We start from the raw sequence: 71,527 nt of genomic DNA on the forward strand, positions 1-71,527 counted from the left end.
GGCGGGCTGGGCTCCCCGGGCGCTCCAGGCTCGGGCGGGCTGGGCATCCGGGCGGGTGGGGGGGGTCCCGGCGGGCTGCGGGAGGAGGTGGGAGGCACCGACCCCGCGAGGAGCTGGTCGACCCGCGCAGCGCGCAGCTCCTACCCGCCCCGGCGAGCGCGCGGCGCGCCCCACCATAAACCTGCTCTCACAATCCCCGGGCGTCGGGCGCCGCGCGCACAGCCCACCCGCCCGGCCCAGCCCACCCGCGCGCCCCGGCCTCCTGGAACCGCGCGCCGGGCGCCGCCGCCAAATCCGCCCCCTTCGCGGGCGGGCGGGCGTGCGGCAGGCGCCGTCTACGCGGCAGTCAGGGCCGCGCGGCTCTGGCGGGTCCGGGCGGCCGCTCTCCCGGGGAGAAGCCGAGACCGGGCGGCCGAGGCGAGGCGGTGGGGTCGGCGCGCACCAGCAGGAGCCACGCCAGGACGCGGGACGCGACCCAATGGCTCCGGGCTTGGGAAGCGGGGGCGGAGGCGGCTGGGGTCACCCCACTGCCGGCTGAAATTGGGGAGCGGGTGTCCGGCACCCGCCTGGGGGCGCAGGGGTTGCCCCGAGGTCAGGCCTCCAGCTGAGCGGCCACCGGCGGTGGCCTCGGGTCCTCCTCTTGGGTTGCCTCGCCTGCGGGGGGTGGGAGGGCCTTCGCGTGCGCCTCTGGGCACAGGGCTGCCCTGCGCGCCCGCTGGCGTCTGCTCAGCTCGGTTCGGCTTGTCTGGGGATGCCAGGACCCTCCTCTGATGCGGAGCCTCGCGCCTCGCAGCTGCGCGCAGGGTCCTGGGGCGGCTCCTCTGGGCCCTCCCCGGGGGCTCAGGAGGACCTGATGCGCGCCAATGGCCAGGCGCAGGAAGAACCGGAACGCTGGCTTTCTGACTTGGAGGGCCCCCGGGCTACTAGTGCTGTGGATGCTCACCTGCATCCGTTCACCCAGGGCTCCTTCTTCCTGAGGACCCACTGTGTGCTGAAGCCCGGGTGACATCCAGAGTACAGGGGAGAGTCAGACCCCACAATTCCTGACCTGCTGGGCACCAGGGCCAGGCCAGGGCTTTCCCCACTTACTCTCTTCCCCGGATGTTTTCTGGGGACCTACTGTGTGCCATGGCCAGTGCCGGTGATGCCAGACCAGAAGCAAAAAGTCTGACAGCCCCTGGTTCCTTGGCTGAGCTGAGCTGAGCTGAGCTGAGGCCTCCCGGGTCTGGGCTCGCCTCCTCCAGCTGTACACCCGCAGATCCCTTGTACTTAACTAATTTTCTAAGAAATCATGTTCTTCAAACTTTTGGGGGCGGGGGTGGAACAAAAAAAACCTGAGTGTGGCTTGGACAGGGATATGAAGAGATTCACTCTGCTGGGAGGACGCTGCGGCTGCTGAGATGATTGAGCTTAGACGCGCAAGCAAAGTGTTACCAGTGAGGCAGGTCAGATCTTAGAATTTATTTCAAAATAATTTTGGAAACAGCCGTTTCCATGACCTGTTTCAAAAGCAGTCACCTATTATAGAGCTTAGTAAACGCTTGTTTTTCATGGTGTTTAAAATGTCAAAGGTGTTGGATTGGGGAACGCACCGCGCTTTATACTTCCCGGTATAATCGGAAAATCTCGTTTTTGAAACGCGGGGTTTCTGCGCAGACCTGCTGTGCTGGGCACAGGGCGGTTCCTCAGTGAGGGGCCGCCCGCGCGGGGCGCATTCAGGCCGATGAGCGAATATTCACAGGAACCCTCGTTACCGGAGACAGGGCAGAGGCAGCCCGGGGACCACAGCCAGTGGTGCCTGCGGGGGCCCTGGGAGGACTCTGGGGGGACTCGGTGCTTCTGGGGGGACTTAGTACCTGGTGGGGGCTCGGTGCCCGGGGAGGGGTGGCTGGTTATTTTTTTGCCTGCAGCAGTTGCCCACCACGGGCCGTGACTGGGGAGACGATGCTGGGGTCCTGCTGTGATGATGGCTCCGCGGGAGGCCGCGGCGGACCTGGGCCCAGTGGGCCACGCGCAGCGGGGCGCCCAGAAGGTGGCGCCTCCTGGAAGGGGAGGCCTTTGGTGTGCGGTGCCCCTGAGCCTGGAGGGTCGGGCCCCGCCCCCCCCACGCCTCCAGGGCTCCCCGACCCCGCGCTGTCTCCGCCCCCCAGCCCGCGGGGAGGCGCGGCCAGTCTCCCCGTCCGGGGTGGGGGTGGGGGTGGGGGTGGGGGAGGGGCCACAGCCCGTGAGTCCTGTTCCTGGCGGCTCCGCACAGTCCCGGTTCCGGACCTGCTGGGCAGAAAAGGGAAACCCGAGCTGGTGCCCTTTGTCCGGGGAGCAGCGGCTTCGTGGGGAGCTGGCGGAGCGGGGGACTCACGCAGAGCAGGGGAGCCAGGCCGGGGCGGGGCGCGGGGCCCGGGCCGGGGCGGGGCTGCGAGGGGCGCTGGGCTTGGCCGGGGCGGGGCGGCGAGGGGAGCGGGGCGCGGGGCTTGGCCGGGGCGGGGCGGCGCAGGGCAGCGGCGGCCACGCGGGCGAGGGTCAGATCGCGCAGGGGCTCGGGCGCTGCGGGCGCGGGCTGGGTGTGGGGGTGGGGGGGCTCGTGCTGGGGGCCCCGAGCCCTCGGGCTGCACCCCTCTCCTCCCGGGCAGGCGAGGGAAGGGGCCGGCGCGGGGGTCGCCCCGCCTCTGCTCCGCGAGGGAACAGACGCGCGCTTGGCGCAGCCGGCCCTCCCCGTCCGGGTCCCGCTCCGGGGGCTTTGGGCGGCCTCCCCAGGGCGCGGCGGCCAGGACGGGGCGCCGGGAGTTGCGGGGGGCCGCGGGGGAGGGGCCCCTCTGCCAAACTTTACTTGTGGACTTCAATGGCTGAGCCGCTGACCACGACCCCCCCCTTTCATCTCCCCTCGCCGGCGGCTCCCCCAGGCCGACAGGCCCCCAGCGCGCCCCTGTCCCCTCTCGGGCAGCGCGGGCCCCGGGACCGGGAGCCTCAGGAGGGGCGGAGGCGCTTCCCAGCCGAGCGCACCGGGTCCGGCAAGGAGAGCGGGGCGGGCGGGGCTGCTTCTCGGGCCCTGGACTCTCCGGCGGGGCGGGCGGGGGAAGGGCTGGACGCGGACTCGCTCTCTGCTCCTCGGGGCCCTGAGGGCGCCCCCGGGTCGGGCTCGCCTCCGTCCGGGCTGTTTTCACTGCCGCGGTTCCGGGTGGAGTTCCTCCCACCCCAGGCCCAGCAGCGGGAGGGCACAGCGGGTGCCCGGGGGTGAGCAGCTGGGGGGGGGGGAGCCCCACCTCACCGCAGTGTGACCGGAGGCGGGAGAGCAGGTGCCCCCGAGTATCAGGGTATCGCGGGCGGGGCCTCCTCGGCCGCTGACCCCAAGTGCTGCTCGGGGTCTGTGTCTTTGGGGAGCGTCTCCCCTTCTCCCTCTGTCGGGTGTTTGGCTGCAGAGTCCCGTCTCATGTAATCTCCCCCTGTCGGGGGCCCCTGAGGGCAGCGGGCTCGCCCTTAGCTTAAGCCGCCAAAGAAAGGGCTGGAGAAACAGCTGCTCCTGAGGCCACAGGGTTCTGCGCCCCGGAGGAGGTGTGGGAGGGCAGAGCGAAGCCACCAAGGCTGTCGCAGGCCTGGAGGACCCCCTGGCATCTGTGCCTTCATGCAAGGCCTCAGGGCCCCATCTCTCAAGGCCTCCCTGCACACTTCACCCTGCTCTGCTCCTCCCCGCTCCCCTCACTGCACCCTCAAGGCCCCCCTGTCCTGTCCCCAATGTCATGAACTGAAAGAGCAGCTGATTCACGGGCCCCACTTCCAAGTGGGGACCCTCCTATCTTTGGATGTCTCGGCTGGCGTGGCTCTTCTCCCCGACAGTGTAGACAACTCGCTGACTTTATGACTTTGGGGGCCTGGGGGCCATGGTGGAGATGATGGTGGGTACCGGAGGCTGCTGGTACCCGAAACAACCCTGACCCCTAGCACAGCATCGCCCTCCTCTCTGGGGGCTCTGCCCTGTACACCCCCCCAGGTGTGTCAACCACTGTTTCCTGCCCCCCCTTTCTTCTGGTGAAGTCCCAGTAGCTCTTTGAGTGCTCCCTGAGTCCAGAGCTGCCCCGTGTCTGATTCCAGATGCCGCCATGGTGGGAGCCTCTAGCAGGGACCCTCTGCTGGGAGTGGAGACCTTCCCGCAGGGGAGCTGCTCCCTTGGGCAGAAGCTGCACAGCCTCGGGGCAGCGAGTCTCATGCTGGGTAAGAGTGGGAAGGGGAACCGGGCCTGGAACCGGGTGCAGCGTCAGGTCACTGGAAGGGACACGGAGTGCCCCCCAAAGCAGGACGGCGGGAGAGCTGTACAATTGTTGTGATCTTTATAAAAACGTTTCCTAAGAGAAATGCCTTGTGCCTTCAGCCGGAGCCATTTCTCTTTTGCCTGAAAACGCACAGAATCGATCCTGGCACTTATTTTCTGTTGCAGGCTAACGAACAGCGCCCCTGATGCTGACGCAGCTCAGGGTGACCAGGAAGCTCGGGTAAGGGTAAGTGACACTCAGATGTGAGAGCTTTGATTATGACGCATACATGAAAAATGAATCCATGTTAATAAATACCATGATCGATGTTGTCATCGCCTCTGAAGATCATCTCATTCGTGGCTCCAGCACACAGGTATCTTCTCATGTTGAGAGAAATACTTTACCCCAAAACTGCAGTGAAATAAAATAAATTGCATACAGGTAGTGAGTCCCCCCGAAATGTTACTTTTTCCTATCATGGAACATTCATAAAATAGAGCATTTAAAAAAAAAAAAAACACTTGGTGTTATTTTTCTACAAAGACACACTAGATGTGTTTGGGGAAGATGAAGAAAGAATATTGCTGAGATAAAGCCTGTTTATCATGTTTTAGAGAACACGGCGTTAAATAAGGCCACTGTGGCGCTACCACAAAAGTTCACCTGAGTGTTTTAATGCCCCCAGCTCTCCTACTGCCTGTGGCATCTCCACTGAATGAACCAGGGTTTGAACTCCAGGAGAGACAGAAAGTGAAAGCCACAGTTGAACTATCAACTATGATCTTTGCCAGGACACTGGATTTATATTCACCTGTGACAGCTTGAGCTGGACACGGGGATTCCATTCTATTCTAGTCTTCTTTTTCTTTTTGTAAAGACAAGGAAGTAGTCACAGGGAGAGGCTTTCAGTTATACAAAATTTTGTTTTATGAAATATCCTGGCTCCATTCATTATTCTGTCCTGCTCCTCCTGTAGGTGTAGACAACTTTCAGGACTCTCGTATTTGGAAGCTGGAAGGGCACAGACTTTGAAGTAGTGTCTTGTTTTCACTGCTTTATTGTTCATTGAAGCTATATACAGCTGTGGATTAAACAGAATAAATGTCTAACTTTAAAAAAAAAAAGGGGGCAAAAGATGTTTATTTGGGTTTAAAAGCCAGCCGGAGCACAGGTTCAGGCTAGAAACCCAAACCCCCTCACTAAAAAAAATGAGGTGACCTTGACATTAACTCCCAATGCTGCTGCTCTGCCCTCCCCTGCGTGACTAGCAGGAGGCCATGTTTCATCCTCAAATGTTTTCCTGTAACCACATGGCATTCTTAACACTTTTTAAAAATTACTTTTCCCCTGCCAAGGAGCAAGGAGGTCATTTTACCAATGGAGCTTTCATCAGCTCCTGTTACTGGTCCTGATAATGACAGGGAGTTGTGTATATTATAGAAGAGTAGAATAAGATAGGATGAACAGTATCAAAAAGTACTCTTATGACTTAGCATGTTTCCTTCCTAGTTTTTTCCCCAATATTTGCAATTGTGAACTAGAATGCCTGTGCAGAAGGTGGGTAGTAGCTTGACAATTAGAAAATGAGCTTCCATTAAATACATCAGGGAATGTACAGTCACATCATATGATCTTCGTCCATAAGGAAGCCCCTATATGGCTGTCACTCATTTTTTTCTTTGCTCTTCACTACATATCCCAGGTCTGTACCACTGCATGTATCATTACAATGTGATTTTAATTTTGTGCGATGCTTAATATTTAAATTAATCATGTTGTTTCCGTCTCAGATGTCAGTCAACAGTATGAAGGCAAGACTAGCCCACATTTTGGATGCAGCTAGACTGTTTATCCTCACTGCTGTGTAACAGCCCACTCCACGCTGTTGTTTACATTGTGTTCTACTCACGTAAGGAGTAAGAAGAGGATGTTTCATCAATATTTTCTTTCTGTGGTGGAATGACATTATTGCTAGAATTCTCCACTTTCAAAATTTAATACTAAGTACTTCCCATACCATTAAAAACTTTCCAGTGTTATTGTATTTAGTTTTTACATTTAATTTTGTATATATTGGCGGTTTTTACTTAGATAGTTTCAAATCATCTTACTGTAAATAAAGTGTTAGTGAGCATTTTTACACATAAGGATTTTTTTATCTGAATTTGGAAAAATTTCTTTAGGTCACTTACAACAATAAAATTACTATTTCCATTGAAAATGTAAGTATTTTAGGGCCTCCCCAGGGGCGCAGCGGTTGAGCGCCGCGCTGTGGAGCTGCCCGCGGCCTCTGCAGCGCCGGTTCGATCCCCGCCGGCCTCGGAGCAGCCCGCAGGGCGGCGACCCCTCCCGTCTCCCCGCTGCGCCCCTCGGCAGTGTGCTGCTTCGTCAGTCAGCCCGCGCTGTCCCCGCTGTCTCTGGTGAATCCTCTCACCCTCCCGCGCATCTGGCCTGCGCCCCGGCTGTTATAAAACAAATAAATCTATAAAAAAAAAAAAAAAGGAAAATGCAAGCATTTAAATTTCATAGCTCTCCGCAGAGGGGTTGTGAACTTACTTCTCAAGAACAGCGAGGACAGATCTCCTCTCCTGCCGTCATTTCTCCTGTCCCGCTTTCCTGGTCAAGCTTCCCGCCGCGGCGCGCTCGCGCCGGCGAGGTCAGCCGCGCTCTCAGGCCTCGGGCAGATCCTTTAGCGGCCCTTTGCCATATCGCCCTTTAAGTGCGCCCGCGGCCGTCACGTCATCACGCTGAGACTCCCAGGATGCACCAGGCGGGACTTGATGCACCAGGGGCAAATTAAAGGAGCGAGACGAGCGAGTGTCGCCGCCTTGTGGACCGGGGTGGTATCGTGGGAAAATCGAGGTCCAAAACGCGAGTAGGACCGGAAGTGGGACCGGAAGTGGCTGCACCAAGAACGGCTCCTGGCGGCAAAATAAAGGGGCGAGACGAGCGAGTGTCGCCGCCTTGTGGACCGGGGTGGTATCATGGGAAAATCGAGGCCCGAAATGCGAGTGGGACCGGAAGTGGGACCGGAAGTGGCTGCACCAAGAGCGGCTCCCGGCGGCAAAATAAAGGGGCAAGACGAGCAAGTAACGCCGCCTTGTGGACCGGGGTGGTATCATGGGAAAATCGCAGCCCCAAACGCCAGCCAGACCGGAAGTGGCCGCCATGAGCCGCTCCTGGCGGTGTAATGAAGGTGCGGGTGGAGCGGGTGGCGCCGCCTTGTGGCCCGGAGGGACTATGAGGGGGAAACGCAGAATGAAGACGGCAGGGGATGGGGAAGGTAAAGCGCCAGGAGGGGTGAGAAAGGTGGAGAGGAAGGCGGGAAGCCGGGGGAGGGACGAGGTAGCGGGGCCAAGCAGGGAACAACGCGCGGGCCGGACTGTGACTAAGACGCAGAGACGTGTTTCAGGCAGTGGAAAGGGCTGCGAGGACCATGTGGAAAATAATGGGGAAGGGCGCCGCCTGGTGGCCACCAGTAGCGAGACAGCAAATCCCTGACCAGTGCCCAGCCGGGAGGAAAGGCCCTGGGGGCCGAGCTCGGGACCACGAGGGGCCTGCGGGGCAGAGCCAAGTGATGGCGGGGAGCAGCCATGACGGCCCGGGGAAGGGGCGGCCCGGCGCAGGGGCAGGGAGAGCGGTGGGCACGTGTGTCCAGAGCCTTGGAGAAGAAAACGGATAGACTAGAATGTTAGCAAGACTAGGAAATCTGTCCTCACTATTCCTGAGAAATAAGTTCACGACCCCTCTGTAGGGAACTTTGAATGCAAAATACTTGAGATTTTAATGGAAATAGTAATTTTAGTTTTGGAAATGACCTAAGGAAATGTTTTAAAATTCAGATAAAAATCTTTATGTGTGAAAATGTTCACCAACACTTTATTTACAGTAACATGATTTGAAACTATCTAAATAAAACCCCCAGTTTATACAAAATTAAATGTAAAGACTGGACAGATACAGTAACAGATACTGAATAGTTTTTAATGCTGTGGAGAGTACTTACAGTGCAGTGTTAAATGATGAAATAGAATATAAAATTTTAGCGATGATGTCAGCATCCTCTCCTTAACCCTCATGTGTGAGTAGACTACAATGTAAACCACAATTGTACATCGAGTGGAATATTATACAGCAGTGAAAATAAAAGCCTCAAGCTGCATCCAAAATGTGGACTAGTCTTGCCTTCATACTGTTGAGTGACATTCAAGACAGAAACAGAACAGGATTTAATTTATTTAAATATTAAATACCAGACAAAATTAAACTCACGTTTTAATGATACATGCAGTGATACATACCTAGGATATGTAGTGAAGAACAAAGAAAAAAAATTAGTGACAGCCTTACAGGGGCTTCCTTATGGACAAAGATCATGACATAATCTGACTTTACATTTCTTGACCTATTTAAAGGAAGCTCATTTTATAATTCTCAAGCTACTATCCACCTTCTACACAGGCATTCTATTTCACAATTGCTAATATTGGGGAAAAAACTAGGAAGGAAACATGCTAAGTCATGAGTACTTTTTGATACTGTTCACCCTATTTTATTCTACTCTTCTATAATATACATTTTCTATAATATACATGACTTCTAAATTTTCTATAATATACACAACTCCCTGTCATTATCAGTATCAGTAACAGAAGCTGATGAAAGCTCCATTGGTAAAATGATCTCCTTGCTCCTTGGCAGGGGAAAAGTAATTTTTAAAAAGTCTTAAGAATGCCATGTGGTTACAGGAAAACATTTGAGGATGAAACATGGCCTCCTGCTAGTCACGCAGGGGAGGGCAGAGCAGCAGCGTTGGGAGTTAATGTCAAGGTCACCTCATTTTTTTAGTGAGGGGTTTGGGTTTCTAGCCTGAACCTGTGCTCCGGCTAGCTTTTAAACCCAAATAAACATCTTTTGCCCCTTTTTTTTCTTTTTTAAATTTAGACATTTATTCTGTTTAATCCACAGCTGTATATAGCTTCAATGAACAATAAAGCAGTGAAAACAAGACACTACTTCAAAGTCTGTGCCCTTCCTTCCAGCTTCCAAATACGAGAGTCCTGAAAGTTGTCTACACCTACAGGAGGAGCAGGACAGAATAATGAATGGGGCCAGGATATTTCATAAAACAAAATTTTATATAACTGAAAGCTCCTCCTTGTGACTAGCTCATTACCTTTACAAAAAGAATAGAAAAGAGGTGCCTCCCTGGGGGTGCAAGGGGTTAAGACATTGCACTATAAATCTGTCACCATCAACTGCAGCACAAGTTTGATTGCTGTCTAGGGAGCTGACCCACATGGTACAGCAGACCTCTCCTGTCTCGCCGCTGCTCCCCTCAGCAGTGTGTTTCAGTCAGTCTGCCTGTTCTGCCCCCCACTCTGTCTCTGATGAATCCTCTCACACCCCCCATCTCTGGCTTACACCCCAGTTCTTGTATGCATAAAAAATGTTTTTTATGCACACATGAACTGGGGTACAGGCCAGAGATGTGGGGGGTGAGAGGATTCACCAGAGACAGAGTGGGGAACAGAACAGGCAGATCTACTAAAATACACTGCTGAGGGGAGCTGTGGGCCTAACAGGAGAGGTCTGCTGTGCCATGCGGGACCCTCTCCCACCGGCTGGGCTCGAACTGGCGCTGCAGAAGCTGTGGACAGCTACACAGCACTGTGCTCAATCGCCTGAGCCACCAGGGGAGGCCCTGTTTTAAATACAATTCTTAACACACTTCACTTTATTTGCATTTAGAGTTAGGACCTTCTACCTTTTGAGTATCAGATTGTAAGAGGTTATGGAAGAATTTCGTCTTTATTTATCCCGCAGGCCCAGAGGTGATCTTTTTTCCAAAGTCCGAGCCCTGAGCCATCAGGCCACATTTGCACCTTTAAGCAAGCTGGTGGTAGAGAAGCAGGAGACTTCCAAGAGCTCACCTGGTCATCTGGGGTGCACAAGTCAGGCTCCTGGCCAGATAAAGTCCATCAGTCACCCCCTGAAACGTTTAGTCCACCGCCAGGCCTTGTGCCAACATAACTAACTCTAGCTAATGAGCAGGTCACAGTGGGCTGGGGCAGGCACGCTAGGGCAGGAGGCTCAGGCGGGTCTGTTGCAGGCCCAGGGACTCTCAGCCTTTCACCGACAGCATCTACTGCAGCCAGACCCTAAAATATCTGCAAGTCATTAAAACAGCAAACAAGGTTAAGGTTGCTTGAATTCCTGAGAAAGATATTTTTTAAAATCATTGTTTAAAATCCCCTTACCTGAAGCTGACATAAAAGCAAGGCTTGGGGCCTCCCTGATGGCGCAGCACTGTGAAGCCATCCGCAGCCTCTGCAGCTTGAGTTCCATCTGATGGAGGACAAGAATGGAGAGACTGGAAAGGAGGCCTCACAAGACCAAAACCTGACTCACGCAAGGAGGTGGGGGTCGAGGGGAATCACAGGACCATTAACCCAGCTGTGGGGGTCAGACCCTCAGGCGCCAGGGCCTTGTCACAAGGCATGAGACCTGAGCAGGATCCAAAGCTCTAGGGAGTGGAGCACAGGCCTGAGGGGAAGGATAAGGAGATTGGGGCCACCCTGGAATCTCCGGTCCCTTTCTAGTGTTGCCTGTTACCCGGCATCAGCAACAAGCAGCCGCTCCACGGAGGAGTGACCCTCCCAAAGAAAAAGGACTGTATCAGGGCAGTCTCTGCACAGGCTCGGGGCCGGGCTCCCTCTGCCCACCCGCGACTATGCAGGAGCCTCTTTTCACCAAGTCTCTCCCTCTGCAGGGCAGCAGCCTCCTGCCTGCCGTGACCTGTCAAGGCCGCCACCTGCAACCACGCAGGCCTCTCTCAGCAAAACCTGTCCCTTTGCATCCGAGGGCAAGTTAGGGTAATTAGGCAGTTGTAGGGGCCCTGCAGGAGGGGACCTCTGCAGAGGTTAGGAAGGCTTCAGAGATAAGGACCGCTAGAGGAATGTGACGAATTCCACTGGGAATAAACAACATCCCAGGGCCAAGGAAACATGGTTAACGCTGGCCCTGGTTTCCCTCAGGTGACACAGGGAGGTGGAGTCTGGGGACAGGGAGAGTGGTTTACAAGTGAGGAGGGCAGCAGCCTCAGGCCCGGGGACCACCGTCCGCCCCTCTGGCAGAGCGCAGGGGTATTTCTGCGAGGGGGCAATGAGCAGGGGTCAGCGCTGAGACTGGTGGGAGCCAGCCTGTTTGTCTACAATAGATAAGGATGTGAAGACCCCCGCTCAGCGGCAGATGAAGTGAGACAGCCGGGAACTCACCAGTCACAGAGACTGGTGCAGCTTTACGATAATGAGGGAAAGAAGGTGCATATATCCCCTGAGACACGACTCCACTTTGGCTTCTGTGCCCCTCCCTGGCCTGGTTTCATGGCCTGGGAATCCCGCTTTATTTCTGTTCTTTTTCTCAATAAAACTTTTTCTTTCTCTAAACAAACCAGCCTCTTCTCACTTGCTCGCCTGAGCGTCTGCGAAGTTCCTGCTGCGGCTTCGTGAGACGCCTACCTGTGGGGGTCTAGGGGCTGGGACGCGGCGCTGCCCTGCAGCCTGGGGTCTGTTCCTGGCTGGGAGACTAGGCCTGACAACTCCGCTATCACCTTTCCCTTTCCCTAATAAACCTGCTCTTTAAATGTAACTAGTGTCTCTGTCTCATGGAGAAAGGTGCCTGGGGAACGCGCTGGGTGCCGCTGAAACGGGAGCTCTGGGGACACCTTTCCCAGAGTGAACCCCAGGACCCGCACCCACTATACAACCTACAACATTTTGGCGACCACAAAGGGACTCGTGACATCATCTGGTGCCAACATCACATCCCCAGCCAGGAAGGTGATCCACAGGGCTCCGCCGACCTCCCCTGTCTCCCCACTGCTCCCCTCAGCAGTGGATTTCAGTCAGTCCACCTGTTCTGCTCCCCATTCTGTCTCTGGTGAATGCCCTTACCCCCACCCCCGCACCTCTGGCTGCACCCCAGCTCTTGTGTTTATAAGTAAATAAATATGTAAAAAAATAAGTAAAATAAAATAAAAGCATGACTAAAACATCATTTACCTGCAGATCCTGACATGCAGCCTATTGCAACCATTAAAAAGCAGCTGTTATTCAAAATACATTTTGAGAAACACGAAGGCTCTTGGCTCCACATACAATGTTTCTCTTTGCACATCATGCTGCAGCACAATACACTGTGGCCCCGACTTTGACATCCCTGAGTCTTTTCTGTGGTTTGGTGTAACCTTCAGCCTTGAGCCGGGAGCCTGTGTCTATCTTTGGGGCTCAGATGGGTCTCCCGGGGACTGCGTAAACTTGGGTTTTGTTTCCTGAACCGAGGCTGGCCTCTCTCTGCCTTTGGATGGGTGAGCCCAATAGAGGATCTTCTACTGCCACTTTGACTTTAGTTTTCTGGTTCTATTTCCCTGCTCAGCTTTTTCTTATTTCTTTCTTTCTGTCTTTCTTTTTTCTTTATGCATTTTCTTCTCTTTAAATTATACAGGGGATCTCTTTTTAACACTTCTTTCAGGGAAGATCTAGTGTTACTGGATCACTTCTTCAGCTTTTGTTTGTCTGGGAAGAACATTATTACTCTCTTGTCTCTGTAGGAGAATCCTGCAGGTTAGGATATTTGTGACTCATATATTTTATCTCTATTCTGAATGCGCTCTTTCATCCTCTCCTTGCCCTACAGTCCTCCAGAAATGTAAGTTGGGTCCACCCCCACATATGCACAGCCCATGACAGAAACCTGTTAAGAGGTGCTGTGATCTGGACCTCGTCCTGGCGTGGTTACCTGAGAGTTCTGAAAGGACAACTCATAAAACTAGAGCTGTAGATATCTACAAGGCTCTCGATAAAAACCAGCATCAGGCTCATCATCAGTACACTCTACCTATATATCAGAGAGAGAAAGACTGGAGAAAGATGAAAATTTCAATAGAAAGCAGTCCAATAAATCCAGAAGAGAAAAAAATATTATATAAGGAAAAGATAGCCAAGATCACCAATTTTCTGGAGCACAAGGACCACAGGGAAAGCTTTGGGTATGGGGACGTTGCAAGAGTCGTGCATATCGCTGGAATGCTATGCAAGAAATCCCAGGTCCAGACATGCAAATGAGCCTCTTACTTTGTGAAGTAAAAGTGCTTATTATTGTAAAATAATCTCCTTTGTACTCGCTGAGTATTTCTGCTGGGAGAAAAAAGGTGAAAAGAACAGGGCAGGGGTGACCAGCAAACATTTCCATTTTAAAGCCATTTTAGTGACTCATCCAGGGCTGCTACCGTCTAAGGCCAAATGTGGCATTTACTCTATGAAGCTAATTCATTTCCTGCATGTTTGCTTGGGGCATTATTTCATTTCCCTGGAAGTTCCTATCAGATTCAGAATATAGAGTATTATTCATTGTATGCAAAAATATAATGGGTCTTTATAAAAATGTAGTAAATAAAAATGATATTTTAGGGTATTATCACTGTGAATATTACATTAATCTCAAAGTCTAAAATCCATTTACCTTATTCACAGAAATTCATGCATTCCACATGGATGCAGAATATTGAATTGAATTCTTTCCCCTGTTTAGTGAGATGAGCTCTAGAGACTGACTTCATTTTAGTGGATTTATTTCATACTACTGTTCCCAATATGAGTTACTTTGTATTTGGGGGCTTATATGTACCTAGTTGGCCAGAAAACAGCAGGCAAAATATAAGCAGACCAAAAATACCACAAAAACAGCAACAAAACCACCCTTTTATATTCAGAACAACTGTTTCTTGTTTTTTTGTGGGACCCTCGCCCGTGGCCGGGGAACGAACTGGCGCTGCAGAGGCTGCGGGAAGCCTCGCAGCCCAGCGCTCAACCGCTGCGCCACCAGGGGAGGCACTATATTCAGAACAACTGAATAGCAACATTTTTCTATATCAAAGACAAGAAGCTACCTGTAAATTGTTTTTCAACTCTATAATAGAGTGATAGCCTGAAATTAATGAGGCAAAAGTAGCTTTCCCAGTTCCTGCGCAGTTCTGAGTGATCATATGACTAGTTCTTCCCAATAGAAAGTGAACGGACGTGACAGATGTTACCTCTGCACATGTTAAGAAACTCATGATCCTTCTCAATGAACTCTTAGTCCACACCCAAAGAATGGATGTGATATACTATATATTTTCGAGGATACTTGATCTGTAAGCCAGAGGTTGCTAGTACTCTTGCAAGACCTCACAAGAAAAAAACTGGTTCCATCAGAATTGTGTCTTAGAAAGAATCATTTTATAAGAAAAATGTTTTATTCTGTTGAACTGTTGCATTTGGATTTAATTATCACCACAATCTTGTGTGTCTTCACTAATCTTTATGATTAATATACTCTCTGCTATTGCTTATAAATCTTTAATATTTCCAGAGATCTCAGTCTATGTATCTCCCTAGGAGCTTTGCAACTTCACCTATTTTCATTCGAGTGCACATACTTTGTGGGTATTTCATTGTGTTAATGACTTTACTGGGGAAGGGAGCAGCTGGTCATATATATTGGTACGAAATGAAACTGTTACTAGAATGATAATGATAACATTAACAATGCATGTAGATAAGTAGTGATTTTACCACTTCTTAAAAGTAGAACTACATTCCCTTAAATTTAGCTAATATTATTTTCTGTGCCCATGAACATTCTCTAACAGGTGTGATGAGACTGCACTTCCTGCCTTCGTTATTCAGACAGTGAAAGTTGTTTCATAGAACATGTGGTTTAGATGAAAAGGAACAGATAGGAAATAAAACTATAATGCAAATCTAGACCCACAGCAGGATAGTCGACAGCTGCATGTCTGCAGGAAAAAAACAGTCAATATTTTCTGTGAGGATAGATTGAAATGGCATTAAAGTACAGCTGGATTTTATCTGATGCTCCATAAGAGTACACATTTATCTCAGACATAAAAGAAGTATTTGGATGAGTTTGACAACTTAGACTATTCAGTAATGACAAATTCTATCAATTTTTTGTATATAAATATTGATAATTTTCATATAGCTAATGTGGCATTTCAGAAATATGAACGCCTTGCTAAATACTATCGTAATAGATTCAGGTTTGCTCAGTGATGCCTTTGCGCTAACTTCTCTAAAACCTTACTAAAATGATATACACCATTCATGACCTTTTTACTATACTGAGAAAGATACAACCCTGTGATCTCAAGAACTGTATGATGCTGCATGCACTGTATGCACTCAGATTCTTCTAGAAATTTCCTAATTATGTTTATATATGAGCTTGATCAGTATCTGAAGAAATTAGATCATGTATATAATATTATAATATACTTTTCATTAAACTATTAACTGTTGTTCCATCAACATTCAGTTAATCTTATGTATCAAATAAATCACATTCCCAAATATTTTCTTTTGTTTTATGCTTGTCAGGCAGAATTTTATGTTCATTTTTATTATATTCCTATGCATAATGTGAAAGCTTCTACCAAAATGCAGAGGTTATTCATATGAGCAAAAAGATTTATTGGTGGGGAAGAGCAAGGGGTTAGACATTTTATTTATTTAAAAAACACAAGAGGGCCTCCCTGGTGGCACAGGCAGTTGGGCACTACACTGTAAACCTTTCCGCAGCCTCTGAAGTTCGGGTTCAATCCCAGCTGGTCAGCGAGAGTCCCACTTGATGAGGCAGACCTCTCCTGTCTCGCCCGCTGCTCCCCTCAGCAGTGTATTTTGTCACTCTGCCTGTTCTGTTCCCTGCTCTGTCTCTGGTGGATCCTCTCACCCCCCGCATCTCTGGCCTGTACCCTGGTTCTCATATAAAAATAAATAAATCTTTAAAAAAAACACAAGAAACTCTTAGTGTCATCCTGTAAATGCTGTGAAAGCTAACAACAAGGATTATATTGATATACATTACTCTAAGGACAGGGAGCTTGGCCCACAGACCCTGGATCATCTGTACTGCACCCTCCTTTCTTAAATAAACATAAAGATATACCCAGCTCATGGATTGGAGGAATCAACATTGTCAAAATGGCCATCCAAACCAAAGACGTTTAGAGATTCAATGCAATCCCAAAAAAATCCCAATGGCGTTCTTCAAAGAAATAGAACAAAGATTACTGAAGTTCATCAGAAATCACAAAAGACCCCAAATAGCCAAAGCTTTCCTGATATCAAAGAGGGGAAATGAAGGTATCCCACTTCTGATTTCCAACTATACCATAAGGCCAGAGCAGGTAAAGCAGCATGGCAATGGAACAAAAACAGACACACAGACTAATGGAATAGAATTGAGAGCCCAGGGGAAAAAAAACATGTTTATGGACAAGTAATATACAAGACAGGAACAAAGTACATACACTGGAACAAGGAAAGTCTCTCCAATATATGGTGCTGAAAAATAGGAACTGCCACAAGCAAAATAAAGAAACTAGATCAGTATCTCATGCAACACATGAAAATTGACTCAGAATGGATAACAGACTTGGCTATGAGACCTGAAACCACCAAAAAACAAAACACAGAAAAGAATAGGACAGAATAGAATGAAACTCCTAGGTTCCAAAAACTTGCCCCAAGTTTATAGCCATACCCAGGGTCTAGCCCAAAGGCATACTGTCATTTTCAGTCTCCTCCTAGAGCTCAGATCCTGATGCTGGCAGCATAGATTCTAAAGTCAACAAGAAAGATGGTGGCAGCAACATAGAGCATTCCACTTTTGTGGAAGTGCAGCCATGGGCTGACTTCGGGGCAGGCTTGCAACTCCTACGAGGCCAGAGGCATCGTCAATTATTTGGGTGCTAAGACTCCAATGAAGCATTGAGGAAGGAAAAACACCTCTGGGAATAACCAGAGCCATGTCAAGGAGCCGCAGGAATGCCAACATCAGGGTTCTCCACTACGGAGTAGGAGTAACATCTCTACAGTGTCATTAATGGAGATCACTCACTTCAGTCATGTGTGACGTGCAGGGCCTCAGGTTACCTCCAGCAGGTGCTCAGTAAATGAGATTCCTTTCTCCTTCCCTGAGGAGCCCAACTTCTCCTGTAACAGGGATTTGCGAGGAAGGGGGTAACAACACTATAACACATTAGAACGGTTAAGAGGCAAAGTGGATTATCTACAAAATGCCCAGTTCCCAGTTGAATGAGTCACTGTGGCTGATGCAGGCCCTGAAATAGGAGGAATCCTCTTGGCACCAGGTGTCATAGAGAAAAGATCTCAAGAGCTCAGGAAAGGGCCCTTCTAGGTCTCAGATGATCCCCCATGAAGAACTTTGCACCCCTCCCCCCCCCGTTGGTGACAGCACCTGGCTACACCTGCTGGGTTTCTTGGTTGGGTCCCTTAGTGATGCAGAGAGGGTCACTGCTCTCACTACACCGACTCTGTTAATAATAACCCATTTTAGAAAACCTGAGACTTGCAGCCAGAGTGTGGCAGGTCACGTGGCTGTGGTCACTCAAGGCTCAGGAAAACCTGGATTCTACTCAAAGGGGAGTCTAAAGTCAGCTCATGGGCCTCCCTGGTGGCGCAAGGGGTTAAGAAGCAACCTATGAAGTGATCTGCAGCATCTGCAGCCTGTGTTTGATCCCCAGGCGGCCAGGGAGCTACCCACATGGCGCAGCAGCCCCTTCCTGACTTGCCAGCGGTTCCACTCAGCAGTGCACGTCAGTCAGTCTGCCTGTTCTGTCCCCCACTCTGTCTCTGGTGGATATTTACCCCCCATACCTCTGGCCTGTGGTTCTTGTATGCATAAATAAATCTTTAAAAATTAAAAAAAAATAAAGGTGCCTCATGAGGCAGTTTCCAGGTGTGAAATTCCCTTCCAGGCTCTGAACGGCCACATCAGCTGCGCGGCGGGGAAGTGACGCCTCAGCCCTCAGACGTGGGCCCAGGCCCGGCAGGGGCAGCACCTCAGACCCCCGAGAAAAGCTGAGCCCCAGGCCCACGCGGCCCGCTGGTCAGAGCCGGCACCCGGGAGACTGGACGCGGCTCGCCTCCTGCCTGCTGGACCTGGGACGGCGGGGACGGGCCCCGGGAACGTGGACAACCCGGTTCCCGAACCGCACCGCAGACCGCGGGGATGGAAACGCGCAGGCCGGCGGGGAGGAGGCCCAGGACCCGCCCGGGCGCCCTCGCGGGCCGCAGAAGCGAGTAAACGCCTCGGGGAGCGGCGGGGCCGCGCGCAGGAGGGCCCCGGACCCCCGCGTCCTGCCGGCTCCACGATGAACCCCCAAAGCCCCAGTTCTCCACATCCCTGAGCCCTGGCGCCTTCCCTCCCTCGGCCTCACCTGTCCGCTCCAAGGCCGCCGGCTCCCCAGGTCAAAGGGCCGCGGCGCCCCCACGGGGCTCCTGAAGGACCAGGCTCACCCCAGCCTGAACCTCACCCCGAGTAGGGGGACAGCAGGGCCAGGGGCCTGGCCTGGGCGAGCGCGCGTGAGCAGTAGCAGCGCAGGTGCAGCCAGGTGCGCTGGGCGGGGCTGGGCGCACAGGGGCTCCCGGAGGCCACGCCCACCCGGCCCAGGCGCCGGCGGGACGGTTCTCAAATAAACACTGAGATGCGGACAGATGCCTCCTCCTCGCCCAGAACACTGCGCCCCTGCGGTATCCGCTCGTCAGTAAAAGGGCAAACAAGGTTGCTTGGATTTCTGGGAAAGAGTATTTTTTTAATCATTCTTACAAATCCCCTTACCTGAAGCTGACATAAAAGCATGACTAGGGGCCACCCCGGTGGGGCAGGGGTGAAGCACCGCACTGTGACACCATCCACAGCAGCCTCTGGAGCCCCTGTTCCATCCCCAGCCAGGAAGGTGACCCACGGGGCGCCACAGACCCCTCCTGTCTCCCCACTGCCCCCCTCAGCCGTGGATTTCAGTCAGTCCGCCTGTTCTGCTCCCCACTCTGTCTCTGGTGAATCTCCTTACCCCCACCCCGCACCTCTGGCCTGCACCCCAGCTCTTGTATTCATAAGTAAATAAATCTCTAAAAAAATAAAATAAAATAAAGCATGACTCGAACGTCATTTACCTGCAGATCCTGACATGGATCCTACTGCAAACATTAAAAAGCAGCTGTCACTCAAAATACACTCTGAGGAAAATGAAGGCTTTCACCTCCACACATAACGTTTCTCTTTGCACATCATGGTGCAGCACAATACACTGTGGCCCGGACTTTGACACCCGAGTCTGCTCTGTGGTTGGTGGTTAGGGGTTGGAGTAAGGCCGAGCTGCAGAGCTGGGGGCGGGGTCCTCCCGTTATCAGCAGTGATGAATGAAGGAGTCAAAAGAAAAAAAGAACACACCCCTGCCAAACTGCAATTACAAACATGTCTCCATTGGAGTTTCCCACCTTGGAAGAATTGATGGCAGATAAGAGTGAAAAACCTGGAAACAGGGTGCCCCGAGATCAGAACCTGACTCACACAAAGAGGTGGGGGTAGAGGGAAGTAACACGACCATCAACCCAGTGTAGAACTCAAGGCCCTCAGGTGCACTGCCTTGTCACAAGGCCCAAGGCCCAAGCAGGACGAGATGCTCTAGGGAGTGGCGTACAGGCCCGAGGGGAAAGACAGGGAGATTGGATCCATTCTGGAACCCATGGTCCCTTTCTACTTTTGCCAAGTTATCCAACATCAGCAACAAACAGGCCACTCCACAAACGAGTGATGCCTCCCAAAGAGAAAAGGACCATACCTGTGCAGGCTCTGCCCTGGCGAAGGGCAGCCATCCCTCTGCCCAACCGTGACTACACAGGTGCTATTGTAACAGGATGGTCCCCAGGAAAGGGGGAGGTTCCAGGTTTCCTGCCCCACCCAAAAGGAGGGTGGAGCAGAGCAGGGAGAAGAAGCTGCAGAGCAGAATGAGGAAGGAAGGAAGCAGGATGAAGCCAGGAGACCTGGAGGAGGCACATGGAGCCAAGAGACACGTGGAGAAACTGCGCCTGCCTTTTGGGCGTGGACTGTGTGACACAGATGTGGGTGAGAGACCCGTGGGGAGGGAACAATGGCAGGTTTTGTCTTGATTTTGCTCTTTTCCTCCCAGACTTGTCTGGTTGTTTCTGATGCTTTTCTGTGGGTCCCCACTGGAAGGTGCTGTAGACTGTGACAGGCTTTGGGGCCTTGTTCTGGGCCAATCCTGCTTGGATGGACTTTTACCCACGAGGGGACGGGTCACTTTGGGTGCTTGATTTAGAAACAATGTTCTTTGTCTTTTCTGTATTGTTCAGTAATTGTATTAAAGTTCCTTCCCACTAAAATCTCATTTGTGTTGATGCGGCGGATGGCAGAACCCATTCAGCGTAAGCAGGTTTGTGGGGTCTGGGGTGCCCCTCTCCCTGCCTTGTAACACTTCCTGTCACCAACTCTCTCACTCTGCAGGGCAGAGCCTCCTGCCTGCCTGTGCCCTGTACCTGCCAGGACTTCTCCTCACTGACCCCCTCAGCAGAGGCCACTCCCCTCAGGGCCCCTGCCTGCTACAAAAACCAACTCAAAATGGATTAAAGAACTGGACATGACCTGAAATCATAAAATACATAGAAGGGAATAGAGGTGAAACACTACATGACACGCACCTCAGTGACATCTTTAATGATACATCACCCAAAGCAGTGATAGTGAAGGAAAGGATACACGGTGGGATGACATCAACTAAAGGCCTTCTGTACAGTGAAAGGGACATGAACCCAAACAAAGACACAACCCACTGATGGGGAGAAAATTTTTGCACACAACTAATGATAAGGGACTGATCACAAAAATCTACAAAGAGCTGACGAGACTCAACAATAACAAAAAAAAAAAAAAACAGAGTAAGTCACCCCATCAAAAAATGGGCAAAAGAGCTAAAAAGAAACTTCTCCAAAGAGGAAATGCAAATGGCCACCAGGCATATGAAAAAATGTTGAGCATCACTTGCAATCAGGGAAATGCAAATCAAAACTACAATGAAATACCATCTCATACCAGTGAGAATGGCACATATTAAAAAACTAGCAACAACAAATGTTGGCGAGGATGTGGAGAAAAAGGAACTCTCCTGCTCTGCTGGTGGGAGTGCAAACTCGTCCAACCACTATGGAGAGCTGTGTGGAGGTTCCTCAATCTACTGAAAATGGAGCTTCCATCATGCCCAGCAATTCCACTCGTAGGAATCTACCCAAAAGACACAAAAACATTAATTCAAAAGGACACCTGCACCCCTTTGGTTAATGCAGCAGTATTTACAATAGGGAAAATCTGGAAGCAAGCCAAAAGCCCAAAAATAGATGACTGGATCAAGAAGATGTGGTACATACACATCATGGAATATTACTCAGCAATCAAAAAGATAAACTCATGCCATTTGCAGCAACATGGATGGCGCTGGAAGGGATCATGCTCAGTGAAATCAGCCAGAAAAAAAAAAGAAAAATCCCGGATGGCCTCACTCATAGCAGGAATTTAGAAAACCTGAATATGGGACCAAGAAAAAGACTAATTATAATAAGTTAAAAGCAAAATGAACAGGCAACTATAAACCAGAGACACACTGTGGGGAGTGGGGAGTGAAGGGAGTAGGATCGAAACAAGGGGGTGGGAATTTCACGGGGACTGTAACCCAGATAAAAACGCATACATTGTGCAAAGATGAAAATGATGTAAAAATATATAAAATTTAAAAATTTATAAAACCTTCAATTTAAGCAAAGAAAAAAAAAAAGACAATTGTTCTCCGAGGAACCCAGAGCCACCCCCACCCAGTGGTGAATCCCCGGACTAGGGTCCCCACGGGCCGCTGAGGCCAGAGCTGCCCGTCTGAGGCCCCGTCCGGCAGGGCCCGGGAAGAGGGGGGCGGGACCGACTCAAGGAGGAGCGAGATCCCAGCACCCCCAAGGGAAGGGCCCCAAGGCCTTCTCCCCAGCCTCCTGGACACGCCGACCCACCCCGCTGCCCAGGAGGCTGGTGGGGGACACCAGCGCCCCCACCGGGGCCCCCCACACCCCCCAGCTCCGAGCCCGCAGGGGGTGTCCTGGCCCTGCCCCCACCTCTCCCCAGCTCCCCAGCCAGAGGCTGCTCCGGCTCCGGCGACCCTGTGCTGTGGTCTGGGGTGGTGCCGGGGTGAGGCCCAGGCCCGCGTCTCCCCCCACCCCATCCTCCTGCCCTGCTGCTCCTATGGGGTGTCTCTGGCAGCCCGAACCCCACGGCCTGGAGGGTACAGGCGCCTCCCTCTGCACCCCTCGGGGTGGGGAGCCAGGCTGGGGGGTGCTCAGACCTGATGGGGGCCAGCCGCTGGGGCCCCTGCATGTCCTGCTGCTCCCTGCGTCCTGGCTGGTGCTCTCCCCGGCAGCTTCTCTGGGGTCTCCCTGCCCACCGGCTGCACTGTGGGGCTGGGGGGATGCAGCAGCTGCCCTCCTTTATCGCAGGTGGAGCACACTGGCCCACCCCAGGTCTGCACCCCAGCTCTGCTCCCTGCGGGGAGCTGTTCTGGGCATGGCTAGGGTCTCCTGGGTCCCTGGGCTCTCCCCCCTGCCTGGCGGCAGCTCCTCACTCTCCATCCAGTCGTGACACCCACAGATGTCTCCAAACACGGTCAGCCATCCCCTGGTCTAATTGAAGGGGTGTCCCTCACCAGGTGGGGTGCCGTGCACTTGCACGGGGCCCACAGGACAACGTGTGTGTGAGCTGCTGGCGGCCACAGCTCTCCTGACTAGAAACACTCTGTGACCCTCAGTGACCAGCCCCTGTGGCTACCGTTCCCAGGCATCTTGTTCAGCATTTAGAACATAAAACACACTCCTTTCTGGAACAGAAAGTAGAACTTGGCTAGATTAACAATAAATGACCAGGGCGCTCAGCCTCCAGGCACCGTCCCCGGAGTGGCCAAGGCCAAGCGGCTGTGCTCCCCAGCTGTGCCCGGCGACTCCAGGTTCCCAAGGACAAGTGGCTGAAGTGCTTCACTTCTTGGCAGCAGTGTGGGACACAGGTTATTCTGTCCATTAACTAATATTTGATGGACCTGCCATAAGACCCAGCGACCCCACTTCTAGGGCACAGAAACACGGATCTGAAGGAAACGTGCACCCAGATGTTCACTGTGGCACCATCAACAAGAGCCCAGTTATGGAAACTTTTCAAACTTCTCAACTTCTCAAACTTCTCAAATGAGTTACGGGGCCCCCAAACAGATGAACGGATAAAAATGTGGACGCTATACACCATGGAATACTACTCAGCCATCAAAAAGATAAGCTCATGCCACTCACAGCATCATAGATGGAGCTGGAAGGGATGGTGCTCAGTGAGATACATCAGAAGGAAAAACACAGACATCGGATGGTTACATTTACGGGTGGAATGTAGGGAAACTGAATAAAGGATCAGGAAAAAACACAAAACTTGAAGGCACCACAGGTCTGAGGCACACGCAGTGGAGAGGGAGGGGTCAACACAGGGGAGGGAAGGTCACAAGGGACTACCTGACACTGATGGTTCACGGGTGCTGTGGTGGGGGGAGGGGAAGTCAAATATTCTCCAAAAATAAACAATGATGTAAGAAAATTAAAAAAAAAATAACCCAAATACAGTAGAGGGGCTCGATAGCATTAATAACCAGTGATGGGAAGAACCTAAGAAACTGGCTGCAAAATAGAGAGAAAACAAAACAGCGTAGAGAGGAAAGACTTTGAAAAAACGCGCAGGTGGGGGTGTCCGCAGCGTCGCCGGAGCCTGATCTAGTTCAGGTCTCTCTGTCCTCATCCTCGGCGCGGCTCAGGCCGGGACAGCGACGACAGCTGCGGCCCAACTTCTACCGTCGACAGGAGCAGCGGCCTCGCGCAGGGGGGGGCCCGGTGTCCGCGGGGTCGGTGCGGGGAGCCCGGGGAGAGCTGCTCTGCCGGTTCCGAGGACGAGCCCAGACCCGCGTCCTGCCGAGAGGCGACGGGGACACAGTGGCCCGCGAGTCCAAGGCTCCCGGATCCAGCCTCAGGAATCCGGCCGAGGTCCACGAGCCGCAGCGGCCGGGGAGGAGGGACGAGGACAGGTCGGGCTAAGCCCCGGGACCCCCGTGAGCGCCCCGGCTTTGGGCAGCGCCTGCGAGCCCCTCCACAAGGCCCCCCTCCAGGGGCTGCGGGGAGAGGACACCCCGACCTGCCCTCAGGCTCCTGGGTGCTGGGGACTTGCTGTCCGGTCTCGCCCCCTCGCGTGTCTCCCTCGGAAGGACCTGCCGGAACAACGCCTGAGCCCCGGGGGTCTCTGCCCCCCCCTTTCAGCGCTTCCCGCTGGGGGTGACGAGCAGACCCGCCACGGGGACTCCCCGGGAAGCACCTGCCCGCGACGGCGGCCTCTGCGCGGGAGTCTCCGGCTCGCCAGGGAGGGTCCGCGGGAACATGGACGGGGAGACCCAGCAGGCTGCACCTCCGTGCACCCCTCTACCTGCGAGGGGGAGAATGCGCCCCCCCATGCCGCTGTGGCCCAAGATTCGGTGCAGGACAGGCCCTCGAGAACAAGCCGGGCCAAGAGCACTGACCCCGCCCCCAGAAAGCAGGAGCGGAGTCTCCCCCCGCCCAGGGCCGCCGCGAGGGACAGGGGGCGCGCACAGGGGGCCCGACCAGGCCTCGCCCGCCCGGGGCCGGCGCCTCCTCATGACTTCCCGGGAGGCCGCATTTCCCCGCCTCACCACCAGGCGGCGCGCGCTCCCCGCGCCTGTGCTTTGCCCCCGGGGCTGCTCCTTCCTCGGGGCCCTGGCCGCGGGGCGGGCGCGCCTGGAGTCCGCGGCTCAACCACTTCCGCTCGCCGCAGTTCCCGCGTCAGCGCGCAGTACTGTGACGTCACACACAGGGGGCGGGGCAAGGGCGAGGAAGGAGAGGCTCGTGGGGGAAACCAGGGGCAGAGCAGCGGCGCGCGCCTCCTGGTGGCGCGGAGGGGCGGTGTGGCCGAGGCGGGACATGGGCGGGCGGAGGCGCAGCGGGGACGGAGCCGAGGCCGAGGGGCGGGTCGGCCGGGCCAGTGGGGGGACACAGCCCGGAGAGCCATCGGAGGAGCCCCCAAGCAGAGGGGCGGCAGGAAGCGGGAGTCTGTGACGTCACAGCCCTGAAGATGGGGAAACAGAATGACGTGGGGGCAAGAACCGGCTGAAATAGGGATCCTCGCTCTTTTGGGGAAGAGGACATTTGGTGTCGCCCTTCCGCGGGGACTCTGGATTTAGCTGCCAGCATTTGGGATGTTATGTATATATTTATATATGTGTGTGTCTGTATTAAAAGAAATAGTAATTCAGGTTTTGAGACATGACCTAAGGAAACGCTTTCACACACACACACACACACACACACACACACACCTTTATTTGTAAACATACTAACCAGCATTTTCTCATACTTACAAATACTGGAAACAATCTAAGTAAAAACTCCCCAGGAAACAGTGAAATAGAGTACACTATGTACATGAGACAAATGTAGCAATGAGGCACAGTCATTCTGAACAGTTTTCATAACTTGGAAAATACCTGTGTAATACTGTAAATGAAGGAGGAAAGACAGAAGATTGTAGGCATAGCATTACTCCAGATATAAAATGAACATAATAGGATTGATTTAAATTTTCAATACCAGACAAAGTTGAAATCGTGTGTTAGGTCTGCATTTACTGATGCACACTTAGGTGATGAAATGTCATGAAGGGCAAGGGAAAGAATTATGATGACAGTCACATATTCCTGCTTACTTGGGGAGGAAGATGATGATATAGTGTGGTCTTAGGATTCTTTACCCAGTTAATGGGAGTTCATTTTGTAATTCTAAATTTTCACCTGTATAGTTTCTGCCCTTACACACAGGTGTCATAGTCCACAGTTCAAAATATTGGAAATTACGAGGAAGAAAGTAAGCTAATTCTTCAAATTATCTATTTTAAAAAGATTATTTATTTTTATGCAAACAAGAACTGGGGTCTAGGGCAGAGGTGGAGGAGGTGAGAGAATTCACCAGAGAGAGTGGGGAGCAGAACAGGTGAATCCACTGAAACCCACTGCTGAGGGGAGCTGCAGGGAAACAGGAGGGGTCTGCTGTGCCATGTGAGTCAACTCCCTGCCTGGGGATCAAACTCAGGCCACAGTGGCGGGCAATAACTTGATAGCACTGAGACTTTCACTCCTGCACCACTAGGGAGACCCTAAAAGTATTTATCTTTTGAGGAAAAATCACAGTTCACTGTTCCTCATTGTATTTTATTCTAATGTTCAAATATTCTACAATGTACAACTCCCTTTCAGTTTCAGGACCAGTCAACCAAAGCAAATTTACAAATTGGTGCAATCATTGGTGCAATTACCCTCCTGCTCCTTGGCAGGTGAAAAGTAACCATAGAATTTTTGTAAAGAAAGCCTTAAAAATTCTGTTGCATTTACAGAAAACTTTCTAAAGGTGAACATATGGCCTTCCTGATAGTAAAGCAGGGGTGGGAAGAACAGCCACATATCAGTTAATGTCAAGATCACCTTGTTTTTTTGTTTGTTTTTTTACTGAGTGAGGTATCATAAGGTATCAATATTTACCCAATTATGGAAGGTTCGAGCAATCTAAGGTGGGGTCAGAAAAGATGATCAGCCACAGATGGGGCCTAGAGGATTATCAAACTTAGAAGACCCACCCATTCTGGCCCCAAGGCAGTAATTTCCACAATAATTCAATCAAAGAACATTATGAAAGAACACCCCTTGCCCTGGCAAAATGCAGCTTTTGTTCTTTCAGAGCCTATCTGTGTCTGTGCAGACGTCTCTTTCCTGTTCTCTTGTCCTATATCACTTTGCCATGTGCCGATGAAAGGGAACATTACTGAATGATTTGTCAGAGGATCCAAGAATCCCCCCATACTGAACCCCATCACCTGAATTCCATCACTAGGTTTTCAATTTTTAGCTTGAACTCATTTGTCATTCCAAAAGAGCACATATTACCCTTTTTCAATTTTTACAATATTTATTGTTTTAATCAACAAGCTTCATCTAGTTATAGGTAAAAATAAAAAACAGTGAAAAAATAAGGCACTAATTCGAAGACCAGACCCTTCCAGCCTCAAATACAAGAGGTCTGGGGCCTCCCGCATGGTGCAAGGGGTTAAGCATGTAATCAACAGTGGCGCCCCCGCGGGGCTCCTGAAAGACCAGGCTCACCCCAGCCTGAACCTCACTCGGAGTCGGGGGCTAGCAGGGCCAGGGGCCCCAGCTGGGCGAGCGCGCATGCGCGGTAGCAGTGCAGGTGCAGCCAGGTGCGCTGGGCGGGGCTGGGCGCACAGGGGCTCCCGGAGGCCACGCCCACCCGGCCCAGGCGCTGGCGGGACGGTTCGCAAATAAACACTGAGATGCAGACAGATGCCTCCTCCTCACCCAGAACACTGCGCCCCTGCGGTATCCGCTCGTCATTAAAAGGGCAAACAAGGTGCTTGGATTTCTGGGAAAGAGTATTTTTTTAAATCATTCTTACAAATCCTCTTACCTGAAGCTGACATAAAAGCATGACTAGGGGCCACCCTGGTGGGGCAGGGGTGAAGCACCGCACTGTGACGCCATCCACAGCAGCCTCTGGAGCCTCCGTTCCATCCCCAGCCAGGAAGGTGACCCACGGGGCGCCACAGACCCCTCCTGTCTCCCCGCTGCCCCCCTCAGCCGTGGATTTCAGTCAGTCCGCCTGTTCTGCTCCCCACTCTGTCTCTGGTGAATCTCCTTACCCCCACCCCGCACCTCTGGCCTGCACCCCAGCTCTTGTATTCATAAGTAAATAAATCTCTAAAAAAATAAAATAAAATAAAGCATGACTCGAACGTCATTTACCTGCAGATCCTGACATGGATCCTACTGCAAACATTCAAAAGCAGCTGTTACTCAAAATACACTCTGAGAAACACGAAGGCTCTCGGCTCCACACAGAACGTTTCTCTTTGCACATCATGGTGCAGCACAATACACTGTGGCCCGGACTTTGACACCCCTGAGTCTGCTCTGTGGTTGGGGGTTAGGGGTTGGAGTCAGGCCGAGCTGCAGAGCTGGGGGCGGGGTCCTCCCGTTATCAGCAGTGATGAATGAAGGAGTCAAAAGAACAAAAGCACACACCCCTGCCAAAGTGCAATTACAAACATGTCTCCAGTAGAGTTTTCCACCTTGGAAGAATTGATGGGGGACAAGAGTGAAAAACCTGAAAACGGGGTGCCCCGAGATCAGAAACTCCCTGGACCCTCTACCCCCTGGACCCTCTACCCCCTGCACCCACATTCCCAGCACCTTAGTTACAGCTGCTGTGCTCCCCTTGCTCCTCTCCTGCTCCTTGCTGTCTGCCGCAGCCTGTATTTTCGCAGCCCCCAGGCTCAGGTGTGCCATGCAGGTGTGCCCACCCCTTCCCCCAGGGGTCCACCCTCAGGCAACTGAGGGGAACCCCACACTCCCAGAGGCTCCTTCTTTTCACAGCTGCTAATTGGCCCCAAAGGTGTTTCTGCAAACCGGCAGGAAGCACCCTTCCCTGACCCCTCCCACCTGGCAATTTGCCACACCTGGACAATCTCCCCCGGGTTTGTCTTGGCCAGTGAACCCTGCGGCCATGACCCTCACCGGCAAACGGCGCAACCGAGCACAATCAGGATCCACACAGCGGAAATGCGCCCCTTCCAGCCAGGGCACCCCGAGGGCTGAATGAGCAGCCCCTTTGCACCCGCCCCCCATGATCGCTCTAGATTGCCCCCCACAATCCCGCTCCCTCCAGGGGGAACCAATGCTCAGTCTTTTTTTTTTTTTTAGAGAAACTGATTCTATAATTTATTTATTTTTTATAATAAATTTTATTTTTATATTCCCCATACAATTGCTCAGTCCTGGTGGACTCCGCCGTCCCATGCAGGGGCGGCTGGCGGGGGGCCTTCTCCTGGCTGCGGACTCAGCACAAGCCACTCCCACCCCCCCCCCCCAGCTGCGCGCACTCTGAGGTCTGAGACACTCAGCTCTCTTGGGGGGAACGGCCCAGCCCCAGGGGTGCTCACTGCTGTCCCCGCCACACCAGGCTCTCATGGCCGCTGCTGCCGGCGGCCCCTGCACTCAGGCAGCTCCTTTGCACCCCAGGATAGCTCGCGACTGCCCCCCGCAGCCCCCTTCTCTCCAGGGGGACCACTGCTCAGTCTCCGCGGACTCCGCCGTCCCATGCAAGGGCGCCCAGCTCGCGGGCCTTCTCCCGGCTGCAGCTGCGGACTCAGCCCGAAGTGGCAGCGCGCCAGGCCACCCCCATCGCCTGGGCATCCTGGGGGGGCTGCCTGACCCTGGTGCTCAGAGGGAGCACCCTCTCTCCAGGGGGAGGGGGAGTCCCAGCAGCGGTGGGGTGTCTTCTGGGGTGGGGGGGCATGTCAAGTCCTCCCTGGGAGAGGCGCAGCTCTTCTCTGCCCCCTGGATTCACCTTGGAGGAGGTGGAACCCTGGTGGAAAACCGAGGTCCCCTGGCTTTGGGTGTCAGTTCCCTGGGTGCACGCCTGCCCAGCCCCTCGCCTCCACACCTTTGGGAGGAATCGGAGTCCCCATCAGGGACGAGTCCAGTTCCCCTCAGTTTGGGAGGGAGTCTGTGAGTCTCCCTCCATTTGGGGCTCCTGTGGTGTGTCAGGCCTGAGGGAGTGGGAATTGGGAAGCATTGGGTATTTTTGTTGGATGTCTGGTATTGGGAGTTTCCTGTTCGTTTTTGGAAGCCAGAGATGTGGTTAAAATGGAGAGAGGTGCCGTGTTTGTCTCATCTGAAAGCCCCTTGGGGACAATAGTAACTCAGTTGGGGACCTGTAGCTGCCAACCCATGTCTGAGAAGCAGCCCCTGTCACTGTTTCCCTGAAGGAGCCTAGGAGCAGCTGACAGTGGGGAGCAGACAGGTGCTTTCCTAACCCTAAAGCCAGGCCGTGAGCGCTCCTTGTCCACACTGGCTGGCTCGGGCTTGAGTTCCTTGTGACTCTCCTCTTCCACAGTCTCACCCTGACATCCAGGGTAAGCTCAGGCGCTTTGGCTGTGGGGCCCCTAGGACAACCCTGACTCTGTGGACAGGCGCAGGTGGCTGGAAGGGCTGGCTGGGCCCTACGAGAACAGCGGGCCTGGACCAGGGTTCTCCTTCCCTTACTTGGTCCTCACTTGGTGCAAATAGCTTGGTGATTCTGAACGTTGTGCCTGTGTGAGGAATTCAAGCAAGTATCTAGAATCAGGTCTTGGTTATTTAAAAGTTTGGTATTTTTCTAATTTTTATGTGTTTAGTCAGACAGCTCGTTCAGTATCTACCTGTCACTGTGAAAATGGGATGTAAAGTGAGCTGAAGAGAGTATTCTCCACTCGAAGGAGGCCTTTTCTTCCTCTGAATTCGCTGAACTCTTGGGATCACACTTGAGGACTTCTCAGATCAGGCTTAGTTTGTTTTGTCAAAATTACTTTGGACTTTCTTGTCAGCTGTAAAGGAAGCTCGCCAATTGGTTGGAAAATGCCTGAACTTCTTATTGGCCATTAAAAGTGGCAGAAATCTAGGGCCTCCCTGGTGGCGCAGGTGGTTGAGTGCAGGGCTGTGAAGCTGTCCACAGCCTCTGCAGTGCCAGTTCGATCCCCGCCGGCCTGGGAACACCCACATGGCAAGCAGACCTCTCCTTGTCTCACCTGCTGCTCCCCTCAGCAGTGTATTTCGTCGGTCTGCCTGTTCTGTTCCCCACTCTGTCTCTAGTGAATCCTCTCACCCTCCCGTGCATCTGGCCCCAGCTCTTGTAAAAATAAAAAGAAAATTAAAAAAGTGGCAGAAATCTAAATTCAAGTAAAAAATTGATAGCCTGTCATTTGGTTGATACAAGGAAATTTTGCGGAACCTCAGAAGAGCTCCTGAGACACTCCACAAAGTTTCTCCCTTTCTTCCTGGGAAAGGCATTAGATGACTTTCTCCTATTTGGCTTACCCAGTAAAGTTATCTAGAGACACGGTGAGAACTTAAAGAACTTAAAGAAAACTCAGGCAAATTTTCCCTTGGAAAATTTAGGGATTTAGCCTAAATTCCCTAAAAAAAAGTCCACAAGCTGGTCAGGAGAGTCTTCCAGTTCAGTCTTCCTTCCGTGGCATTTTTCTGTGTGCTTGCCAAATTTCTCTTGGCAAGCAAAGAACCTATACTGGCAAGAAATAGAACAAGCCAAAGGAAGACCTTCCAGCCTGAAATTGAGGGTTGCTGGCACAGGTGAGGCTGCAGACCACCTGCCTTCCCGTCCCGCCTCCTGCTCTGGCTCCAGGGTGACCTGGGTACTTCTCCCACAAGGGCAGGTAGGAAATATGCCCACCTATACCTGTGTCTGGACTCTAAGAGCAGAGGTGTGTAAAGCGCTTGCTGCAGCGCGAGGCGCCTCTGCAGGAAATGGATGCTACTGACCAGGTCCTTTTTCTTTATTTTTAAAAAAAGATTTATTTTCTTTATGCATACAAGAGCTGGGGTATAGGCTAGAGGTGGGGTGGTGGTGAAAGGATTCACCAGAGACAGAGGAGGAGCAGAACAGGCCGATCCACCAAAATCCACTGCTGAGGGGAGCAGCGGGCAAGACAGGAGAGGTCTGCTGCGCCGTGTGGGTAGCTCCCTGGCCGGGGATCGAACTCGCGCTGCAGTGGCTGCGGATAGCTTGACAGCGCTGAGACTTAACCCTGCACCACCAGGGAGGCCCCTCATTCTCCTTCTGAGGGCGCAGGGACAGGGCACGAGTGGGGTCAGGAGGGCTGTCAGGAACGGGATTTTCCTTCCAACTCTCCTTACTGGGAACCCAGGAGGCTTAAGCGCGCCCTGGATTCCCCTCCAGATCTCGCCCCCATGAGATCCCCGTTAATGAGGATAAGGGGGAGCAGACTGGGGTGGGGTGCAGGGGCGTGGAGCTGAGCCCTGGCCCCGGCTCGCCCCCCAGAGCCGAGAGGCATATGCGAGCGGCGGGAGCAGGTCCTTCTCCCCGCCGGCGCCGGGCTGCGTTGGGAACCACCTCGAACCCCGCCCCTGCGCCGGCAGGCGGCTCCCCCCAAATCAGCGCTCCCAGGTCGGCGCCCGGGGCCCCGGAGGCTTCTGCGCACGCGCACACGCTTGTTTGGCGGTTCCCATGGCTACGCGTCCGGCCGACCCGGGTTCTGGGAACCACACGATGAAGCTCAAGAGCCTCCTGCTCCGGTACTACCCCCCAGGTACTGCTCGGCCCGCACCCGCACCTCGCGGCCCGGCTGGGAGGGGCGAGGGCGGCGGAGCGAGCCGGGCCCCGGGCGCCCGCACGCGCGGCGGGGATGGGGCGCTGCCCACTGGGCTGCTCCCTGCGGACGCCGGACGCTGCCCCTCAAAACTTTTCGGAGGACTCTTTTAGGAAGTCGTCAGCCTTTCGAACTGCTGAGTTATGATGCTTTCCGCTGCTTCAATAGCAAGCGAAGGGAGGGAGAGGTGGGGGTTGGTGATTTCCAGGGATGCTCATTTCTGGGAAGGGAACCCACAAGAGGGACGCGTTGCCTTTTCCTTCAGACACACCAGAGTGATCGAGTCCCGCAGCGTGGGGTGTACAAAGAAAATGCACACTCAACCAAGGATACTGCAGTAGTGAAATTCCCTGCCATTCTTCCTCTGCCTGCGCCTGTGGCGTGTCCTCCGATGGCGCGTGGCCTGGAGTCCTGGCGTTCACCTTCATCCCCTACAGTCTTGTGTTGGACACCCCGTAGCTGGCACTGACGCTGCAGGCTCCGACCTGCTCAGAGAGGAGACACAGGCCAGCGCCTGGCATGGACAGGCAGCTGCCTCAGCATCCAGGCTCCTACTTGGGGAGAGTGAAAACCCCAGACACGTTTTAACTGAATGCACAGGTGGAAGGTGGGGTGCAGCGAGCCAGGGGTGAAGGGCACCCTAACCCAGGGTGAAGAGCAAGCAGGAGATAGGGAACAAAATAACCAGCACCTGCACCTGTGACTCTGAAGACGGTTGGGGTGGAGGTCACTAACTTTTCAAGGGCTCTCAGTGGTATTTTTATTTTTTTTTTTATTTCATCCTCTTCCAGACTTCTTCTTACCCTACACTCTCCCCTCCCGCCACTTCAGCCTGCCTGACTGCTCTTTCAAGACAAAGGGGAGACATCCCCGCCATTGTTCTTGGCCCTGGCCTAGCCTTCCCAGTTGGCCCCAGTCAGTGTCATCTACTTGGAGACCTTCCTGCACCAGCGCACGGAGCAGCCTGCCCCTCCTAGATTTCTCTCTCTGCCGCCCTGTCTTAGGGTCTGGGTGTTCTTTATCATTTTCTGATGTCTATTTATACCTTCCCTTGGCAGGTATTTACCTGCCTCTTTCCCATGGACCGGAAGCTCCTGGGGACTGAGACCTGGCCTCTTTTGCTGGCTGCTGAATTCCCAGCTCCAGAGGAAGGGGGCACCTCTGGAGGGGGGCGCCTTCAGGGTTTATGAAGTGCTTGTGCAGGCACACGGAGGTGTCTGATGTGGGAGGTCCACCCAGGTGTGGAAATGCTCGTGAATAGTGTTGAAGATCTCCAGGGCTGCTACCTCTGCTGCCACCCGCCTAAGTGGGCCTGGAAGGCAAGGTCTGCCAGTGTGAAGCTGGCATTTGCTGGGAAAACACTCATTTCCTCCCCTCTTAGAATTCCAATTAAGATAACACAAAAAGGCTCTGAATAGAGAGGTCATCTAGAGGAAGTTTTAAATGAAGACGAATGGCTTGCTCTTTAGGCATTCTGCACACCTGCTTGGGCTGTGCTTGCTGGAAGGTGCTGCTGCTGCCCCCAGACTGTCTGACGATCATCTATCTATCTGCCTTTCATCCCTTCATGGTAGAGTTCAGGCCAAGAATGTGATCTGGAGTCAGAATAACTGACTGTAACCACGCACACGCACACACACACATTGTGGCTTGCACAGTTTGCTTTGCTCTGCCTCTCCATCAGTGATGGGAGGACACCAGCACTCCTAGCCACCCACCCCTCCAGGGACCATCCTGTGGATGGGACTCTTTCTCTGGAGTGACCCTCCTTGGAAGACTGTTTCCTGGTTTCCTGTCTTCCTCCTCTAAGGCTTCACCAGCTCACTCTTTGTGATCAATGAATCATTTAATGAGATTAACTCATGGCACGAGTTAAACAGAAAGCCTAGGGCTCTTTGTGGGCTGGGGATGGGTCAAAGAGGTGGTCTCAAAGTCCTTTCTGGCTCTGAAAGCCCAGGGTTCTAACAGCAGTCTTCCGTTCCAGAAAGGCTTTCGATTCCTGCTTGCAACTCTTAATGCTTATCCCAGAATGAGGCCCCGTCTCATTTAGATAGCTCGACACTTAATTTCTGAATTCCAATCTTTGGTGAGCCTTATTATATGCAAGATTCCCAGGACTGCTGATATGCAGGTGGGTGTTAACAATAACATGGTCAAATAGGGAGACTATCACTCACCCCTGAATCATGCCAACCTCGCCTTTATCCCTTTTGCAGCTAAAGCAATTTTGTAATTTCCTAATCCTCTCTATTTCGGCCCTCCCACTTACCCTTGAATAGCAAAGTGCTCTAGAGTGTTCTCTTGTTGGCATTCTCTGACTTATCTCTGTATCTCTAGCATGAGTGAAGGCAGGTGCGTACATAGGGCCCCTCCCTACCTAAGTTCTTGATCCTAAATGTCCATGGCAGTTACATGGCTTATCAATCACAGTGCATTCTCCCTTTATCTTGGCCACATTCATTAGTTCATAGGCTCTTCAAAATGTGAAGAGTAGGTGTTGAATGCATGCTTTTCATCTGACTCAGTTATGCCAATCTTTATCTTTTATTTATTGTGTGCAATCCCCTAGTTCCTCGGCCATGAGAAGGATAAGCATCTGTTAGTATTATAAGCGTTTGTAAACATTATTAATGCTTAATAAGCATGAATTATACTGGTTAATATTCTGAACACTTTCAAGATTTCTATTGCTGACTATGATCTGGGTAAGGAATACTCAGATCTTTTGAGCTTGGTCTTTTATTCAGTACATTGCAGAATTTTGGGGGTAGAGGCTTCTTACCTAAGTGTTTTGGAAGTTACACCTATTGTATAATGGTTCACAGGCAGGGGAAGACCAAGCATACTAAGACAGTGTGGGAAATAATCACTGAAGACAACAGATTTCTGGAAGCATCTTCATCTGCTGTTTGTATTCCTCCCGGCAGGCATCACAGCCCTTTGCTCCTCTTGAGTGCGGTGATGTGGGAAGGGTGAACACATGGCTGTGGTGACTGGTCACAGTGCAGCCACCAACAACACTGATTTCAGATTTGGCATCTTATTTTCTAGATCGACTTGTACAGCAACCCAACCAATTTTTAGTAGGAGAATTCAAGACTTTTAATATTTTCATTTTATTAGAAACTGGATAGTGTAGCATAAATAAAGCAGAATCTTATTCATGCATTGGCTCATTTTTATATGCATTTTCTTAGGATATCTGGGTTGGGGGTGGCCAGCTGTCACGGGGTGACCTTGGGAGGTGGGGTGGGGAGCAAATCCCTGAGCCTGGCTTTGCCACTGGGCAGGGAATGCTGCTTTGGGGGTGCCTGGTTATGGAGTGGGGCCTGGGGTGTCACTGCTGCTCCTTCTGCAAGGCTGGGACTGCCCACCAGGCTCTTGTAGGGGCGGCTCTGTGAGATTTGGGGCTTGGCTGAGGCTGCTGGAGGCAGATGGCCCACTAGTGTCCCAGCCGAGGAGCAAAGCTTGAGGAGTTCTGAGGCTTTGCTGCCGGGGCTGCTGGAGGCTGATGGGATGCTCAGGGGCCCCAGCTTGTGTGGTGGGGACTGGGGCAGCTAAAGGATCTCCACAGTTGGGGTGTGTGTGTGTGGGGAGCTGCCTGCAGGGCTCCTCTTGGTCGAGAAGGGTTCAGGGCTCCCCTTCAGTTCTTTGACTCCCCCCTTTCTGGTTCTTTGGCCACAGAGAGCAAGCTTTGTTGTTGCTATTGTATTTCTTGTTTTCTATGATTTGGGGGTTCCCAGGCTTCAAGTGTCTCTAGTCCCCGGTTGGGGGGGGTGTATGAGAAATGAAAGAAAACCCAGTCTCCAGCCCTGAGGCCTCTCACCACCCACCTTCTCCTACTCAACCTTGGCTGATGTTTGCACATCTGCTCGCAGGTATAGTTAGCTGTTGGGTGAGGAGGACCGGGGGTGGGGAGGAGGGGTGGCTGTGCAATGTTGTTTCAGAATCAGGGACAACTACTTTTGTTTCATCTTGAAAAATTAAAAAAAAATATATTGGAAAACAGGGGCCTCCCTGGTGGTGAAAATGGTTAAGTCACAGCACCACATGCCGCCACCGCAGCATGAGTTCGATCCCTGGCCAGGGAGCTGACCCATATGGTGCAGTAGACCTCTCCTGTCTCGCCTGCTGCTCCCCTCAGCAGTGTATTTCAGTCAGTCTGCCTGTTCTGCTCTCAGCTCTGTCTCTGGTGAATCCTCTCACCCCCACACCTCTGGCCTATACCCCAGTTCTTATATGCATAAATAAATCTTTTAAAAAAATTGGAGGGCCTCCCCTGGTGGCGCAGTGGTTGAGCACTGGGCTGTGAAGCTGCCCGCTGCCTCTGCAGCGCGGGTTCGAGCCCAGCTGCCGGTGAGGGTCCCACATGGCGCGCAGACCTCTCCTGCCGCCCGCTGCTCCTCTCAGCAGTGTACTTCGGTCCTTCTGCCTGTTCTGTTCCCTGCTCTGGCTCTGGTGAATTCGCTTACTCTCCCACGCTTCTGACTGTACCTAGTGCTTGTATAAATAAATAAATCTTTTAAAAAAATTAAAAAAATTGGAAAACAAAAATGAAAAATCAGCATGTCCACGTGGACCGGCTCTCAGCATCACTGCCATCCTGCATGTTTTATAACCTGTCTGCTTGCTGTTGCAGGAATCTTGCTGGAATATGAAAAGAGTGGAGAACTAAAGACAAAATCTATAGACTTGCTTGATCTCAATCCAGGGTAAGCTCGCTGTGTGGGGCCGTGTGGATGTCCTGTCCAGGGTTTTTTACTGGACACCCTGATGTGGGGTGTCTGATGAGGATAAAGCGCATAAACTACAGACAATATATTGCTAAAAAATAAAATAAAATTGCTCTTCTGTCTTGTATTATTTCCTGCTTGTTTCAGTGGGTTCCACCTGAGGGCCTTGCCAAAGGAGAAGGTGGGAAAAAGTTCATCAGTGAGCCCCTCTTTTTCCTAAGCAGACTTTAAAGAATAAACCCTTTAGTGAAGTTTTCAAAGAGTTGTGAAAAGACCCCACAAGTGCCACACCCAGATTCCCCGCTTTTAACATCTTGGATTCTTAGTTTGGTACGTTTGTCACAATTATTAAACCAGTGTTGATAACTGATAATTAAACCACATTTTACTGAGTTTCTCCATAGTCTAGCCTGATTCTCGCCCTCCTCCAGGGTCCCATCCTGGCCTCCACGCTGCATCCGCGTCCTGGCTCTTAAGCACCTCAGGCCAACGCTGGCTCTGTGTAGTGCCAGGATGAGCACTGAGCAGGTATCTATGATCCACGCACACAGGGTAAAGGAGAGTCCTGGAGCCCTCGGTGGGTTTCCCAGGCTTTTATTGAGCTTTAACATGTAGTGCAGCAACCAGGTACATGGCAGGCAGTGGTGCAGGGTGGGGGAGGGGTGGGGGTTAGGGGTGGGGGGAGTGGTGCCAGGAGGCCACCAGGCCTTCAAGCCCCTGGCAAGTCTTCACTCAGGGCTTCTCTGACCTTCTTTAACACACTTCTCACTCCTGCCTCTTCCCTGCTTGCACTTCTCTAGGTGACTATCTCAATATTCTTCCCGTGGCCCACAGAAGTAAACAAGGCAGCTTACAACAATGTAACAACTGCAGGTTCCCCATCAGGCAGGGCAATCCTAATGGTGGGAGGGCAGAAAAGCCTGAAAACCATTTACCCTACCTCAGACTCCTTCCTTTTTGATGATCGTGATCTTTTGAGGAGTACAGGTTATTGAATTTTGAGACTATCACTGAGCACAAGATGCTCCTGGTTGTCACGGGGTGTGGGGAGGTCCTTTGTCTTGGGAGGCAGGTGCACCCAGAGGATGTGCCCTTGTGAGGGCCTACTGCCGGGTTTGTCCCCTTTAGGGGACCTTATGCAAAACCCCACTGGAAGAAACGCCCCAGACTGTGGTTACACCTGCAGGAGCCCAAGTTTGGATTAGGTGAAGGTGTCCTCAACAGGAGGAAATAAACCATAGAACAAAAATGTCGTGATATACGCGATACTCCTTCCGCTTGGAGATGATTAGTGAGGACAACAACAAAGGCTACAGGCCAAGGCGCCTCCTGCAGCTGGAAGTCAGTGGTGAGTGGGTGTTTCTGGTGAGAAAACCAGCTCAGACATCCGGGTGCTGTCCAGGGCCGCCAGAGCAGGAGTGGGGCCCGGGGCTGTTGTCCTAGGGCGAGGACAGGCTGTGGCTGGAGCATGGAGGCGTTGGTGGAGCACAGCTCTTATTACAAGTCCCTGCCACAGAGAAGGCTCTCTCGGTAGAATTTTCTTTTCTTTTCTTATTTTTTTTTTTAATTAAAGAACAGCACAGAAAAGATCAGTGACCTTCATCTGCACCAGTCCTTGTTTGATCTGTGTTCAGGGAAGATGAGACCTAAGATCTAGCTTTGTTAAGATGGTTCAGTGGGACACACCTGAACTAAAATCATAATGAAAGCATTAAGTTAGAGAGTCTTTACAGGATTAATGAAACAAAACATGTAAAGAGAAAAATAAAGTAGGGCTGGGTCCTTCAAGGTGTTCATTTAAAAGAAAGAAAAAAACAGGAAAAGACCAGCACTCATGTTCAGGACCAGTATGCCTGACCTTAGGGGAGTTCTGGGCTCTTCCAGAGAGCTGGGTCCCCACCAAGGAAAGTACTCTGGAGCTCCCCGCCTGCTCCTCCCAACCCCCAACTTCCCTGGTGCTGCTAAGCCCTCAGTGCTCTGTGTGCTTTGCCCCAGAAATTCTCTGGGTGAAGATGATGTCTTGGCATTTTATAAGTGTCCTTCTAAAGCAGTGCAATTTCTTCATGTAATGGAAGTTTACCTTATTTTTGACATAGACATAAGTAATGCTTGTCTTTGGTTTTGGTGGGTTTTCAGCACTGATGTCAATGCCTTAGTGGAAGAGATACAAGTAGCAGAGCCTCTCATCACAGCTTCCAGAACAGACCAAGTGAAACTCTTAATACAGAGACTGCAATATAAACTCGGCCAGCACAGCACACACAAATTCTACCTTTTTAAGGTAATGCATGTTTAGCAATAGTAGTTAGAAGGATTTCAATGAATGAAGTGATGCTCTATTAATATGAGATTAAAAAAAGAGAAAAAAATGCTTTTCCCTCAGTGTCTCGCATATATTTGCTGAGACTAGACTCAATAAATGTTTGCTGACTGGATGAACCACACACATTTATTTCTTAAGAGTTTAAATAAAGATCTGTGGTGGGTTTAGCTCTTCTTTATTATCACAAATTGACAGAGTAGCTATTGAGGTCACTTTAAATTACTGAGCAACATGTTCTTCCAGCTCACATTCATGTGAATGAAACTGTACTTAAGTAAATGATTTGTTGTTAGGGCAATGTGAATACGCATACTTTTCCTAAAGTTTCTCATGATTAAGAGTGTATGTAACACAGGTAGTCATTTATCACTTCAAGAACAACTTTATTATTTAGCAATATTTAATAGCTTTTCTATTATTACACTGACTTCTATTATTACACTTTTCTAGTATCAAAATGACTTTATTTTTATAATTTAAATATAATTATAGTAAAATATGATTATTATTGAAATACTCAGCAAAAAATCCAGGCAATTTTTGGCATTCATTCAATTTACTGGAAGAGAATGAAGTTATTCCTGTAATTTTTTTAATCCAGCAGGTAGCGCTGTTTAGCTTCAAATGTGATCTCTAAGGAGGGTGACCTTGTAATTCATCCTCCAGAGGGACCGGACCTTTTGTGACAGTGACAGGGGATGCAATTGATAGTTACACTCTGGCAGTAAACAAACTGACACTGTCCAGTCCCACCAAATCTCTCTTACTTATAAGCAAATTACCCAATTTACATACCTGCTAGAGAATGTAAGGATTGAAAAGCAAAAAAGACAGCATGACTCTGAGGGAGCTTTAGGATTGAAAAAAGTAATAATAATACATCATAAAATTCTACCTTTGCAGGATATTTAGTGTCATTCTTATCAGCACTGTCCCTATAGAAATGAAGTATTATAAGCTCCCATTACTTGGTATTTTATTTAATACTCATAATGTAACTCAAGGGGAAATGAATGAAAAACATATATCCAAAGACATTTTTTGGTGATTTATGTAACCACGAGATGAATTATTGGTCTTAATGATAGATGGAACAATGCATTTTTTTCTCATTCATTGCAGTATAGGATATTGTTCATTTTTCTTTATAATCAAGACAAATTTGAATGTCTTCATTGAAGCTAAAATGAGTGAATGACACTGTCATTGTTTTCTTTCATTGAAGGTTCTCAGGGCACATATATTGCCATTGACCAATGTCGCGTTAAATAAATCGGGCTCATGGTAAGGATCTCTATTTAAAACATTTTTTTTTCATTAATTTTTTTAAGAGCAATTTTAGGTAAACAGAATCATTGGGCAGAAATGCCCCGCATTCCACTGGCCTCTCACCTGCCCAGCCTCTCTGCCTTCCACCAGTAGTACCCTCACAAAGCCATGCACTTGGTACAGCTGATGAAGCTGTAGGACTGACCATCATCATTCAGAGTTCACAGTTCACACACAGGGTCTCCCTCTTGGTTTCGTACGTTCTGGGGGTTGACAAATTGTGGCGTTAGGGGACTCTAAGGCGGTTTCACTACCCTAAACACCCTCTGTGCCCTGCAAGGCTTCATTTCTATTCCTGATGTCTAAGAGATGAAAACCTCTTTTTTAAAATAAAAATTATGTATATTAGAAGTGTGCAACATGGTGATGGTATACGTACACAGAGTGAAGTCGTTACTGCTCAAGTTAATGAACGTATCACCTCAAGTTACCATGTTTTGTGTGCACTGAGTGTGAAATCTGTGCTTTTAGTAGATTTCCAGTATCCGATATCACTGCCCACAGCTGCCATGCTCGAACATGAAGTCCCTGGACCAACTCTTCTTCTGTGACTGTGGCTCTGTCCCCTCTCACCATGTCTCTCCCTTCTCCCTCGCACCAGTTCCAGGAACCACCATTCTAACCTCTGAGTTTTATTTTCTTCCACGTCTGGTTTATTGTTGTCACAACGGCAGGATTTCCTTGGCCAAATAATATCCCATCGTATATACACATCGTACATACACCACCTTTTTGTGATACCTTCCTCCCTTTACACACACATAAGGTCATTCCTTACTTTGATCATGGTGAATAACAATGCAAGCTAGCTCTCCAAATCTCCATTTCATTCCTTTGATGGTATACCCAAAAATGGGACTGGAGGAATCACAGAATAGTTTTATTTTTAATTTTTGGGGGAACCTTTATAAGGTTTTCCATATGAACAGTACCAATTTATGTTCCCATCAGCAGTGTACAAAGGTTAAGAGGTTTCACACTACTTCCAAGCATTTTTGTTAAAAGTAGCAGTTGAGTAAATAATAGGTGGATTTTTTTTTTATTTCAGCACCCTACCTGATTAGAGGGGTTTTGAGTCTGTACTAACAGAATTTACCAAGATGGGGGGTGGATGGGGCCACAGAAAGGGATCCAGATGAAGTGAGGATTTTATGATGTAACCATCGGGGAAAATGTCCCTGTTTATTGGGGTAGATCAGAAATTCAGGAAGCGTCACTGCTTATCAGCATCATTTAATAATTTTTTTTTAAAAGATTTTAATTATTTATTTATACAAGTACAGGGGTACAGGCCAGATGAGCGGGAGGGTGAGAGGATTCACCAGAGTCAGAGCAGGGAACAGAACAGGCAGACTGACAAAGTACACTGCTGAGGGGAGCAGCGGGTGAGACAGGAGAGGTCTGCCGCGCCATGTGGGATTCTCGCTGGGATTGAACCGGCGCTGCAGAAACTGTGGACAGCTTCACAGCGTGGCGCTCAACCACCTGTGCCATCAGGGGATGCCCTAATAATATTATTTGTATTGTAAAAACAATTACTAGAAGGGTTGCTCTCTGAGTGGCTCTTCTTTTTGGGGGTTTGCAATACAATTTTAGAGTTTCTAAGTCAAAGGATTTTGATACTGTTCGCTATTGAACCGTTTGTTCTGCATGCACAAATCCACCGTAAAAAGCAAAACACACGGGGTTATGTATAGTCCTGCAGGTGAAAACCAGCTGTTAGCACACCGCTGTTCTCACCTGTCGTGTATTTCTACCCTCGGCAGCTTTATCACCGGGAGCTATGACCGGACATGCAAGCTCTGGGACACCGCCTCGGGAGAAGAGCTTCACACCCTGGAGGGGCACAGGAACGTGGTTTATGCCATCGCATTCAACAATCCTTACGGGTAAGGAGACATCCCCTCACTCACCTGGTCCGTCATTAACCCACAAACTCATCATCCTTCCCCCATCTACTTGGGGAGGAGACTGTAAAAGAACTAAAATTTATTGTGTGCCTGCTGCGGGCTTTGGAAACCTTTTAAAATACGCCCTTAACTGCCTAAGGGAGCTTTGGGACAGGCATTCCTGCCCACGGCCCACTATCTTGTCCAGAACTTTCCGCCCCCACAGCAGAAGTAGAGAGAAAAGGTGACTCCCAGCCCTTGTGCACCCCCTGACCGCAGCTTCTACAGAACGTGCAGATTCAACGTGGTTTGCTTTTTATTTATTTTTTTACTATTTACAACACTTTTTTTTTTTAGAAGATTTATTTATTTATGCATACAAGAGCTGGGGTACAGGCCAGAGATGCAGGGGGTGAGAGGATTCACCAAAGACAGAGTGGGGCACAGAACAGGCAGACTGACTGAAACACACTGCTGAGGGGAGCAGCAGCGAGGCAGGAGAGGTCTCCTGCGCCATGTGTTGTTCCCTGGCTAGCCAGGGATCGAACTCGTGCTGCAGAGCCTGCAGATTGCTTCATAGTGCGGTGCTTAACCCCTTGCGCCACCAGGAAGGCCCTACAACACTTTATTTTTAAGTCGATTTGATTTACCATTTGTTGACAAAACGATATAATTTCGTGAGTATAGCTGTACACTTTGGCAATTACACATGTTTCACTCCACCAGAGCTGCAGTCCCATCACAAATGGCTTTGACCCCATCTACACCCCTTTCCATACCCTGTGGTAACTATCATCTTTTTCAGAGCCTAAGAATTATTTTTGCTCTTTGTTTTCTGTATAGTATGAAAATGAATGAGGCCATTCCATAATTGTCTTTCACTTTCTGATTATTTCACTTAATATAATTACCTCAAGACCCATCCATATTGTCACAAAGGCACAATTTCATTTTTGACGGCTGAGTAGTATTCCACTGAGTATATGTACTACCACTTCTTTAACCACTCACCTGGTGAGGGGCATTTAAGTTGATTCCATGTCTTGCCTATTGTGAATAATGCGGCTATGAGCATTATCTACTTTGCTTAGAAGTAACTGCACAGTATTACCAGGTAGAAAAATGCATATGATAATTTGCTGAATAACAGTACAAAATTGCTATAGAAAGTTGTCGATGAGATCACTGAATTGGAGAACACTGTACAAATTTAGAAAAGCTCTTTGTCCAGATTGTTCTGCAGGCATGTTTAAACTCTTTAAGGATTTTTTTTAAGGGTTTCAGCAAAGTGAATTTAAGAGATCCAAAGAGTAAGCGGGAATGTGTTTGGTGATAATGGGGGTGAGGGAGAGAGGAAAATAAATGTAAACTACTTTAGAGTTTATATGTTTTATACATTAGTTCAAAATTACATTTTGATTAAATAAAGTAATTCTAAAACATTGAAATGAGTGATAACTTTTACAATGTGGTGTTATATGGATAGAGAGAACAGTATGTGATAGAACAGCAAATGATTTAAAAGCCACAGCTGTGTGAGACTGATGTTTTTGAGGGGCAGGAAGGAGAGGGACAGAGCGAGGGCACTTAGTGAAGAGCTCCCAGGCTTTCAGTACCGTTGGCAGAAGCAGAAAGCCATGAGCTGCTGACGGGAGAGGCATCTCGCTGGATGCTATTACTTGTTAGTAATGTTCTAAATAAAATCTCTCGCCATAACCATTGTGATAATTAAAATATTTTTAATCTTCAACTTCTACCTTTAATGTATAATTTAAAAAATTAAATACCACGCAAAAGTCAGACCACTTTTTATTCACCACTAATATAATTATTGTGTTTATTGCTGAAAAGTGAAGTAAATTTTTTAAGTAGGGAGTGTTGTATTAATATATCCTGTCTTAATTCAGTGTATCATAGACTTGGCTGAATCTGATTTCAAAATCCAGATTTTTTTTTTTAAACCTTAGTGATAAAATTGCCACTGGGTCCTTTGATAAGACATGTAAACTATGGAGTGTGGAGACGGGGAAATGTTATCATACCTTTCGGGGCCATACAGCAGAAATAGTGAGTATATTCATTTTATTATTTTTATGCTGCTGTTTTTTTAAACATTTCTCTTTGTTTCATGGACTTTATTTTTAGAGCAGTTTTAGGTTTTCAGCAAAATTAGGCAGAAGGGGCTTATAATTCTCTCTCCCCAAGACACATGCAGCACCCCCAGTATCAGTACATGCTCTACAGGGCGCATTTGTTACAATTTCCACCTTGAGGCATCACTGCTGTTTCTCATTAGGATTCTCTTAGGGGCAGAAAGGGCTCTCATATGCTTGCCTGGGGGATACAACTGTCCTCAGCCACCAGTGGGCCAGCTGGACATTGTTCCAAGGACCAGATAAGACCTGGCAGATCTGGGAGGCTGGAAAGAGTCTTTTAACTACAGTTTCCCCAGACTCTAAAAGAGGGAGGCAGGGAGGGTAGTTGAAATCAGGAGTGATGGGGAAAGGTGCATAATTAAGAAGGATCCCTCCCCAGCCAGGAAGAAAACCAACCTTAACAGTCCTGCAGCTTTATTGCTGGGGCAGGTCTCAGCTGTCCAAGACTGTCCACTGCTTTCTAATCAGCTTTGTTGCTGACTTTATTCTGGTGCTTTGTGAAATCTTTTCTCAAAAGACCCCAAGAAGCCTCTGGTATGGCGGTCCCCAATGATTCCATTATAAAGTCATGATTTTACCTCCTAAATTTTATAATTATTTTACACAGGATATCATTAGGTAAATTTGGGATTATAGGTTATAATTCATTTTATAATTAATTAAACAATTCTACCCTGTCTTGTTTGTCTCTCCCTGTAGTTTATATGGTGCTCGATAGAATTCACAAGCTTTAGTTTCAGTGGCTCGCAGAATCGCAGAGACCCATATCCTGCATCCTGTGATAGGTTAAGGGTGTGAGAACCGCACCCACCCTGACCTTTTCTTTTTCACTGAATTGTCCCTAAAGTTTGAACTCAATGTGTGTTGCTCTCAAACGCGCTTTTTAAAATAGCCTTTTCAAATCATCTAAAATATTTAGGCTGCTTGTTTTTTACCTGTCATTAGAACTCAAATTTGCATAAATAGTTGATGCTCTAAATAGTTTTCACTATTGGGAAGCCCTTGATGTTGACCAATTCTGTGTTATATCCTATAACAATTACTGAGATAATTGGCTCCCTAGAGGAAAATGATGGCCTCTAAAGATAAACAGGCTGCTTATTTTAGGGGTAAAATCAGTGTGTATTCATTCTTCAAATTCGTGGTATGTTCATCTCACGAGAGCTCAGGCTGTGCTCAAAATACTTTGCTAGATGCTGGGGACACTGCAGAGAAAAACGGTAACTGCACCCTTGGTGACACTCGGGGCGTCAGCTCGACCCTGCCTTACAGCGTCCTGAAGAGTTGACTCTCAGGAGTGGGTTTGGCTCCTGTTGTTCTCCCTGACCCAGAAGTGGCAGGAGCCGGCCCTGCCGTTCTTGGCTGGTGTAAGAGACACGCGGCCTCTTCTCAAGGGGAGGACATTCCCGGGGTTCAGCTGCCGAGAGAAGACCCCTCTTGCTCAACGCTGGGCTCCTTATGTTGTTCCCAAAAGTCCGTCACAATCTGCTCAGTCTGGCCCCTTCCAACTTTCCAGTGGAAAATGGCCACTTTCTGAGTCATGTGTCTGAGACCTCTTCCCTTTCTTGTGATCCAGGTGTGTTTATCGTTCAACCCCCAGAGCACGCTGGTGGCCACGGGCAGCATGGACACGAGGGCCAAGCTCTGGGACATCTGCAGCGGGGAGGAGGTGTGCACGCTGGCGGTAGGTGGCTCCGGCCCGCACCTCCTCAGCCTGGCTCAGGGCCACCACGACTTGGGTTTATTTCCATCTGTGCTTTCACCTCACTCCGAGCTCTAAGTGAGAAGAGCACTCAGCGCTTCTGGTTTTCCGATGCAGTGAAGGGCGGGGTTCCTGCAGGTGTGGGATTCACGCCAAAGACGAGGCCCCAAGTGCTTTCGATTTTGACCAATTTCACCATGGAAACGGCACCAATGCTACCCAAAACCTGTCGTAAAGTCTGGTTAAAAGCCGTGCTGTGAAGCTGTCCACAGCCTTTGCAGCGCAGGTTCGATCCCTGCCGGCCAGGGAGCTACCCACATGGCGCAGCAGACCTCTCCTGTCTCGCCCAATGCTCCCCTCAGCAGTGTATTTCAGTACACACTCAGTATTTCAGTACACACTGTCTCTGGTGAATCCTCTCACCCTCCCCAGTTCTTGTACAAATAAATGAATCTTAAAAAAAAAAAAACAAAAAAGCCGAGACGGAGGCAGGTACTTTTTGGAAGGGGCAGAACTGGAGAAACTTGGCAGAAGGTTCTAGAAGGGGATGGCTGTTGCCACTCTTCTCCTCTGCCCTCCCATCTCAGACGCCTCCTTATTACCAAGTCTGAACGGAGGAAGGACAAGTGGCAGGAGTGGACAGTGCCAAGGGCACCGGCCTCAGAGTGGGGGGACCCTCCACAGGGACCCTCTCTGTCCCCTGCGCACATCCAGCACCTTCCTTTGCCCGGCCACCCTCCCTCCCACCCCATCCAACCAGCACATGGAAGCAGCGCTATTCTCTGTGGAAAGAAAAACGAATGAACAAACAAACACACACACACACAATAGCAATAAGCAGCAGGACCCCTTTCCCAGGAGAACTTTTTCTAAGAAAGTTAAAAAATGAACTAAGAGATAGAAACAGCAAAGGTTTTAAGTAAATGACAGCGCCTGCCACTCTTGATGCAAGCCTCACCGTCCTGATGTCTGTGCTCCCCAGTTCTGTGGGTCACGCTCCCCACTGCCTCTTCTTTCAAGACAAGTGCCTGAGAGCATGAAAGGCAGGAGCCCTCCTCTGCATGCCTGTCTACTCTCAGAAGACACGTTTGTTATGTGCAATCAGAATTTCAATGCTACCTTTCAATTTTGTCATCTGCAGCCAATTGGAACTATAATTAGTGAGCTTTTTTTTTTTTAAAAAAAGATTTATTTATTTGTTTTATACAAGAACCAGGGGTACAGGCCAGGTGCACGGCAGGGTGAGAGGATTCACCAGAGACAGAGCGGGGAATAGAACAGGCAGACTGACTGAAATACACTGCTGAGGGGAGCAGCGGGAGAGACAGGCGAGGTCTGCTGTGCAATGTTGGACCCTTGCCGGCAGGCCGGGAGTGAACCAGTGCTGCAGAGGCTGCGGGCAGCTTCACAGTGTGGCGCTCAATTGCCTGCACCACCAGGGGAGGCCCTAATTAGTGAACTTTTTAATGTTATTTAAATAGTAATGATGTCACACCACTGAAATAATTAGGAAAACAAGGACTCTACTCCAAGCAGGATTTACTAGAGAGGACAGTTTCCTCAGCCCCAGATGGTAACCCATGGAAAGTCAGTCCAAAGGCCAGAGATTTATTAATCTATTCATGGGGAATGGTCATAAGAATGTCCCCCTTTCAACGTTGCTAACTATCTTTATTTCACTGTTTTTTTCTCGTTTGACTGTCACCTGTGATTAGCCCATAAAGCAGATGGTGCTTGTAGGTGTTTCCGTACAGTGTGAAAACAGCTGATTTCCCAAACATGCCCTTCTCCATTCTTAAAACAAACAAGCGGCATTGTTGAGTTAAGTTTGACTTGCTTTAATTACACGAATCATGTTTTAGTAAAGTTAGAGAATTATGCAATCACCAAAGTCTAGTTTGGGACCATTTCCGTCACTCCCAAGGGAAGCCACCTGCCTGTTCTCTGCTGTTTCTTTCCCAGTCTCCCAGCCACTGCTCTCCTTCCTCCCAAGGGAGTTTTGCCTTTTCTAGCATTTTCTTTTCAACTGTGACGTTGCACATTTATAGAAACTGTCTTATCTACAGATGCCATGACAACATCCCCTTCTTTTGCAGGGACACTCAGCGGAGATCATCTCCTTGTCCTTTGACACCTCGGGAAACAGAATCATCACTGGGTCTTTTGATCACACGGTGGCACTGTGGGACGCTGCCACGGGCAGGTAGTGTTTGTTTTTGGGAATTTTTAAACTTGGATCAGAAAGTTAAATATCCAACTTTTGTTTTTTATTTAATCTATGCTTTAGACTCCCTAGAAAGTGGACACATTGAAATATAAATCAATTTGTTCCATAACCATATGTGTCTTCCTGGAATTCTGAGCAGATAAGAGCAACCAGGAGCATAAAAGGAGAATGTTAGCAATAGCCTGATTATATCTGTTATTTGTTCCATGTACTCTGTAATCAGATTCAATGGCTTGTCATTACCATAGGCATTGGATATCAAGAATTAATAAAATCATGGCTAATTTATCAAATTAAATTTAGTCCAAGAACTTCAGTTTCCTTCCTAATTATTTTTTGGTCCCAGTTGCTAAGAAGTTAACTACATTAGCCTATTTATCCTGTAAAACTCCACCTGGCTTTGTCCACATGTTGGTAAATGGGCTAATTACCAAGGGTGACAATCAAAAGGACACAGGGGAAGGAGACTGAGGGACAGGTCATCTGACCAGCTAGGTCTCCACTTATCTGATGTAAGGATGCGTCAAGAATATTTTTATATTATTATTTTTCAACTCCTGCCTTTCTGAAGTGTCAGTCCTTGTTTACAATTTAAGCATCATTTTGTTGGAATGAAATTAGCAGTCTTACTGACTCTCTTTGAACTACAACAAAACCATGTTTGTCATCAAAATTGTCATTTTGTAAAAACTGTGGTTTGCACTCTTAGCATGTTGGGCTTGGCCTCATTATTTGTGCACCTCTCCTAAAGTGAGGCATCTTATATCATTGGGAATCCTTTCCATTTTATAGGAAGATTTATACCTTGATTGGTCATTGTGCGGAGATTAGTAGTGCCTTGTTCAACTGGGACTGCTCTTTGATGTTAACCAGCTCCATGGACAAAACATGCATGGTGAGCTCAGGACATAACTTTCCTTACAATTCTAGAGTATCCTTCCTACTGTCTCAGATATTCATTGGAATATTAACACATTTCAAAGCTACTGTCAAATTAAGATACTAACTTTGACATAATAACTGGTAAAGTTTCTGATTCCCTAAGTTTAAAAGAATTATGATATAATAGAACAGTTGTAATGGTTTCAAAAGTAAATTATCTTATTTTTCAAAGGCATCTTATTTTTGCTTAACAGTTTCTTTATTCATTTATTAAACTATTTATTTTTTAAAAGATTTATTAATTTATGCATGCAAGAGCTGGGGTACAGGGCAGAGATGTGGGGGGTGAGAGGATTCACCAGAGACAGAGTGGGGAACAGAACAGGCAGATTGACCGAAGTACACTGCTGAGGGGAGCAGCGGGCGAGTCTGGGGAGGACTGCATTGCCGTGTGGGTTTCTCCCTGGCCGGCTTGGGATTGAACTTGTGCTGCAGAGGCTGTGAATTGCTTCATAGTGTGGTTCTTAACCCCTTGTGCCACCAGGGAGGCCCCTCATTTATTAAACTTTAACTGGAATGAATGTCAAGGAGTCTCAACAGACCACCTCCCAGACTTATAAGTTTCAGTTACTAAGAGCTTATGCTCTGGGATTATTAGTTGATTACATATCAAATGCATTATGATTTTAATGTAATTGGAAGTTTTAGATCAAGCTCCTTATCATTTGATCACCTTCCTATGAAAACAGGATACCACAATCAAAAGCAGTGAAGCAAGTACTTTGAGATTCCCTCCCCGCCTTTACTAATTTGCACTGACCCATTCTAACCATTTTTGGTCATCCCTGTGTCCAAGATGTTCCTTCTTGGCGATGGTCTATGGTTATGAATTGAGGTAGAATTCACAGAATCCATGAAAATTATACATGTGATTCTGGCATTTATTTAAATGGCTACAAGCATGCCACAAAGACTACAGCTTCTGCCCATGTTTGCACTTCAACCTTTTCACAGTCTTTTTGTTTTCTTTAATTGTAGCTGTGGGATACTACAAGTGGAAAATGTGTAGCTACATTAACAGGCCACGATGATGAAATACTAGACAGCTGTTTTGATTACACCGGAAAGTTAATTGCTACTGCTTCAGCAGATGGTAGGCAATCTATTCATTCATTTAATTTATTTTATGCTTTTTTTGATAGACACTCATGAATACAGACTATGGGTTATCTCTCTGATGACCAGTTATGATAGAAACTATGTTTACCTTCTGTCTGGCATGTCATTTGTGTCACTATACTATATCTGGGTCACCTTCTTGACAAGTACATGAGATGTTATTCTAGGTTTTCACTATCTCAGGGATACCCTAATATGGTAGGCTCCCCATCATTTCTCCGACAATCATGCATTATACCACCCTACGTTGACCTCATCAATGTGGCCACCAATCATGGTGCTGTAATAAATTGGCATCATCTCTGCGGTGACCACACGGGCTGCTCCATTGGGCCTAACAGATCTTTGTGATGAGCATTTATGATGCCAGGCTGCATGTCCTCTTCTTCATTCCATGTATGACGCCACACTAATTCATCATCATCTTATTGGTAGCCAGTTCCATGAAGACCACATGTGATGCTACAATCCATCTGTGTCACTTCTCTGTTGACCACGTGTGCCATTATGTTTGTCTCAACCCTCCAGGACCCATGCTGCATTTTATATCATCATCTCCTTGAAAGTGATTTACTATGCTACCCCTGTTCTCATCTACTCTTTTAAAACCATTTGATGCTATGCCTTATTTGCACCCTAGAAGACTCTTATGACACTAATAATACTTAGGATTCCTATTTCTCTGGTGACAGTTAGGATCACTGCAGGAGGTCTCTGCCATCTCCTGATTGTGGAGTAAGTACATCATCTTCCTGATGACCATGGACACAGTGCTATTTATATCATTTTCCTGGTGACTGATGCACTTTGTTCACATCAACATTTTAAAAACCACCTCTGATGTCACATTCTGCCTGCAACATCTCCTTAATTACTTTCTCTGATGTATGTGTGTGTGCATCCTATGATGTATTCCATGTCAGCTAAATCTTCTTGATAACATGTTTGGTGCATTAGGAGGGGTCATTTTTCTTTTTAGTATTTATTTATTTATTTATTTATTTATTTATTTATTTATTTATTAGGAGGGGTCATCTTGATGACACAGGTGGATGGTGTTATACCCTGTCTGCACCAAAAGCTGGGTGTAATCCTATACAGACTCTCTCTTGTCTCAGTGACCACAGCTTTGCGCTGGTATACTCTGTGTTCATCATGACCTGCATGGCAACCTCTGACACTGATTGATGGGCCATCCCCATCATACCACATATTCCTGATGAACACAAAAGACAACACTTTCTGTCATTCCCTGGCAATCCTTGATAATCAGGCATGAAACTGTGCTCTGCCTGCATTATCTCCTTGATAATCACATACGCTCTTGCACTCCATCTGCATCACCCTCCTGGGCAAGCTCTTTTGATGCTCTGCTATTCTGTGCTGTCTTGTGACTTTATGCAATGATGTGTGATGCTATTCTATGAGGCATCACCCTGGATAACAAAGTGTGATGTGATTCTATGTCTTTTCTTCCTGAAGACACCAAAGATGCGACATCACAGCTATGATATCCACCCGATGACCATGGACAGCACTGCCCTAAATCTGTGCTACCCCTCTGATGACAGTTAAGAACTATCTGTGTCTACATCACATACTCGACAGCTGTGTTTTAACTTGTAGTCTTTGCCGTACCTTTACAATCATGTGTGATGCTATGCTGCATCTTTATCCAGTCCTCTAGAACCCTGCATGGTACAGTTCCCCATATGTGTCATCTCCCAGGAATCCATGTGTGATGCTGTCATATATCCATTTTGTTTCCCTGAGGACAAGGGTCTGCTGTGTCACCTATATTACTCTGTAGTGTGTCTGGACCATCTCTATGAAATGTTTGGGGCACTGCACTTTGTTGCCATCTCCTTAAGTGCTCTGTAGATGACACACATGCTATGTGTCATCTCCATGGGTGACTGTGGAGGGATGTATACTGCTATGATCTGCGACAACAACTGTATAGCTTTGTGTGATGCTAAAATATGTCACTTCACTGGACTCCATTTATGATGACAGTATGCTGGCATCACCTTTCTGACAGCTGCATGATTGCTGTGTCTTCACTGGTCAATCAGTCAAGATTCCCTGCAATTTCTGTGTCATCTTCTGATGTTATACAATATCCACATTATGTTCTTCAGAAGCGCTATCACGTCTGCATAAATTTCTTGATGAGCTTGTATGACACTGTACTATGAGAGTTTCCTTCATGACCACGTATGATGCTACATAATATATGCATCATATCCTTGACATCATATCCACGATTCCACATTTTGCATCATATTTCAATTATGTGTTATACTGTGATATTACTTCAATGCATTTTGATGAATACATGTTGTCATGCCATCATTCATGGTTTTGATAACTTCATAGAAATGTGAATTAATCCACATCCTTTATAACTTTCTATTTGCTATAATGTGACTTCATTTTTTCCTTGAGAATCTCAAAGAATACTTGATGATATGTCATCTTTTCAATGGTGATGTATGATGCTACCCTATACATGTGTCATCAAATTAAATACCATATATGATGCTATGTTATATCTCTGTTATTTTCATAAATATGCATGATGCTAATCTGTGTCACCTTCTCCTTGCTAGCCACAACACATGCCATATTATGGGTTAATTTTCTCATGACCATGTTTGATGCTACAAGGTATCAGCATCAGCTCTTTGAATACCTTGTGGGGTATAATACCTTGACTGTGTCTTTTCCTTGATAACCATTCTGAAGTATTTCAAGGTTATTTCCTTGACAACAATCTTTGAATAACTATGATGTTTGATCTCCTTAATAACTATGATGTTCTATGTAGGATCATCACCATAATGATAATATACAACCCTACTCATTGTGTCACTATCCTATTAATGATGCTATGATGCTCTATCACAGTTGTGTCATCTCCTTGATAACTGTATGATACAACACTAGGTATACTTTATCTCCTTAATAGCCACTTATGAGGATGTCTGCTCAATTTTGTTGAACACTTCATATGATGAGATACTGTATCTGCTTCTCCTCCTTCAGAACCACAGAGTTCTAAATTATTTACATATAATTTCCATTATAACAATTTAAGGTGACATATTGTGGGTTACTCCAAGGGGAACGCATCTAGTGCAGAAATGTATCTGTCCATGTCCTCTCCTTGTTAACCATTCATGATGTTATAGTGTACATCATCTCTTTGTTACCACTGATGGTGTGACACTGTGCTGTATCATTCACTTGATAACCATCTCTCATGCTCTATTATGTCATATCCTTGGGAACCACATACTAGATGTGCTTCATGTCATCCTGATGACTGCTGTGTCACCTCGTGACAGGTTTGCTTCTACACTAGGTCATGTCACCTCTCCTAAATGCACACGATGCCACAGATGTATATTTTATCTTTTCACTATGCATGATGAAAAGTGCAAAGTAGCAAGCTTTATGTTTTTAATCATAGTATTTCTAAGATAGCAACTTGCATCATTTTGTCTATTTTCTCCTGAAGTTGGCATTGCCAGAAAGGTAAGTAAAAAATCATTTCAATATCTTGTTTTTCTATGAATGAAATTGAGTGACTGCAATTTCCCCGTTGGCTAATTTAACCTCTATGTAATGCTGTCATTTGCAATAGGAAAGTGTCCATCACTTAGCCAGAAATTTGGTCACTTTTTAAAACAACAGTTTCACCACAGCAGTCTTATTTCCTTTTGTGCTTATGTAACTCTCCCATTCCTTAATTCTAAGGGCAAGTCTAGGTTACTTCCTCCCTCCATCCACCCATCCCTTAGTCCTACAGCTAAGGATGGAATCCCTGCTGTGACTTCAAGCACTTCTGGCCTCTGGGGATGCAACAGGGGACAAATAATCCTATTAGCTCTTTCTGTTGGAAAGAATTTCCTAGCCCTGTTCTTAGTCCTCTGAGTAAAGGCCTCTGTTTCCTTCTAGGAAGACCCTCTCGTAGCTTCCGTGAACTGACTCATATTTGGTGTGTGATGCTGGTCCTGCTGTTTATTTCATCACCAGCCTCTCAAAACTTGTTTTGATTTCCCCTTTTTTTCCCCTTTAAAATCTCCTTTCTTTCTGGCTTCCTGCCTCCTCTTTCTACCTGGGGCCCTATCATCTCTTCCAATAGGCTCGGGGCTGGAGCACCCCTACTTTCACCCTGGCTACCTTCATGGGACCAGCTTGCATTACCCAGGTCCGCCCCAGGTGACCTGGGCACAGCTGCAGGCCTGAGGAGAGCACTGAGGATGCCAAAGAGGATGATGAGCTCCCGGATTAAATAGCAAGAGAACGTGGGTGGAGCTTTCTGCTCTACAGCCCCTGCCGGTTGTGGGTTGTGTGAGAGGAAGAGTTGCAGGTGCAGCCTGCTGCTTAGAGTCCCCGACCAGGCACGGGTTAATCCAGACAAAAAAAGCCCACATGGAGGGTGGAGGGCCACATATACAGCTGCTTGATTCTGAAAACAAACCCACGAAACAACACCTGGCCCAAGAGCTCTTACTCCTTTGGGAAAGAAGCTTCAGTAAAATCACAGGGTTAAGAAAGTTTAGGAATCTGAGTCCATGACCGCTGCAGATGCTAGAAGGACTGGGCTGGGGAGAGGCAAGCAGAGACAGGTTACAGCAGTCCAGGGGAACTGTCCTGTGCTCTGCAGAGAACACCTCCGGGGTGCTGGGCGGGGCCAGATGCTATGTGAGCTGGGGGCTTGATGCAGTTCCTGGAAGAAGCCTGGGGCACCTGAGCAGGCTGAGGACCCTGCTGCCGTGCAGGTGGGGAGCTAGAGGTGTGTGGGTTCCTGCCAGCCTGAGGGTCAGACTGCAGCCACGATGGAAACCCTGCTTGTCTGACATTGGTTCAATTCATTGGAAATGGCAGCACAAGCACCATCCACGAAGAGGAGAAACTCACGTTCGTCCACCTGTGTTCCACGTACCTCCCTAGCTGCTGAAGGGGCAGGACGCACTGTGTAGTTGCACAGTTTACTTCATCCCATTTGAGTGTTCCCAACTGTACTCATCCTTTTCCTACCACTTCTCCTTTCCACCCCCCCCCCCATCCCTCTTGGCCTAGTAAAGTGGACTCCTCTCTGGTAATCAGGCCTCCCCTCCTCAGGTAGAGGCTGGCCTTCACTGCAGGCGGTGGGCTTATGTGTCAGAGGGGAGACATTTAGATCATTCCAGGTGTTTGGTCCAAAGTGCTGTATTCAGATGAATTCACATTTATATGTATATCCCCACCTCCCCTCACAAAGGGACAGCCAGGGTGTTCAGTGCAACCGCCAGGAAATGTATCACCAAACTGGAAGGTCATGAAGGTGAAATTTCAAAGGTGAGTTGCTCTTTCATTTGAAGCTTGGTAAGCTTTTTCTTACTAAAAATATAAGTCTGTTGACTCCAAGGGACTAGAAATCAGTTACCTAAAAAACTATTTTTACGTGTGTCCTCAATTTCAGCATAATAAACAATTGCCAAAACTTTTCACAAAATATAAAATGGTTCTCCCCTTAGCCATCAGCTACAGATTTAAGTAGCTGAAAATACCTGGGAGAGCCATTTAAGAAGCTTATGAAGAGCTTTTCCTGGTTTTCATAAACACACAAGTTCATAATAAGCAAAAATCATGCTGTGCAGCAAATATTAAGTGTTCTGTAAACTAGATGTAATTGAAGCGGCATTTCCTGGAAATATTTAACACTTAACAAAGTATAAAATGACCTATTTTGGAACTTCAAAGCTGTCGCCCCTCCCCATGGCTTAGTCAATGGAGCAGGGACCTCCACCCTGTGATTGGAGGCTTAGCTGTGTCGTCAGTGCTTGTTAGAGAAGCTGGGACTTTGTGCCTCTCACTCCCCAGCTCATCAGACTCCTTAGCCTCACAGCCGAGAACCAGAATTGCTAATTCCTTGTGAGAAACTGGCTCACTAGCTTCAAGGCTCCGAAGGTTCCATCTGGGCCCGGAAACCTCCCCCTGTGGTGGCCATTGTCCTCTGGTCCACCAGGACTGGTCTCAGGAATGCAGAGACCACCTTCTCCATAGGCAGGGGTCTTAGAACAGACAGGCCTGAATGGGGAGGCCTGGGCTTGGGAGACATGTCGCAGGAAGAGCCCAGGCTGTGCTGTTGAGGGCCCAGCTGGTTGCTGTGGACACGTGCAGTGTGTTCCTCTCAAGTGCACCCCTGTTTCAGTGTGTGTGTAGAATTCTTAAACTCTCTGTCATTGCATTTTATGCTTGTTAAGTGGTAGATTACTTACTGAATTGCCATCCAGGAATGACAATTATATGGGGTAAAAATAAAAGCATTCATTTTTTCATTCATTCACAAGTATTGAGTGACCCCACTGCTTGCTAGTCATAGGGCTCTGAAGGCTCCCTTTGGGTCCTGGACCTCCCCCGTGTCCCTGCACCTGTGGTGCTGGCACCAGGGACACGTGATGGGAAATCATGGCCCTGCCCTTGTCAAGTTCTTGGTCACAGAAGGGTAGAGAGTGAGGCTGCTGAGGACTTAGGGTTATAGCAGGCTGCCCAAAGGCCTGGGGACTAGCAGCTCTCTCTGGCTGCTGCGTGGCACCTGCTGACAATGCCCGGGGAAGGGGAGGGACTTAGTGAATCCCTGGTGGGTGCAGCGTTGAATGACAGGACAGGAAGTCTTTCTCCTCCTGGTTGTTCACTTATCCAAGGAGGGCCCTCCGCCTTTGATGCCAGAAGTGGAGTTACAGAGCTGACACTGGGGTTTATGAAGGAGCCTGGCCTGTGATCTGCTCCCCACCAGGCTCTGCCCATGTCTGCGTGGACAAAGGCATCGGGGATCCTTGTAAGAAGCTGGGTGGGGATGACCCACATGAAAAGGGTGCTTGGTCTTCCTCGCTAGGTTTTGGAGGGGTTGGCTGTTAAACCTTTCTGTCTAGATTTTAATTTTCACATATTATTAGTCCTATGACATTTGCCCCACCATGGACGAGCCATTGTTTGGCAGAATAAACACCAGGCTGGGGAGGGGGCAGGTGCTTAGAAATGTCCCCTTTTGGCTGGTTAAAAAATATTGGTATCAGTCCATGAACCCATGAGAATGTTTTAATTTTTCCCTTTTGTAGATTTGTTTCAACCCCCAAGGGAACCGCCTTCTCACCGGCAGCTCCGACAAGACGGCCAGACTGTGGGACGCCCAGACAGGGCAGTGCCTGCAGGTGCTGGAGGGCCACACGGACGAGATCTTCTCCTGCGCCTTCAACTACAAGGGCGACATCATCATCACAGGTGGGGAGAGGTGGGCTCCGAGCACCTGACTTTCCTCTTCCCATTGGCTATTAGAGTTCCTAAGAGGAAGATCCGCAGGACACCCCCTTTCCAGGCTCCTGGGCTCATCCTGGTGCCTCTGTGGCCAACATTTAATTTTAATTGCATCACATAACCATGAGTGAGCTCTACCCTGAGAGGCCTCGTGAATTTTGAATTTCAGTGGCTCTTGACAAAGCAGGGATTCAATAACCTGCTTTCCGCTTGCATTTTTCCAGGCACCATCCATCAAGTGGTTAATATTCCGTTGATGTTAAGTGTTTGTCACTCACAATAGTCACGGCCTGCCTTGTCCACAGCGGGATGTATGAGATTTATTCTTAGAGCGAAGTTGTTTTCTTCTCGGAAGAGGAAGCACTGGTATTTGGGGAAGCGAAGACGTATCTCATATTTTTCAATCATTAATTTTTTTTGGTGAATTATACTAGCAACACTTTCCTTTTAGATCAAGATTTTATAAGAACTGACTGAGAATAGGTTAATTTGGATTGTGGAAAGGGGATGGCATGGTAGAAATATAATTAGAATAAATTAACCACTTAACTTCCTCTTCCTCACCCAGTGCTTGTGTGGTGCCTCTCCAGGGGTCCTTGGCAGGGAGCAGGGAGTAGGAAGCTGACACTGATGGGCAGGAATGCTCTTAAAGGGCACAGAAGCCTGAATCGACCTCTCCACCCTTCTCACTGTGTAGAAAATGCTTAACTGTCCTTATAATGCACAGACTCAGGTTTTTTTTTTTAAAGATTTATTTATTTATGCATACAAGAGCTGTGGTACAGGCCAGAGGTACAGGAGTGAGAGGATTCACCAGAGACAGAGTGGGGAACAGAACAGGCAGACTGACTGAAATGCATTGCTCAGGGGAGCAGCGGGCAAGTCAGGAGAGGTCTGCTATGCCATGTGGGTAGCTTCCTGGCCGTTTGGGTATCGAACTCATGCTGCAGTGGCTGGGCGATAGCTTGATAGCCTGTGTCTTTTACTCCTGCACCACCAGGGAGGCCCCAGACTCAAGTTTGGTTTCTATTTTAACTGGCTAGATGCCTTCCTACTCAAATCACCTCAAGAGTGCTGAGAATCATCTCCCCTTTGGCCCTAAAACATTTCCCTTTCTACTTAATTATGAATAAGTTTCTAAAATTTCTGATGACTTTCTTTGGGGTTACGGTTTCAAGTGTTTCTCCTCGATATCGTGCTGCGCCATCTATTTATGGTGGGCCATGACGAGGAAGGAGGGGGCAGCTACAGTGGAGACAAGAATGCTCTCGAGAAGCTGCCACCAAGGAAGGGAGAAGGAAATGGGGTGTTTCCGAGGATCAGCCTTTCCGAAGCCACGCGCCCCCATGCTGGCTAGCGCTGCAGCGCCTCTCCCCTCTCCCCTCTCCCCACCTGCTAGTGTCTTTGCCTTATTTGCACGCCGGCTCTTAAATCCCCAGCTCTTTGAAGATAATAATGATTTATTTAGTGGTTTCCAAAGCCCCAAAGTGCTGAATAGTGGCCAGTGGGGTGGACAAATCTGTCTTGCCTTCTGCAGAGCAATTGGTGTCTGGATTGCGGGTCCTAGGTGTTAGGTGAGCCCACTGGGGTTAACTGCAGGCATCTGAGTGGACTGCTCGCTGGAGGCTGGGTGCAGAATCGCAAAGTGGACAAGAATCAGCCAGCGCGGTCACTGCCTTTGTAAAAACAGCAGGTGCAGCCTCTTGACCTAACCCCACACCCTGAGTGCCTGGCCCTGAAGTGTAGAGAAGCAGCAGCCCAGGACTGCATGGCATCAGCTGTGCTTTGGTGGAGGGAATGTGAACGTTCCCCCTTGGGGAGAGGACAGCCAGGCTGCCTGGGTGGCTGTCCTACAGTGGGGGAGGTTGAGGATAAACATTTCATGGAGGCCATGAATTGAGAAATATCTATGGACATTTAAAAATGTCCCAAAGGGGAAAGTGCTGTCTCCTCATAAGCTAAGTCTCCTGTAGGCTGCAGATGTCCAAGTCCACCGTGTGACCACAGCAGTGGTCGAGGGGACGCAGAGGATGTCAGCAGAGTGGGTGCATCCTGGCATGAGTATTACCAGTGTAAGATGGGAGCTTGCATCCTTTGGAGCTGACAGGAGTCTTGCAAAAAATTAAAAGCAAAAAAGATCCCCAGTCCAACAATACCTTCGCTGCCCCGGGACTCGCAGCTGGGTGCTGAGAATCCAGCTCATCTCGCACACCCAGAGTGGACCCTGACCCGGAACATGTCACATTGCAAGAGGAGAGAGTGAAATGAGTGAAATAAGGAGAAAATAACTTGGCAGATTTTGTTTTGTAGGCAGCAAAGATAACACCTGCAGGATATGGCGCTGACGGAGGAGCGGCGCCCAGGAGCAGACGCTGCGGCGGGCCCAGATTTCACAGACAGAAGTGGACTATTTTGATATTTCATGTATTTTCTTCTTTTTCACATCAACCATTTATACACTGCCCTCTGCTTTGCAGATAGGACCATTAAAACTGGTACAGTTGTGCCATTTCTTGATACTATTTGATGGAGATGGCAGGAATCAGCGTGACGTTGGACAAACGTTGCTGGTTATTTCAATCTTATTTTATGTTTGAACAACATCATGCAGGAGAAATGAAAGGGACTCTATTGCGTGTCTCTTTGACAGGCTGTTGTCATTTCTCTTAAATAAAGTTTCTGGAAAAAATTATTTGTGAATTGTATACCATGTGATGTGCTTTTTAAGAAGACACATATGTCGGCAATTTGATTCAAAGTTTCATTATTTAGGATGGAGCTAGAAGGAATTGTGCTCAGTGAAATAAGTCAGCAGGAAAAAGATAAATATTGGATGGTTTCACTTATAGAAGGAATATAGGAGAACCAAATAAGACATGGGGGAAAACATAATAACAATACAAAACATAACAAAATGAAACAAAACAAAAACAGACAGTTATAAACCAGAGACATCCTGCAGGGGAGGAGGCCAGAGAGGGATCAGAGGAAGGGAGGGAGGAGCATAGGGGACTGAGGTGACGGTAGGAAACTCTGTGGGGACTAGAATTTTAAATCAGGACTGTTCGTTACCAGCTTTCTTTTTTTTTTAAGATTTATTTATTTATGCATACAAGAACTGGGGTACAGGCCAGAGGTGTTGGGGTGAAAGGACTGGGGTGAGGGAGGAGAGAAAACATTGTTAAAAATGAACAATGATATAAAAATATATTAAAAAATGAACAATGACAATGATGTAAAATATATATGAATAAATAAATGTTTACAAAAGAAAAAAACTCAAAAAAACCCCTAAGTTTTATCTTAGTTATTTTACTTCTTGCAGCTAAGCATGTGAAAGGTAATTTTGGAATAGAAGCATAATGTTTCTCCCTTCATATTCAAACTATACCCCACCCCAAATATTGACTTACTCTGAATAAAATTGGGGAGCATGTGTAGAAACTAAAATAGATGTCATTTAATAACAAACTTACTCTGTATTCATAGTGGGTTGAAAAAACCTAGGCAGGTTTATCTGAAAAGAGAAGTTAAGCAGAATAGACATTCAGGTAATTGAATTTAAAGGTCTGGGTGGAAAACAAATGAGAGGATGAGAGAAACCACCAAACACCAGCCTGATTCCATGCCAAAGTGGGTATTAACAACTAATGTTAAAAGTCAAACCAGAGGGTAAAAATAGTGATGCCTGCATCCAGAGCAAATATATATATATGTGTGTGTGTGTATATATATATATATATATATATATGAATATTACTTAATTGCTTGTTAATAATTGGCTTGTGGCTGAGAGCTAATTTTCGCCCAGAGTTACCCCACCCCCCACCTCTTAGGCAGATCATCTCATTTAACCCTCTGGCAACTGTTAGAAAGCAGATAACTAGGGGCCTAGCTGGTGGCGCAAGGGGTTAAGATGCAACCTATGAAGCTGTCCAGGGAGCTACCCAAATGGCGCAGCAGACCTCTCCTGTCTCGCCCGCTGCTCCCCTCAGCAGTGTGTTTCAGTAGATCTGCCTGTTCTGTTCCCCACTCTGTCTCTGGTGGGTCCTCTCACCCCCCCCCCACACCTCTGGCCTGTACCCCAGTTCTTATACACATAAATAAATAAATCTTTCAAAAAAAAAAAAAAAAGAAAGCAGGTAACAAATAGTCCTGATTTGAAAATGAGGAAGGTGAACTTCAAGGTCTCATTGAAGTTCAATCATTTACCAAAGACATGAGATATAGGAGTGATGCTGGTTCCAGGGGGTTCCGGCTCCTTCGTCCCTGCTCTAACGTGGGCACCTGGTTAAATGATGGGAGAAGAGCATCAGGTGCAGGAGCAAGGGAGGAGTGGGTGACACTCACCCCTCAGATCACCCTCCAGTGTCTAGCTCTCAAGAAATAAAAAGCTGCATTACAGGAAATCGTGTGGGGGTGGGGCGGAATCCTGCTACTTTTTAAAAAACTTTAAAGGACGCTGATACTGTGTTTTCTTCTTAAAATTTCAATGGCTGTAGGAAAGGTAGTGATGTGATTTCACACATCAGGTAAGAGAGTCAGTCAGTGTGTGCCCATGTTGCTCATCCTGGGTCTCATGGACCTATTGAAGCGGGAGAATCCTTGACAGAAAATGGCTTGTTCCTCTCATTTTTATTTTGTGAGGTACCTTTCTCTGTAGAATATTTATTACCATTTCCAGGTACCCCAAACAACTTAAAAAATAAGCATTTAATTACTGAAGGTCATAAGAAAAATGGTTTAATATACACACTTTATTTTTCACCTGGAGTGTTTTAGTATATAAGTGAAGCTGTGTGGATGCAGTCAGTTTGGATGGATATTCTGAATCCAACTCTTAATTGCTGGGCAAGTTTCCTCAACGTCAGACTCAGTTTCCTTATCTGGAAAGTGGAGTTAATAATAGTTGCTGTTTTGAGGATTAGGAACACCTGGCTCATAAAAAGCATAGTGATAAATGTTTGCTATTATTCTTATAATTAATAACTTAGCAGTCATCTTAAAAAAGCTGTGCTTCCTATAGAAACACATTTCTCAAGAAAGAACAGTATTATTTACTCAGAAATCTAATTTGAAATATAACTCACTTTAATCTACTATAAGTATCTTAGCATTGCAATGAAATTAAAATTTAGAACCCTAGGGTAATTGTCTTGTAAAAGTTCTCTGTGGAATAGAGAAGCTGAAAAGTGAGACTATCAACATAGATGATTATAATCTAATCCATCTTATGTTTAGATTTTTATGGGATTTTGTGAAAGTGGGCTGTCCTCATAAAGTTGAAATATCATTGGGAACATAGTTGGTCAGACATGGATTACCCTAGAAATGCTGTCTTTTATAAATAACCAAATAAGCTGTTAGCTGGTGATGGTTAAATGCTGATGAGCTGCCCATGTTTTTTTGTTTTTTTCTGACATGGCTAATCTGTTTTATATAATGCATAGATGGCATTTTTTTTGAGTATTTTTTGAAACCCCTGAATAAATAACCTTTAAAAGATAAACATTATGATCAGGTGGTTTTACTTATATGTGGAATAAAGAGAAACTGCACAAAAGGTCAAGAAAAGACAAATCTTGCAAGCTGACCATAGACCTGAGGCCTCCAACAGGGGAGGGGACAGAGGGGTCAAAACAGGGGAGGGGAGAGCACAAAGGACTATGGTGGTGGGAGAACCACTGGGACGATGCCTGAGGGGAGAGACCAAATACCGTACAAAAATGAGCAATGATGTAAGAAAATAAATTAAAAGATAAATATAAAATAAAAGATAAACTTATGAAGTATGATGCTTTTTTTTTCCCAAATAATGAGTCTGAATTTGGATTTTTAAAATAAATTTTTATTTGAGGTCACATTGGTTGATAGCATTATGAAAGTTTCAGGTATATGTATTTTTACTTTAAAAACAGGACAGCTCTACCTTTATGGTTAAAAGGAATATAGATTCTCTCACAGACAGTTTCCTCCCCATAGCTGGGTGAAAACGCTCAATTCCACTTCGATTATGGTCACGCCTGGGTCCGTGGGTATCTGAACCTACTCTCTGCTATAGAAAGAGTGATGCTTCTGCTTTGGCATGGCTGTCTGAGAGGAGTCTACAGCTGGGAATGCCACTTTAGGCTAACCCTGCTGTTTTAAGATAAATTAAGTGGAAACTCATAGGCATCTGAGGTTAATTCATTGTAACATCTAGAAGATTCCACCAGGGAGTTGGTATGGCTGTGACTCTTTTACCCCTACTAACTACCCTTCTTAATTTCCTGTTCCCTCTGAAACATCATGGTTTTTGTAAGCAATAAATCCTAGGATGAAATATTGACTTATAGAGGAAAATTGATATAGAGGAAATTGATAATGATAAATACAGAGGAATATAAATATAGAGGAATGAGGGCCTCCCCGGTGGCGCAGCGGTTGAGCGCTGGGTTGCGAAGCTGCCCGCGGCCTCTGCGGCGCCGGTTCGATCCCCGGCTGCTCCCCGGCCACCGGAGGAGGGTCCCACATGGCGCGCAGACCTCTCCTGCCGCCCGCTGCTCCCCTCAGCAGTGTACTTTGGTCCTTCTGCCTGCTCTGCTCCCCGCTCTGGCTCTGGTGAATTCTCTCACCCTCCCGCGCTTCTGACTGTACCCAGTGCGTGTATAAACAAAAAAACAAAACAAAAACAAATAAATAAATAAATAAACATGCCTCTATAAAAAAAAAAAATATAGAGGAATGATAAATATAGAGGAAAATTGATAATGCTTTGTGGGTGTGGGTGGTTGGGTGGGTGGGGCATTGCTGAATCCTGCACATCGAGGCAAAACCATTTTCTCTCTCTCCCTAAATTTCCTCTAATTGGAGTTTCAGGTCACTAGAAAGTGAGTCTCTGAGTAGGTGTCAGCATGTAAAAGGAAAGCTGTGTGGAGGTTGGGAACGCAACAAAGGCAAGAACTGACATTTACTCTACCTTTTGGGAAATGTTGATACTTCCCTTTGAATCAAGTTGTCTTTGACACTGTTATTTGGACTGTGGGATAATCAGATACCCATGTGTTTACTGAGTAAAGAACAACACGGTTTTTACTGCACTCCCTGATGAAGGCTAGAAAGCGTGGCTGTGTTTTAAAGTGTCTGAGGGCCTCCCCAGTGGTGCAGTGGGATGAGCACTGTGCTGTAAAGCTGTCTGCAGCCTCCACAGTGCGGGTTTGATGCCGGCCCTCCGGTGAGAATCCCACATGGTGCCGCAGACCTCTCCTGTTGTGCCTGCTGCTCCCCTCAGCAGTGTATTTCCATTGATCTGCCTGTTCTGCTCCCCACTCTGTCTCTGGTGAATCCTCTCACCCTCCTGTGCCTCTGGCCTGTACTCCAGCTCTTGTATAAAAATAAATAAATCTTAAAAAAAAGAAAAAAAGAAAAAGAAAGTGTCTGAGTTTGCATGCTTTTTCGTTTCTCTTGTCTCAGCAGGTGGCAGTGTTTATCTTTTGGTCTGCAAGTCTTCTTTTCTTTGCAGTTACATGTGAAGGGTATACAGAGCAGACTTTTTATTCTCTCCCCTTTATAGATCTGGACTACGTGGAGTATATAACTATGTGCTATGGCTTAAGGTTGTGGACAGGCTTGACATATCTGGGCCAAATGGCACATCTCATTTATCCTGATGCACCGTGGAAACATTTTCCATCTATTTTTGAGGATGCAAACCCACAGGTGAATAAGCCATAGTGGTATTTTTTTCTATAGAACCCTCTATTGGAAAGCATGTCATACTGATTTATCTCAAAATGACACACTCCATGAAGAAATCCAGCATTCAAGTCTGTCTTTTAATATTAATACTTGACCAGCGTGTACCATGAATTCTTTCTATGTTTTAAGAAAGTTTTTTTCAATTTTCAAGGTTTATGAATATTTGGAATTTTATTATTTTAGCATAACTATAAATCAAAAGGGTCAAAGCAACATGTATTTGGATGTCAAAGACAAAAATAAGTCTGTGGCTAAATTAGCAAAGACTGCTTATTCATAAACTGAATCAAGGCAACCCAACTGCTGCCCCTCTCATTTCATCAGGAATTTAAGTCTCAATGGAGGTCAGTTTCTTAGCGCATAAAGATGAAATACAGGATGGGCTCTGATTGGCAAAGACTAATAATGAAGGTGGGGGCTTTGAAAGTGGGGTGACTTTCTAACTGGTGCTCAGGTACACCTGGTAGCCTGTGGTTGGCTGCCAGAGGGCAAGCAAGCATTTTTGGGACATTTCAGAAGAAGGATGGTGCAGTGCTGTGGGCAGGGGATTTTCAGGTGGGGGCCCCTGGGGCTTGGTGGCCTCCCAGCTGTGGTCACGCTTCTTATTTGGGTGGAGGGAGAAAGTGGCTGACAGAATTTGGAGATTAAAAGCATGCACTCTGGGCCTCCCTGGTGGCACAAGAGGTTAAGATGCAACCTATGAAGCTATCCACAGCCACTGAAGCACAAGTTTGATCCCGGCCAGGGAGCTATCCCCATGGCACAGCAGACCTCTCCTGTTTCGCCCACTGCTCCCCTCAGCAGTGTATTTCAGCCTGTTCTGTTCCCCACTCTGTCTCTGGTGAATCCTCTCACCCCCTGCACCTCTGGCCTGTACCCCAGTTCTTGTATGCATAAAAAAATAAATCTTTAAAAAATAAAATAAAAGCATGCACTCTGGAATTGGAATGCCTGTGTTAACACCCTAATCAATTACTCTATTTGGGTCCTTGAGTATTCAAATATGCCTTGACTAGATTTTCTCATCTATAAAATGGAATCAGTAATAGTATGGGGGGATTTGTCAGGATTAAGTAAGTTAATTGATCCATAAAAAGCCTGGTGTCTGATAAACATTGAATTCATGATCTAATAATATAACTGGGCTCTGCATTGATGACTTGGATACAAAGGATTTAAGAGTAGAGGACATTTGCACATTCAAGTCATATTTTCTCATGAATTCATTATGGATTGCAGTATCCCTGCTATAGACATAAAAATCTTCCAGTTCATCTTCGCTAAGAAACCAGGAATAAAATAAATGCGATGAATATTTTGAGTGTTCTTTCAGGAATTCTTTTGGATTCAAGTTATGTGAATAAAATTTTGGTTCAGCTTAGTAAACACTAGTTTACTGTGTCTGCCTGGTTTTTCAATAACTTTCTCCTTTTGCAAACCCTGGAATTTAGTTAAACCTCATCCAGCCTGTCCTGCAATGCTAATTATTGTTGATGAGGAATGGCATGCAAATGACATGAGATGGAGTTTAAAACTTTGTTTTGAAACCCTTCTCTTAGTACTTAAGAAGATAATTTATTAGAAAAATGAGAAGGAATTTATCAAGTATATAAAGAATTAAGTGTGGAAAGACCTCCTTGGGTGCTTCTTCTGAGGGGCCTATTAACATTTGAATGACTGATATGTTTGGGGGAACTGACAAATGTCTTCAAATTTGAATTTTCATTACTCATAGTGACAATCCAAGAAGCCATCGCCCCTTCAGTTAAAGTGATGTCAGACACACTCACCCTCAGCACCTCCAGTGTGCTCACCTGTAGGGTTTTGGGGGTGGGTTTGTGCCAAATGTGTGAGGAACCCCCTGGACTTCTCAGTAATGTGCTCCCCCCTGCTTCCAAGCCATCCCGTTCCTCCAGAGGGCTGTGCTGTTGTTTTTGTTTTTGTTTTAAATTAATTTATTTTTGACTGTCGCTGGCTTCTGAATGCACTGGGATGTTTTGCAGTTGCTGAGTCATTGTGTGGGGCAGCGGTTTGGAGGGAGTCCCGGTACTGATGTGGACACAGTGGCGTGGGGCCGGCTCCTGTCTGTAACATCACTTCCCTCTTCTCTGTGCTCTTTTTTTTTTTTTTTTTCCAGGATTTATTATTTATTTATTTATGCATAGAAGAACTGTAGTGCAGGGTCAGAGGTGCAGGGGGTGAGAGGGAATCCTCTCACCAGAGACAGAGTGGGGAGCAGAACAGGCAGATTGACTGAAATACACTGCTGAGGGGAGCAGCAGGGAGACAGGAGAGGTCTGCTGTGCCATGTGGCTCAGCAACCTGGTCGAGGATCGAACTCAGGCCCCAGTGGCTGGCGACAGCTTGGTAGTGGGAGAATTTAACCCCTGTGCCACCAGGGAGGCTCCATCAGTGTTTTTCTTCATCTGTACCCACTGTCATCTGCCAGTGTTTCTAGGACACACACTCTTGTCTTTAAATATGGAAATAGCAATTTGAGGGTGGGTGGCCTGACTTTCTGCTCAATCCGGGTGTGGGTTTCTCCCCATTTGCACAGAGAGTATATCTTCCTGGAGGAGAGGATGAAGCTGGGCATTTTATCCCCAGGCTACAGGAGACTTATTTTCTAGGTGTGCCTGAGGCAAGAGCATATGGCCATTCATATGCTCTCCTTCAACCGGAAGGGCAGCAGCAGTGTCTGTGCCTGTGGGTTATTACCAGGAATAAATAATCAGGTAAAATCCTATGTAATTGCCAACTGGGACAAATTTTGGTCTACAAAAGGTAGCCTTTGTGGCTCAGCCTCAGGTGCTGCTGTATGTGTGTCAGGCCAGAGATTTCTGTCCAGGCTTTGCTCCCCCTGCATACACTGAAGGGGACAGACAGCAGATTCAAATGGAGGCTGGTGGGCTCTTCACCGTGGGGGGTGAGGACAAGGTCCTGTTCACCCCAACTTTGCCCTCTTCTACTAGATGACATTCTCTTATTTTACATTTTTAGCATCTGTTCCACTAGAGTGAAGAGGATGCCTCTGGCACTGTCTGTGTGGGCTTTAAAGCAGCTTGGCATGGTGCCAGCGTTTCAGAGATTTTTATGATGCGGTGCTTTATTTTTGCCTGCTCTGGCACACGTGCGTGGAGGAAAGAGGTGGTCAAAGGAAAACCTGGCAAAAGCGGATCCAGTTTCACCAACAGTCAGCTGCCTCTACCAGGGTCTACTTGTTTTTGATATAAATTCCAGAGCCCTTTGAGGGGTGCCTGTCAGGGTCTCTATTGCCTGGAAAGATCTTCAGCAGGAGAATAAGCATCTCTCAAGCTGGCTTCACCACTAGGATTGGTCTTTTCTTTTCTGTGAATTTCTTCAGAATGTTGCATGGTAGAGCACTCCAAATAGTTAATGACTGAGTGATTGATTGATTCAATGAGTGGATTAATTTAGCAATGATTTTCTAATTATGGAATGTTAGCTGTTCCTCCCTGCCAGTGAGAGACCGAGCACACAAACCACTGGTTTCCACACCTGACTTCAATCAGAAGAGCTTTCATCACTAAAAAATAAACAAGCTTTTTGTCCTCCTGATTTTAATCAACAAAATTTTTTTGAGTCAGAGAGAAGGAAAGGGAAGAACTACTAGCTTAAAGAGTAATAAAGTTCTGCATTTATTCATGCCGAATCTGGTCATGATCTAATCTTCCAAACATTCTCCTCTGTTTGCATACACAAAGTCTTTGTCTAGTCTAGCTTATATAACATGCCTGAATATGCTATTTCCAGTCTCTGTTTTCACTCCTCAATCTTCATCCTCCAACTGCAGCTCCTATTGCATTTTTTTCCTGCTCTCCATGGCTGGATGTGCTTACATGTCAGGCTGGATTCTGGAACATTTACTGTGCTTCATGGTCCATCTCTCTGTTCCATGCTTTACTTCTCCAGCCATATTGTCCACTCATTGCTTCATTTGATCTGTGTTCCTTGGGTGCCTGCTATGGGCCAAGCAAGTTGCTCGGTACTAGAATTCCTAATGAATGAGATGCACACCTCTGCCTAAAGAGTATGGAATTTAATGGGGGCTGGGAGTCTATTGGGCAAGATTAAACCATGGAAACCAAATCAATATGTATACATTAACAGAGTTCCTGCAAGGAATTGGCTTATATGTTTGTGGGAGGTGACTAGGTGTGTCTGACATCATTCGGGCAGGTGCCAGAAGGTGCTAGAAGAAACTCTCTCAGGCATAAGCTGAAGCTGCCATCACAGGCAGAATTTCTCCATGTTCTGAGAATCATATTGTTTAGGATAGCATTTCTTACATAACGTCAGCTGATTCTGAACTTTAAGCACCATGACAAAATACCTTCATAGCAACTTCTACCTAGTGTTTAATTGAATAATTGGACTAGCCCAGCCAAGTTGGCACATAAAACTGATCATCACAGGGACAAACATTAAAAAACTCACTCAAAATATGATGAGTTTCAGGAAGGTGAAAAATATTTCTGTTTTCCTTTGTTTAGCTGGAACAGTTAAAGTTTTGTGCTTAATTTTAAGGTTTAACATGAAAACCTTAACTCATCCCAGGAGTTTAACACAACTATCACATTCACTGAGTGTTGAACTTGGCATCTTTGCAGGTGTCAGTGTGTAAGCTCTACTCTGGACCAATTCAACTGGAATCTCTGGTGTGGAGGGTGCTGACATTGGTATTTTAAAAATAACCTCCTGCCCTCAGGTGATTTTATTTTATTTATTTATTTTTTTAAAAAAGATTTATTTATTTATATTCTTTTTTTTTTAATAGAGGCATGTCTATTTATTTATTTATTTATTTGTTTGTTTGTTTTGTTATACATGCACTGGGTACAGTCAGAAGCCGGGAGGGTGAGAGAATTCACCAGAGCCAGAGCAGGGAGCAGAGCAGGCAGAAGGACCGAAGTACACTGCTGAGGGGAGCAGCGGGCGGCAGGAGAGGTCTGCGCGCCATGTGGGACCCTCCTGTGGTGGCCGGGGAGCAGCCGGGGATCGAACCAGCGCCGCAGAGGCCACAGGCAGCTTTGCAACCCAGCGCTCAACCGCTGCGCCACCAGGGAGGCCCATAAAAAAAAGATTTATTTATTTATGCATACAAGAGCTGGGGTACAGGCCAGAGATGCAGGGGGTGAAAGGATCCACCAGAGATAGAGTGGGGAACAGAACAGGCAGACTGACCGAAACACACTGCTGAGGAGAGCAGCGGGCGAGACAGGAGAGATCTGCCTTGCCAAGTGGGTTTCTCTCTGTCTGGCCGGGATCGATTTCGTGCTGCAGAGGCTATGGATTGCTTCATAGTGTGGTGCTTAACTCCTTGTGCCACCAGGTAAGCCCCACCCGGAGGTGATTTTAATATGCAATTAGAGTTGAGAACAACTGCCTTATGTGGGTTTGAATGGTTTGATTGTCCTGTTTTATACATATTTTTAAGTTGAAATACTATTTTCACATCTTTGGAAGTAAACACCTACACAGATTAGACATAATTATTTTAGTTAAAAAATAGATGTTTATTCTGAAAGATCTGGAGTCCTCCTTTTCTCATGGTA

General features: G+C 48.1%; 1 protein-coding gene across 4 annotated transcripts; it reads left to right on the forward strand.

The window, feature by feature from the left end:
- Positions 1-32,386: 32,386 nt before the first annotated feature.
- Positions 32,387-60,559, forward strand: DAW1 (dynein assembly factor with WD repeats 1; the record flags this gene model as incomplete). Of its 4 annotated transcripts, none has more annotated exons than XM_084230631.1 (13): positions 32,387-32,426; positions 37,126-37,198; positions 39,323-39,500; positions 40,768-40,826; positions 42,638-42,760; positions 44,728-44,827; positions 46,493-46,600; positions 48,715-48,821; positions 49,638-49,740; positions 50,766-50,880; positions 56,179-56,255; positions 58,019-58,181; positions 60,525-60,559. In XM_084230631.1, the coding sequence occupies 13 exons, from the start codon at positions 32,387-32,389 to the stop codon at positions 60,557-60,559; spliced, it is 1,281 nt and encodes a 426-aa protein (XP_084086757.1). The 4 variants fall into 4 exon arrangements, with proteins under 4 accessions (XP_084086757.1, XP_084086758.1, XP_084086759.1 ...); XM_084230632.1 differs by having other exon boundaries at positions 39,356-39,500; XM_084230633.1 differs by lacking the exons at positions 44,728-44,827; positions 46,493-46,600; positions 48,715-48,821.
- Between the last annotated feature and the right edge of the window lie 10,968 nt (positions 60,560-71,527).

The sequence above is a fragment of the Talpa europaea genome (assembly GCF_964194135.1).
Source record: "Talpa europaea genome assembly, chromosome: 1".
NCBI lineage: Eukaryota > Metazoa > Chordata > Mammalia > Eulipotyphla > Talpidae > Talpa > Talpa europaea.